Genomic DNA, 56,858 nt, shown 5'->3' with positions numbered 1-56,858 from the left:
TGCTTTGATAAACTTATATACTTGGTTTCATACCTGGGCATGCATTGGTATTGCAAGCTTGGGATTGTACGTCATTCCCATGGCAATCAACACCTCCATTTCTTGGAGGAGGATTTGTGCAAGATCGCAAGCGTCTTTGAACGCCACCACCACAGGTGACACTACAGACGCTCCAGACTTCCCAATTTGACCAGCCGCCATTGACTAAGAAATAAAAGAAACGTCTCACGAAATGATTTTAAGTACACGTTTCAAATTACAGTAACATTTTAAATTTCTTATGTTTACTTGTTTGCTTATAGCTTTTGGTTCACTTTTCAAACGACCCTTACCTGGGCATCCATTGACATTGCAAGCTTGGGAATGTAAATTATTCCCCTGACAATCAACACCACCATTTCTCGGAGGAGGGTTGGTACAAGCTCGTGAGCGTCTTTGAACGCCACCGCCACATGTGACACTGCAGCTATCCCAGACTCCCCAATTTGACCAACCACCATTGACTGTAAAAACATTAGAAGGGGTTTACAATTTCATTGGAAATGCACAAGCCATAACTTACAAGAAACGGGTCAAAATCAACGTGTCTACTTGTTTGTCTACTACTATGGTTCAGTCATGAGTCAAACACAAAGTACCTGGACATCCAATGGTGTTGCAAAATGTGGACAGGGAACTAGGTCCTTGGCAATCCACTCCACCCATTGCTGGGGGAGGATTGGTGCAAGTTCGCGTGCGTGTTTGTATTCCACTGCCACAGGTCAGGCTACAGCCACCCCAGGGATTCCAGTTGGACCATCCCCCATTAACTATGGAAGAAATGAACTTGAAGATAAAAATTAAACTTAACCCACCGTGAGGGCTTTTGGACTTTAAATGTACTCGTCTTTAGTTCATATAATAGAACGTTGGTATATATGTAAAATGCGCCAAATTTGAATAAAAACACGCACTAACAGATTTTGGCCTAGATTAAGCGAGAGAAAAATGACAATTCAACAGTCTAGTAACTACAGTGAATAGCAATAGCAATTACCTGGACACCCTATAGCCCCACAAAGCCGTGAGTGGGAGCTGTTGCCCGAGCAGCTCTGTGGTGTCGAGCTGCAGGAACGCGTTCGCGTTTGTGATCCTCCTCCACAAGTTTGGCTGCACGGACTCCAAGCCCCCCATTGTGACCAGGTTCCACCGCCTGATGTTGGAAATAAAAAATACGTTTAGGTGATATGAAAAAAGAGAAAGTGAAAAAACGGCTTGTTTGATGAGCATAATAATAAAGAAACTGGCAAACTACATATTCATTGGAAATTATATCTGTGATTGGTGAGTAATCAAAAACTGTTTCAGGTAATTCCTCAGAATTGCTTCGCGCATTCATACTTCATCCATCACTTTCATTTATTCGGCAACTGACCTTACCTGGGCATCCATTAGTATTGCAAACTTGGGGTTGTAAGTTATTCCCCTGGCAATCAACACCACCACTACTGGGAGGAGGGTTGCTGCAAGTTCGCAAGCGTCTTTGAACACCACCACCACAGGTGACGCTACAGCTGCTCCAGACTCCCCAATCTGACCAGCCGCCATTGACTAAGAAATAAAAGAAACGTCTCACGTAATGATTTTAAATACACACTTCAAATTACAGTAACATTTTACATTTCTGACGTTTACTTGTTTTTTTATACATATATAGCCTGGGCATCCGTTGATATTGCAAGCTTGGGAATGTAAATTATTTCCCTGACAATCAACGCCACCATTCCTCGGAGGAGGGTTGGTACAAGGTCGTGAGCGTCTTTGCACGCCACCACCACACGTGACACTGGAACTGCTCCAGGCTCCCCAATTTGACCAACCACCATTAACTAAGAAAGAAATGTGACCAGGGGGTTTGCAATGTCGTTTGAAAAGCACAAGCTATAATTTTCAAGAGAGAGTCATAATCCTTGTGTTTCCTTGCTTGCTTACTGTTTTGATCAGCCTGTACCTGGACATTTATTGGTGTTACAAGCTTGGGTCAGGGAACTGTCCCCTTGGCAATCGACTCCAGCATTGGCCGGGGGAGGATTGGTGCAAGTACGCGTACGTGATTGTACTCCACTTCCGCAGCTCAGGCTACAGCCGCCCCAGGGTCCCCAGTTTGACCAACCGCCATTTACTATGGAAGGAAAGGAAAAAGAAAGTAAGCTTAGCTCTCTGGTGAGGGCTTTGGACTTCGAATGTACTCGTCTTTTGTTCATTTAATCTAGCGATTGCATGCATGTAACAGGTGGCAAATGCGAATAACAACATATCGAGGGGAAGATGGGATTTGAGTCTCGTAACCACAGGGAATAGCAATAGCAAGTACCTGGACACTCTGTGGTCCCACAAAGCTGTGACTGGGAGCTGCTTCCTTGGCAACTCTTTGATGCTGAACTACAGGAGCGCGTGCGAGTTTGTGACCCTCCTCCACAAGTATGCCTGCAAGGACTCCAGTCTCCCCATTGTGACCAGGATCCACCGCCTGACGTTGGAATCGAAAAATGAAACGGGATGATGTGAAAAGCGGGAAAACTAATGGCAATAAAATAAGGAAACTGGAAACTACTGATATCAACTGGAAATAATGTATGTGACTGCTTAGTAGTTAAAATGCATTTAAATTATTGAAAAAATTCCTTAGGTAATAAAACAGTTGAACAAGTTAAAACTCAGAAAAAAGTATCTCGCGACTTATTGAAAAATCTTCCAAGATTTCAAGATCAGAACACAAGTTTTCGACACCCCAAATTTTCTTTGTACCATTCGCCACACCTGGTAACGGACGTGTTGTTTTAGAATAAACATTTAGGGGGTTCAAGATTATTTCGGGGGTTCAAGACAGGTGTAGTTGAAAATTTTCCTAAATGATAAACATAGCAAGTAGAATATTTGTAAACGTTTTGTCTTTAACCATCAACAAATAAAGACTAGTATAGGAATATCTGTATCAATGTTTCATTATGCCACCATTGGAATAACGGTTTTTCATTGATTTGCTAGTACAATGTCAGCTGAAAAAATTGATTGGATTTTTTGGGGGAGTTCATCAAAGAATGAGAGAAAAAAAACAACAACAACAAAAACAACAACAACGAATGAAATTTACCTACAGCAGCAGCAACCAGGACGTTGGTTTTTTCCTGATGCATTGTTTAGCATAAGTAAATCACAGCCATCAGCGGGCGACAAAGAATATAAAAATCTTAGAGGCAATTTTTAGGAGGGAAATTGCATACTCGGGGATTATTAGAGCCAGCATTATCCATTACAAATGAGTGAAAAGATGTATAACTGGAATGAAAAAACATCTCTACATGTAATTGGGTTATGACATTGGGTGAATATCGTTCATAAGATGTAATTTCGCAATAGCACATGGATAATGAGCCAAGTTAATATTACCTACCAGTAAGTTTGTTAGATTCCGAGCATAGTTAGCTACTGCTTGCCAACGGTTTGCTTCGGAATTCTGTAACGGTGCATCATGTTATCTGTGTTAGTATATTATGTAAGTATCATCAACGTATAGCATGCAGTCCAAGGGTTGTTTATTGTAGTATTTAAAGTTGTGCAACGCTGTTGATCAGTAAATGTAAATAGCGCTCTAAAAGTTATGAAATTCTTCTTCTTCTTCTTAATTTTTTTCGTCTTCTTTTTCTTCTCCTTCTTCTTCTTCTTCTTGTTCTTCTTGTTCTTCTTGTTCTTCTTCTTTTTCCTCTTCTTCTTTTTATTGTTGAATAAGTCACTCTTGGTCTATTTGCTAGCTACAAAGAGCTTTTAACTCAGTCGAAGTTGATGACAATTTGTTGTTGTAGTGAAATAAAGTCTTGATGCTATTAAGGTGACTGAACTGGAAAGAGTTATTTCTTAGCGGCAGCTGACTGTTCTCTTTTATTACCCCGATTTATTGTGCCTGTTGTCGTAACTTTGTTTCGCCGTAGTTAGCAAGGTACCTTTCAGTTCCTGATTAATTATAATGTTGCATTGAAGGGTGATTGGCTTGTTGTAGAGCAACAAGCAGCATAACGTTACACCATATTTATCAGGTTACATAGACGATTCGATTGAGGCCTTTGAGCTGCTGAATTCCTACTTCAAGGTTTCGCCGATTTACAGCATCATCAGGAAATGTAAAGAAAATATTCCACAGTGCGAGATATATAAAAAAAGCGATTTAAGTGACATGGATAATTAGATTGTATTATAAGAACTATGAATTGTACAAAATGTGGCGATGGTAACACACGATAACATAGAAAATCGTTGATGAGTGGTTGCGCTCAGTAGTGAGAACAAAACATCTAAGCAGTCTAAAAGGTCTTTGATCATGAATTAAATACCTACATTCTTTCTCGATGCTACCCATTAGCGATATTCTATGTTATGGTGTGTTACCATCGCCACATTTGGACAATTCATTGTCGTTATTATACTATTTAATTATTATTGTCACCTAAATCTCTGACTATACCGAATATCAAAAAGAATAAAGTAGCTCAAGGCCTTTATAGAATCGTCTATTTGATTACCCAAAATATTATTGAAGAACAACTTTAAACGTTTACTTATCAAGCTACATTCTTGCCCTATTCAAAATCTTCTTACTGGTCTTTCCATTTTTACTTTTTCTTCCATCAGTGCCATTTCAGGTCTACACTTTTTTTTGATAAATTGTTACTTTGGATGGAGACTGCTGCAACTCAGCAAGTCGAGATTTTTAAGGTCAAGAATGGTTTTGAATTGAGCTTGAGTGCTGTAAAACCACAACCAAAGCAACCGCTCTAACCAATCACAAAGGACGAGAGAAAATGCAGTGAACCAATCAAAACTCGAATTAACTAGACAGCCACAAAATGTCACAATTAACCTAACTAGCTAGAGTTTTGCAAATGTGCAACAAAGGTGACTGGGTGAAGAAGAACAGCAGAAAATACCGACAAAATATGGTGCAGTTTAGTGAAAACAGTTTCAATTTCGGCTGAACATTAAGTTTGAATTATTACCTAACATTTGGGTCTTGCCCTTTTAGACCTAAATTCTGAGTGACACAATTTGTAATCTCGATTATGAAAGCTCCGCAAACAAGTCAACCCTTGCTTCATTTGATTTGTACACACTAGGCGAATAATTTTCAGCAACACCACTACCTACGGATCCTCCTTCCAACTTTTGATCGTTTATCACAATTTTCCAGAATCATGCAGGATGTAGACAACTTTGGAGGTGATTGTCGGCGATTAACATTTCGGAAGAAAACTCTGTTTCGCTTGCTTTCGTGATATGTTTCATTCAACTCAGAAAGTGAACAACGTTCGTCAAATTTTGCCGCCTTTTCATACCATCTCTTTCTTTAGATCTTACTGAAAATGTCCACATCACCCAGTCGGTTGAAGAAGTTAGAAAAAAAAAAATTCATTTGTACGTATTGGATACGAGATGATTAAAACAAACTCGGCGTTGAATTAAATACATTTATTTATTTATTTATTTATTTAACTTTATTTATACACGGGTAAAACATCAAGACTTAAAGTAAATACTAAAATTACATTAATTACATTGTTAAGATACTAATCTACGGCTAATTAAATCTAATAACCACAAAAGTGAAAACAATAACGAAGTGCCCGCTTTTCATGAATGCCGTGTGATTAATTTACTTATTTAAACCCCTGCAACCGGATTTAAAACTAGTAAGATTTTGTGTTTGCCGCAGATTGGTAGGTAAGCTGTTCCACAGCACCGCACCACTATAGCTGAAACTATTTTTTGTTTTAGAAAATTGGTGCGGGGGAGTTGAGCAGCTAGTTTGCCCTCACAATTCCTAAGAGAATTGGTAGATATTGCACTCCGATCAGTAAACATTGATTTGAGATAATCAGGGGCGAGACCATTAAGAGATTTATAGACCATTATGGCTGTTTTTAATTCTCGTTGAAGATTAAGTTTTTGCCAGCCAAGTCTAACAAAGAGATCATCTGCATTGGCATCACATGAAGAAGAGGTCAAAATACGCGCAGCGCGATTCTGTAGTTTATGTAGTTTAATGAAAAGAGATTTATCGCAATTCCGCCATACGACACTACAGTAATCGAAATGAGGTTGAACTAAAACATTATAGATGCATAGGAGTGTTTCAAAAGGAACAAAAGACCTGCTTCTCTTCAAGATCCCAATGCAGGAGGCAGTTTTTTTGGAAATATGTTTGATATGTACGTTCGAAGTTAAGTTTTCATCAAAATATACTACAAGAGATTTCGTAAATTCTACTTGTTTATTATAATAAAGTTTCCATATAACGCGCGTTCTGATTGGCTGAAACAGCGTGCTCTATCAGAGAACAGAGCACGTGTTGATGACGGTAAGTTGGCTTCCAAATTTTTGCTTCGGAATTTTGACAAATTTGACCCAAATTAAACATCCCCTGTGACTCAGACAAACGCAGTGGAAGCGAGCTATTTTTCTGCAGTAAATATGGCTCACAGAGACCATTGTTAGCAACAGTAGTGTTAAAACTGTACTAAAATAACAAGTTTTGCTAGATTCCCGCCGACAAAACATGTACAGTTGTAGCGAAATAAACAAATTCTCAACCTAAACAGTGCTTCGATAAAGACATTTTATTTGTTGCGAAGGCAGAAATTATACTAAGAAGTAAAACAACGACAGAAAACAACAATTGAACTGTCTCTGTTTATGATGAGAAGCTTTATTTTTGTAAATTTACAATTAAAAATGCTCATTTGCGCAAACAACACTTACATGCAGTGTAGTAACGCTCGTTCTCCGGTCATCTCAGCGAAGTAAACCGACGAGTGGTCAGTGCAAAACCTGCTCTAATATTCTCTTCTGTGCTCGGAGTAGAACCAGTGGGAGCCGTTAAGTCCTTCTAACTTTTACGCTAGTTCGGGCAATCTTGCTGCATGCGGCTACAAGCCGTAAATAACTGTAGCTCCTTTCCAATTCAACTCGGCGTTTCGCATTTTCATCCACAAGCTTTGAGCTCCGCTTTTCGTAATTTCCACTAGAAAAGTGCTTGTTTTCATGGGCTACAATACGGCCGGATTCCTCTGGACTATAAACCTTTACCTGCCTTTAGATCCGTATTTAAAAAAATAACTTAAAAGCGAACTTTGAAGGCATCGTTCTTCTCTCGAAAGCCGCTCAAACTACTCGAAACTGAAAGCTTAGCTGAAGTCCAGTTTGTGATTGACAGCTATCGCTTCGTTACCCAATCAAATTATGTGAACAGTTCTAACAAGGATTGTGATTGGCTTATTTTAGCGTGCTTTATCAGAGGACAGTGCACGGCTGGCGCCACTTTTACTCGTTTGGAAAATAAAGTTTGGTTTGAAATTCAGCCGAATGCGTGGGGAAATTATCTGATTCTTTATCATAAAACAAATAAAGAAGCTTCGACTGTGCTCTGTTCTGTTGTAAAGCACTTAGGAAGCGGTAGAGCACTCAAGAAGTAGGAAAAAACACTCGACTACGTCTGGTGTTTTCCTCTACACTTCTTTCGTGCTCTACCGTTTCCTGCGTGCTTTACAACAGAACAGAGCACAGTCGAGGCTTCTTTATTTGTTAAGTATTTTTGCAACAAGCATTTCTTTGGTGAAAGCAAGTTTGATCTGAATGTCTAGAAGGATTAGAGGGATCTTATTTTAAACATTAGTGTGAATCATTTTAGATGTCATAACGTAAACTGCCAAACTGTCACACGTATGCTGAACCTGGAAGGCATCTGAAGTATTGGAAAAAAACCGACCGTGTTGGGAGACACCTTGTCCGATCCGCTTAAGACATAGATGGTAAGTTGTACTGTTAAGTTTTTAAGTGATAACATAATCAAAGTGTAGATTATGCTCATGGCGGCAAAATAGTCAACAGACAATAGGCTGTTGAATAGTGATCCTAAACAATGCGTTTGTTTTTAATCCGGGTCAATACGCTAACCAGAACATTTTTTCGCCTATAATTGCCTTGCTGGCATTTCAAATGTTACTCTTTACTGCCGGCTGGCTACTTGGCTAATTGCCATTTCTCTAGCTCGGTATTCAAAATTTTCATTATGTCTGGCTGGGAGTTTTATGAAATAAAGTCGGTCTTGCTAGCAGTGAAGAGCGGACATTTTTTTCCCAGGAAAGTTAATTATTAATGGTAATTGACGTGGGAGCACAGAATCAGTGCTTGGGAAGTCACATCTTTAATTTCCAGTTTAAGTGTCGTTAGGTGCTCCTGCAGTGGTACGCTTTCAGGTCTTAATAATTATTTATTTTGAAAAGTAGGATATTTTATACTTACGGGACCCCACTTGTGCCTTTTCGCCAAACAAAGTGTAAATCTCCTTCGAGGTCTTCAAGCTGATTACAATTCCTTCTTCAATTTTTTTAAACTTCCCGGCGTGTTCTTGGTATTGACAGGTTCTGGGGGACTGCTACTACCTGCCAAGGTTGTTTCTGTGTTTTGGACACACAGTCATTTCTTTAACCTTGCTCGCACCGAGGTCAAATAGGCCAGCCCGAGCGAGAATTAGGTCGATCTCAGTCACATTCTCGCGTGACAAGTGACATCTGCGAAGGTGATTACTAATTTCCCCAACACATTCGCAGAGAAAAATTATATTTTCTTCGCCTCTTTTTGGCCCGCAATGCTCGTTTAGGGTCACAGAAAAAGAGCAAGTTTTCTTCACTGACATAATCTTGCTAGCATAACTGCTTCGCAAGCACTTTTTTTATCGATTATCCATTTAATTGCTCAGTTACGAAGTTTGTTGATACGGTCAGCGGCAGTTCTTGAAGCGAACAAACATGGCGACTGGTATTTCAAACGTAATTACTCGATTTACTTTTTACTTTTGACGCTACCGGTGCATTCGTTAACCGGAGAAATTGTTGATTCGATTACCTACACTCATTTCACGGAACTAATTAGAAACATATTTTGAGATGACAGTCACACAAGACTGAGGAATCGAACCCTGCTCCCTGTGCTGGTCGTAACAATGGACTGATAGCCGAAAAAGTTGAAATCATGTCATGATGCCATGAACGTAAAGCGGTGGAAATTTAAAGGTGACATTTTAAATTTTCTTCCTTAGCTGTGATACCAGGTCATCTTCGTTTCTGAATAAGACAAAAAAAAATGAAATTTATGTACTTAGCGTAGTGGTCGTGCTACATTGGAACCTCGATTTGACGAACCTCTATTTAACGAAGTCCTCGATATAACGAACGATATTCTACGTCCCGGCCAAAGTTACAGTAAAACGTATGGAATAGAACCTCGAAATAACGATAAGGAGGTAAGGAGACAGCAAACTTTCAGTCAACGGCTTATTATATGCCATAGACATTGGCACTATAGTATTTCGACATCAATTAACCTCTGCTCTATCTTCTTTGAAATCCGGAAATATTTGGTATTGCAACATAACAACACTAAAGCCCGTTTCCTTGTTTACATAGACAATTTTCTGTATAACCTCCATGTTGCAACATTTTTAAATCCCTACTCAGAAAGTGTCGTTCTTTTGTAAGCAAAAGCTGCGTGTCTGCTCAAAAGTGAAAATAATTGATACTGAAAGCCATCATACTTAATAAATTGCATCTCAAAACACGGCACTTATGGGTGACGAAAATTGCATTGGATTGCGTGACAGAAGTCGTTTGTGTTACAAATCAATTATTAACTACCTCGATGTAACGAACATTTTGGTCGTTTCTCCTCAAATTCGTTATATCGAGGCTTTCGATATAACGTACCCTCGATTTAACGAACAAATTTGGCCGGTCCCCAGCGACTTCGTCAAATCGTATTTGCGTAGATGACCAGTTGCTGAATTTAAGACAATTTACTCCGTAGCTATCCTTTCATATACTCCAGTGCCAATAAATTTTATTCCATGGTTTCAAGGGTCTATCTTAATACTTTTCAGAACAATACAATAGGTTCTCCGAATAAGTCAGAATTATGAGAAATATCGCTTTTCACTACGCCACTTGGCCCGCTTCTTTAAAATGGCGTTGACATTGTCCTGTTTAAGTGATTACAATGTTAGTAATTTTCCATACTCAGGTTTGATTTTACCATTTGTTTTAAGTGCAATGATGTATCTAATGGTGGTGTAATTCTTATCTTCGTACGATAAATATACGCTCGGCAGCAAGCATCCCAATGAGGGCTAATTTCGGCTTCGTGAAAGGCCCAATTTGAGGGTTTCGGGTATCGATCACATTCTCCTCAAAATCTCGACTATTATCAAGAATAAAAACCAAAGAAATGTATTTTCTTTTACCTTATAGAAACCTCGTTTCGTGGAGAAATTTTGAAGGAAATCGAAACTTTGATCCGAATCAAGTGGTCGATTCTTAGGCGGATGTAGGGTGCGTGACATGTTATGTTGAGTGTGTGACTATGAGCTCCCGTACCGCAATGTATGCTGGGATTTGGTTTTGGAGAGTGAAAAACATGTGCTCGGAGATTATACCAAAAGTACGGAGTTTGTGCTTTAATAAAACGTTGTTTTCGTCTGAGTTAAGGGTGTAACACGGACAGCCTCTTAATTCAGAACCACTGTCTTGGTAGCAATTGCATCTCACCAAATCATTGGTTGTGAATCACTTATTTTCTTCTGCTTCCGTTTGGCGAAAATTCTGCGAGATCAACGCATTAAAAGGTACTTAATTTTTTTTTTTTTAATTGAAATTTAAATATTTTTCAGTGTTTCCATGAAAACAAAATCCTTAAAGCTCATGTAAGTTTTAACTAGGTGTTTAAAAATTCATCTGGCAGAAATTTCCGTCATTGTCACATATAAAGTACCTTTTACGTATGGCTATTAAGCAGGGAAATACTACTCTTAAGCAGTCATTGCTTGTATCCTGATGATTCTGTAGAAATGAGTGACGTCACTTTGTCACGTGATAAATCCTATTAAGCTACTCATTTAGCATTGCTATCATACATAACATGAAACTAGAGTAATTGCAGTTTTCCAAAATGTATGTATTACTCTCCCTGAGTCGTACCGAAATGTTATTTTCTGGGGTCCTGGCCCGTGGACTATTTTGTCTTAGCATGGATACAAATTTGCCTTTTAGAATCAAAGCTTGACAGCTAAGCGTGGGACAATCTGCTTGCTAATTATGAGACAGCCAAGAAACTTTGCCAAGACATTCGTAAAGGAATGAAAAGAATTGGTCTTCCTAGGCACAGGTAGATCCCTAAATTAAAACTCAATTCAGCAGTTTTCTTTGCTGTACAGTTATTGTGTAACTGAGGATAAGGCCTGTTATCAAATACTAAAAGACTTAGATATTTTCATATAAAATGCAATCTACAATGTGGGCCAAGTACATTGCGGCCTTGACATTTTAATGGGGTTTTAATTCATGGACCTTAAAGCTAGAATTGTATACCTTTTGGGTGTAACAGTAATCTGTTGCTTTTTGAGGACTCCAAGTATTTTCTTATTGTTTCTAGCATTGCTTCTGCCATGTTTTTCTGTCACATCCCTGGCTGTTTTAATATATGGACAGCTCTAACAAGAAAAGTAGCTTGTTAATTTTAAGTTTATACCCATGTTCAATGTAATGACCAACTTCGCGAGTCAGAGTTGTTTCTATTAAAAGCCATAATGGAATAGGGCTTTTTGACAAGAGACTTGATTTGTTATTGACCTTTCAAATTCCAGTTGTAATATTACTAATAAAACCAGAAAATGTTGCATGATCACATTGTTTGGAATCTATTTTACTACAGTCCCTTGACATCTAAACTTCTGTTGCCGGTCCAGGTGTTTCAAGTGATAAACAAATGGCCCAGATACGAACGACAGAATATTTAATTTTATGATCAACTACTTAGATCTTCAAAGCAGATTTCATTATGCCACAAGTTACTCCTTATCTCACATTGTGGAGAAAGTGATGCGGTGTCTCAATGAGTGTTTGGGTGATGGAAGGTCCATGCCTGTACCTCATACGTCAATTGTAGATGATGATGGCAAATTTAGACTGACTGAGTTAAATAATGATAACTTACAGAGATTACAGAACGAAGAGGAGAAGAAGATTGCAAAGGATTGTGCTGAGGAGGTAAAGAAATGGTTCCAGGGAAAACGATGAATAGGAACATCCGTACTTGCTTTCAGTCCTTGGTATGAAGATTATAGAAAGTTCTTCTTTGATGATCAATATATGATTAAGTGTACAAGTGCAAGTTCTGCAGTGTTACTTGAAAAGTGTGTAGGCAAGAATTATTATATGTTTGTGAGAAATTTTTTGATGACCACTACTTTCTTTATGACAATGGATTTGAAGGAATAAGAACTGGGTGTCAGACAAAGAATGGCAGAATCTGTGCATTTCACTCATCAATTGAGAATACAGAAGTGTTTTCTGATGGGTGGAGTGGGATACCATCAGCTCTTGTTCAGCCACCAGTCCCAGACTATTCTTAAGAAGCGGAATTCCACTATGTATTACCTAATATTATTATATCTCTCAGTTAGTACGCACGCTGTGATTGGTCAATTTAGCGGGCCGTACTCTCCTGTACGGCCCGCTTAGATTTAAAGTTGGTTTTGTTGCCAAACTGTTTCGTGATTCATCGATAAGTGTTCTTAACTTTTATAGCAAGTGAAAGTTTAAAACTTTCTTATACTCTAAATTATGTAATAAAGCGTGCGAACGACTTAAAAACTGTTTCCAACTGACTCGTTTTACTTTCAAGGTGCGTCAGAAATTTAAAGCCTTTCCGAGTTCGCGTGAATAGAAATCGTTTCCGAACCCGTCAAACAGACAGTAGCGATATAATAAATATCTTACTGACCTCGTCTTCTCGGTCCGTACTGAAAGTTACGGATCCTGTTTTTTTCCCCTTCGATTTATGACACGCGCGCGTCGCGCTTGGGCCATAAATCGAAGGGGAAAAAACTCGGTCCGTAACTTACAGTACGGACCTCGAACTGGTTAGTAAGAGGTATACGTTTCCTACGGAAAAATAACAGAGAAGTTTGGCCTTAAGAAAGAGCATGTTTTGGGTGCCTGGAACAGAAAGAGATGACTTCTGTCCACGAAAACAGCTAGCAGAGCTTATTTCCTCTTGTGGCCAACCAGACTTACAGCTAAGGGATGAGAACTGTACAGACGAACCAGGGTCTGTCCATTCGGTTGTAGATGCAAGTAACACTCTTGCCAAGATGCTAGCAAATGTAAATGAGTTTGTCCTAAAATATACAGGTGAAGATTTCAGAAAAGCAGTGGCGAATGAGATAAAATTGCGCCATAATGCACAAGTTAAGACATTCATTTCTAGAATAGCCAATGCAAGTGCCCGAGCAACTGAAAAGGGAAAAACATATGATGATTTAGACTGGGAGAAGCTAATCTGCACCAATAAACTGCGGAATCTTTATGTGTCTCAACTTGACCTGTATCTGCTCAGAAATTTTAAACTTTCACGTAAGGACTGTGAAAAGAAGCAATTTACTAAGGTTAATAAGATTCAGGAGATCAAGAAGCAGTTTTATTGCTTTCAAAGTGTTGGCAGGAAGCAAAGACCACAGCAAGCCGCTCATCAGAAAATGCATGTGGCTCTGGATAAGAAGAGTGAAATCGATGGTTCACCTTTTATCTTGAATGTCCTCCCCTGGGGTGGTACAATGACAGTGCCATGTCAAGGCCAGGTGATTCTTGTGAATACAAGCCCCATCGACAACTTCTTGTTGATCTTCTATGTCCTGATGAAGAAGCATGGCAATTTCTTTCAATATATGCAGACATCACCAGAACCGTATTGCACAACCCTCATCAGAATTGGCCACATGTTGACAATGACGGCTTCGCTGAAGGGAAGTGTGAATGGATGAAGCTGTTTCCTGGCCGACGTAATGTAACACAGACAGCCCAAGTTGATCTTTGGGGGAATGAGGAAGACCTTTTTGTGTCTAGACTTATTCTTCTTTGGAGACAGCACACACCAGCAACTGCCAATCACGCCATTGTCCAGCTAGAACCAAGAGAGTTACAACACAGTTGTACATTTATTTAATTATTTTCTAAAGCATGCACGTGATTGTTTAATTTATCTAGGATTTTTTTCTGTAATTCCCACATTCATTAATAATTCACGAAAAGAAAACACCACTTTGGGAAATTACTACTGTACGGGAAATCACCACGGTGTAGGAGGTTTGCAAATGTGATCCTATTTATCAGAAAACCTGGTGGATTTTTGCTTAGAATTCCTCCAAGAATTGTTGAATGATTTGAGAAGCTATCGAGTGTTTCATCAGGTATCCAAACACCTCAAAGTCATTAAAAATAGAAACCCAGCTGCTCCTAATTTAGTATTAGTGTTTTCCCAATGAACACTCCTCGTATTTTATGTATTACATTGAATTTAGAATATTTTATATGGGGGCATTGTTTTAACACTGAGTAATTAAGCAATAAAGCTTCATGTCACAATCCATTTCTTTAATTTAATAGTAATCCTGGAATCCCACCACGATTCCTTCAGGAGTCTTTGACTCAGTGAATGTGCTCTGATCAGTATAGACAACTCAGTGTGGCCACAGGATAAACGTAGTCCCTCCAGGTGCAAATCATTTCCTTGGCACTTGTTTTGTACAGAATTAAACGCATTGTATGGCTCACTTTTTTGAGGTCATTTGACACTTTAGTGTACATTCACGAGTTGACAGTGTTTTCATTGTTTCTACGGGCAGACCGTTCAGGCTTATTGCGGTGGGAAACGAAATAACACCAAGCGAACATTTCTCAGGGGGACTCCACCATTCCTACTATTATCCTCGGACATCTTTGCCTGTCAGGGAATTATAAATGAGGCAAATTAGCCTCCTGACAGAGTTGAATTGTCGAATGAATGGTGGGTGTTGTAAGTTTTCCGTTTGCGTTGTTTTTATGTCAGAGTTGTGTGGTATAAAGAAGCAATGCACGTTAAGCAGCACGTTACAGAACAATATAATGCTTTTTTCAAACAGTTACCGCCTATGTGGCTTGACTTTCTCGAGGAGAGGTCATTATAATGGGGCCACATTGATAAATAGAGTTTGGCACCACAATGATGGCCTCTGGGAGAAAAATTGTAAGGGAAGTGCGTTGGGAAAACTGCCACACCAAGTGGTTTCTTGTTATCACATTCTGAGTACGTTTGTGAAAAGCTGTTGTAAAGGCAAGTCTGTGTCCTTTGTTATGATGTAAATGAACTTCTCATACTATAATGTATTACATATATAGATGTAGCCAAACCTAAAAGCGAGCTCCTGATTACAATAAGTTAACCATAAAGGAAAAAAGTATTTGTTTTTCTTGGGCCAGAAACTTAACAACTGATCCATTGTGAGCGTGTGGTTTCACTATTTTTTCTCCTTAAAACTTAACCAAAAAAGCATACCCAAGGTTGTAGCAATATATCAGGGACTTTCAAAGGGATGATTGTGCAAGGAATACCTTAGAAGAAAAGCGTGCTTAAAATTTGCCATTGTACGTACCAATCCCTTCTATTACCCAAGAGTAATAACCTGACTTGAACCTGTGATCCGTTCGAAAACCAGTGCCTGGGCTGTAGTCAACTTCAGAAAACATGTGCACTCGATAAGCTCTAAAACTGAGCCCGCGAAATTTTAACATGATACTGGTCAGCGGATACTTTGTTTTGACAGCTGTGAATTGACTAAAACATGGATGTCCAATATCAAAGATGTACAGATCACTATAAACCAGGGCTTCATGCCTTGGATGACCTATTTAATAGCTGGAGTATGGCCGCCATGTGGCGCTATGTCGTCGTCGTCATCGTCGTGCGTACGCGCCCACGAGCAATACCGCTCGCCATGATAACCATGAGAAAAGCAATTTATTGGTTCCGATGAGTATGGTGCTCTGCTATTAATTTTATATTTATAAAATTAATGTACATGAAACGCAAACTCCAAGTTTAGTTGAAACTCAAGTCTATATATATATATATATATATATATATATATATATATATATATATATATATATATATATATATATATATATCTAAAAAGCCAAAACTTCTGAACGGCAAGATTGTGCCTAGCATTGGAAACCTAAAGAATATCCTCAGTTTTCCTTAGTTTTTCTTCATACATGTCGAACTCACAATCTGAGTCATTCTCTTTATAAACAGACAACTGTCATGTAAGAAGTGTATCTAATATTCAAGAATAACAGTAAATGATAATTAAATAACCCTAAACAATCTTAAAAACATCTTAATAAATGATAAACCATTGATATTTTGGCAGTAAAGCAAAAAGACTATGTGTAACGTAAGAAGTATTTATATTAAGCCTGTTCCAGACATTCAGAGTGTGGGGAGGCCAAGATGAACATTGCGGCAGAAGAGAATCCCGCCCCAACCCCCCCCCTCCCCCATCCCTCCCTACAAAAAAAAAAAGTTGGTCCGGAGGACTTGACCCCTAAAAAAAATCCTACAGAGGCAGTAGACGTAAAAAAAAAAAAAAAAAAAAAAAAATTCCTGCAAGCTGAAAACGTCCCACCCCCCTCCCCAATCACTTTTCTAGTGGTCCATTCCTAAAGTCACTTTCATCGTATTTACGACAGTGACGCTTAATATTATCTTTACCTTCGGAATTTCCAATTTGTCTTCATCTTTTCAGGACACATATCGGTCTAAAAACATGCTCAAAAAAAGATATTATGATCTAGGTTATACTCTCTTCCTTAAATTAAATGTGTAAAGTCGGGATAGGAGAGGAAAGGAAAGGAAATGCGAAAACCTAGCGGTCGTGGTCATTTCACGCTGTTGTTTTGCAGAGGACGGCTACGAACTATGCAAATTCATAAAAACCCATGTTTTATCAGAGTATAAAACACAGAAAAAGCGTGTTTTATTGTTTTACGCAACGTTACCTCAATATAGCAAATAAAGAAGCCTAAGCCGTGTGTTATACTGTGATGAACCATTCCGGACATTTAAGAGCAATCGTCCCAAAATCTCGCCTGGAGGTATGCAAAATGAAAAAATCGAAAATCCCCAAACTCTTCCAGAATATAGGACTGGATGAACTATTTCTAAAAAAAATACTTTAAGTTCGATTGGATTTTTATTTTACGCGAACGGCGACAAAATCGGTTTGGCGGCTCTCACATCAGTTTCACGAGCTCCAAACAACACATTATTTGAGCTTCGCTTAAAAATAAACAAAACGGTAAATCTGGCCATTGAATGTCTTAATGAAAAGAACACATATTTACGAACAGTCTGAAATGTTATTTGTCCGATTCCATCGCAAACTGAATTTTTGGGCGATTTTTGCTTTTCTTCAATATTTCACTCATTTCGGAAGACAAAATAAAGGCAGAATTGAGAGGGTAAAATAGCACCTTGGTACATGGTATGGAGTTACGTCAAGTTGATCCAGCGAAAGAACAGGGTTTCTTCTTCAAATAGCTGCAATAAAATTTTTGGGCTACTTAAAATGCGAAATTTTAGGGCGCCAGACAAAGGTGGCACTAAGGACAAAACACGCTATTCCGTGTCACGCAACTAGAGGTCAAAAGTCAACAAAGCGCTCGTGGAAAAGACAATAGGCCAGTTTTTTGGCGAAAAATCGTTGCTATTCCGAATAAAAAGCTACTTTCTATCAATATTTGTCCTGTCTGCTGCTCAGGTTGCCTGAAATTTAAACTTTAAGCGATTATTTTTCGAAGCAAAATACAAAATCCTCATGTTTTGAACGGCCGAGGACGGATACAATTTGTAAATTGTAACAAACCGTAAAATCGATACTTTATCGTATTTATACTTCAATTTGAGTATTATAGTTAATCTGTGCACACCATTTATCAGCGCCAAGCATGGACTGCATGTGTATTGGCTTCACAAGTTGTTTCCGTTAACTGCCGACCACTGCAAACAGTGAGAATTGCGTGACAGACTGCCGAAGGCCAACCCACCTTGCACGTGTTCTACAGTCCACCCCCTATTGTCCCTACTAAACAATCACCATTGGGGATATGGATTTTGGGACTACGATTACCGGCCGCCTAAAAGGGGTGGCCGTTTAATAGGTTACCGCTTAATGGGGGTTCGATTTGTAATGTAATTAAAAGAAGTAGTTGAAATAGAAATAGTTCATCCAGACCTATATTCTGGCAAACTTTGGGGATTTTCGATTTTTTCATTTTGCATACCTCCAGGCGAAATTTTGGGACGATTGCTCTTAAACCCTTTTCAAGAGTCATATCTTCTTTGGAGACCGAATAATCCCTTTCGAGAGAGCCAAAACGAATCATGATAAACTCCTTCGCAAAAACAACAGTGCTGTGACTAGGCTCAAATTGCATTGCACATAATTTGCATAAACTGTCAAGTTGTGTATTTTGCGGATAACTTCCAAGAATTTGCGACCCTTAAGGCAGTTTATGAAGAAATATTCAAGCTACACATTTCTATTGAATCAAGGCAAGAGTAGTTTTTAAAAAGGACTCTCATTTATAAGGGAAGATGCGGCATTCTGTTTTGCTATTTATTTTGGTTTTATGCTCGTCTAGTTCAAGTCACGCAACATGATTTTCTTTCTAAAAGAACTGGCGATTGCTAATAAAGACTGCTAAATATATTTGAACTACTAGTGAAATAACTGGCTAAACTATCGTCAATGCAGATTTTCCTTAGGACTTAGCAAGAACATTGGTTCGTCAATAATCCCGCACAATTCCCCGCACAATCGAAGGTTTAATTCTCCCGCACAATGTGCATCCAAATTCACACCTTATTTTTTTTTTTATTTTTTTATTTTTTTTCCTGCACCCTACTTGAAAGCCAACTTACTTGGAGGTAAGATATTTAACTTAAGTTACCGAAAGTCTTATCTTTACAACATTGGAGATCGACATATTTTGCGCGGTGCAAGAAACAAGTCACATGTTTTTAATGAGCTACGAGTCCAAAAACGTTTTCGTATTTAGCTCGTTTTATTGCAATATGATTTGTTTTACTGTAATGTTCTAAGTAATAACGGCAGTAGCCACATACCGTCATTGACTGCCTATTTTTTGCCAGTGTTTTCGCAGATTGAACTCATGCCGCAATCGACTCAGTTAATTGTTATCTCACGAGAACGTTTCCAGCGTGAACTTTGCTTACCTGGCTGACTTTCAAGCAATATAATTCGTGAACCGACCCTTTCTGAAAACGATCCACATCTTTGTATTCTGAGATGAACGTATAAGGCACGATTCTCGCCAAAACTTTCTTCGCCAAACACCGCATTCTGTCACGAAGAGCGAGCAATGTCGCGTTTCTCGTCCCCAGTTTCCATGGTCTACGCATGGACGCCTGGGACCATGACCCCTCTTTTGGCGACCAAAACGCTAGCATTTTAAGGCTCGGGCTTTCCTACGGAAGCCCGAGTAACGAGAGCCGCAGGCGAGTGTTTTCTACATTTCGCGAGTGTTCTTAAATGTCCGGAATGGTTCATCACAGTATAACACACGGCTTAGGCTTCTTTATTTGCTATATTGAGGTAACGTTGCGTAAAACAATAAAACACGCTTTTTCTGTGTTTTATACTCTGATAAAACATGGGTTTTTATGAATTTGCATAGTTCGTAGCCGTCCTCTGCAAAACAACAGCGTGAAATGACCACGACCGCTAGGTTTTCGCATTTCCTTTCCTTTCCTCTCCTATCCCGACTTTACACATTTAATTTAAGGAAGAGAGTATAACCTAGATCATAATATCTTTTTTTGAGCATGTTTTTAGACCGATATGTGTCCTGAAAAGATGAAGACAAATTGGAAATTCCGAAGGTAAAGATAATATTAAGCGTCACTGTCGTAAATACGATGAAAGTGACTTTAGGAATGGACCACTAGAAAAGTGATTGGGGAGGGGGGTGGGACGTTTTCAGCTTGCAGGAATTTTTTTTTTTTTTTTTTTTTTTTTACGTCTACTGCCTCTGTAGGATTTTTTTTAGGGGTCAAGTCCTCCGGACCAACTTTTTTTTTTTGTAGGGAGGGATGGGGGAGGGGGGGGTTGGGGCGGGATTCTCTTCTGCCGCAATGTTCATCTTGGCCTCCCCACACTCTGAATGTCTGGAACAGGCTTAATATAAATACTTCTTACGTTACACATAGTCTTTTTGCTTTACTGCCAAAATATCAATGGTTTATCATTTATTAAGATGTTTTTAAGATTGTTTAGGGTTATTTAATTATCATTTACTGTTATTCTTGAATATTAGATACACTTCTTACATGACAGTTGTCTGTTTATAAAGAGAATGACTCAGATTGTGAGTTCGACATGTATGAAGAAAAACTAAGGAAAACTGAGGATATTCTTTAGGTTTCCAATGCTAGGCACAATCTTGCCGTTCAGAAGTTTTGGCTTTTTATATATATATATATATATATAGACTTGAGTTTCAACTAAACTTGGAGTTTGCGTTTCATGTACATTAATTTTATAAATATAAAATTAATAGCAGAGCACCATACTCATCGGAACCAATAAATTGCTTTTCTCATGGTTATCATGGCGAGCGGTATTGCTCGTGGGCGCGTACGCACGACGATGACGACGACGACATAGCGCCACATGGCGGCCATACTCCAGCTATTAAATAGGTCATCCAAGGCATGAAGCCCTGGTTTATAGTGATCTGTACATCTTTGCTATTGGACATCCATGTTTTAGTCAATTCACAGCTGTCAAAACAAAGTATCCGCTGACCAGTATCATGTTAAAATTTCGCGGGCTCAGTTTTAGAGCTTATCGAGTGCACATGTTTTCTGAGGTTGACTACAGCCCAGGCACTGGTTTTCGAACGGATCACAGGTTCAAGTCAGGTTATTACTCTTGAGGGAAGCTTTATCACTGGTTTCCATAAACAAACATCAGGCGGCCAATTGTCAAGCATTAAAAAGTTTAAATGTTGTAAAATGGAGAAGGGTGAGTCCAGTGATTATTTCAGTCTAAACTTACGTCAAAGTGGTTTAGAGCGTTTTCACATGATGGGAATTAGGCAGTCTGCTCTGAAATGGGTTATAGTCTTCTAGAAGAAGAGTAACTCCCCTATACAATGACGAATCTAGATCCCCGCTCAAATGTTACGATAGCGGCAGTTAATCTTCTGATTAGCGTACTAACTTTAGAGTGTCTTCTAGCAGGCAAGAAAAGCAGGCGAGCAAATCGCATACAGTCGAACCTCCCGTAAGCGACCACCCAAAATGTCAAGGAAGTAGTCGCTTAGGAGACCTTAGACTATATTGGGTCAAACTTTTGCCTCTTTCGCAGATGGTAGCAATAGAGACTTGCCCCATGTTTTAAATGTTTTATTTATATAAGAACTCAATTTCGAGAAAAATATGGTACTTCCCATTGAGAAATTTGCATCTTTTGTACTATTTAGGAATACGATAATGTTACACCACTCTATTGTTCAATTTCCGCTCTATTACCTGTGAAGTGGTCGATTACGGGAGGTTTAAAACAAAAGAAAATTTCCAACTTTTAACTCTAAAAGTGGTCGCAGTCGCTTAAGAGAGGTGGTCGCTTAAGAGAGGTTCCAAATGTACTGATTTGCCTTGGAAACTTTTGGTATCGACTGAGATGAGGAAAGGTTTCAAGTAGTAAATATTTCCTCATCAAAGCTGGAAACATAAATCCAAAGTTCTGCTCCAGTTGCAATTCTTAGTTTAATTTGATATAAGACGAGCTACAGTTTAAGTATAGAGATCAGTTAATATTTTGCGATCACGAAATTCCTGCAGACAATGAGAAAGATTTGGATCTTGTGGAGTAACTGTATATATTTAACGGAAGTTAGTGGGCAAACCGTTAGTTCCGTCTGAAGTCGTCATTACATGAATGAAATGACGCAAGAAGAATGACTGATGCCTTTCTTTTTTCTAGAAATCCCCCAACTCGCAACACTAGACCAACTGAAACAGCGTGTTATGGATACCACCATGAATTACATCGGAACGCTGGCTAGCTATATGGGGTATGCATGGTCAAGTGGATGCTGGGCTAAAAGGGTTGGTGAAGATTTTCGCAAGAAAGGCGACACCTGGGAGTCGACATACAGAGAAGATCGCTGCGAGCTTAAAGGTGGACCCAAGAAGGACGTTCGCTTGAAGATCACCTACGAAAACTTTGCCTTCACAATGAAAGATGTAAAATTTGGAAAGTCAATCAAGCCCCCTATTACCTTGGATCAGGAAAAACAGCTGATAAATTCCCCCGACAGAAGCTACAGCAAGGTCGTCACAAAAAGAAAGAGTAACCCAGGTTATTCATCTGAAGTGCACGTTGATATTCGAGTTGCAAACACCCTAAAAAACGTCCAGCGAAGCAGTTAGGATTCCTATTTCGGAATGGAAGCTGGCATGGAATACGAGCCACCAACTGCGACAGGCGGGGTGGGGTTTTCCGCCAAAACAAGTTTTAGCTACGGATGGGGTGGGGATGAAGAAGAGACCACTGTCACTAACGACTGGCACATTCTAAAGATTGTTGAAAAGAAAGCACTTCCACCGAAAACTTTTGCTAAATGGCATGCATTCAAAAAGCCCCAGACAGTGACCATTCCCTACACAGTTACCATCGTTCCTACATTCTCTGTTAAACTGGAAGGCTACATGAAATGGGGAGGTGGTTACGATGGAGCTACAACCAATTTCCGTCAGGATCATCGTGGCTCTGGTGATCGTAATGAGGTAGAGCACAGCTTTGGAAGTGCCCAGAAACCATTCTACGAAGACCTGAAAGACCAGGTGGAGCAGAACATGCACCCTTGGCAGTGGCATGCTATGAAGCAAAGATACCCATACGCACAATTGTACATCGATCAGCTGGCAAATAAAGATTTATATGCATTCACTATGGAGGGCCAGTTTGAGGACACCACAGAAAATGAAATAAAGTCATATTGGTATCCATCACGACCCATCGAGGAAATGGAAGAGGAAGACGAAATGGCGAATTTGACTGCCCTAGCCGACCAAGCGGAAAAGTTCTCAGGGTTTCCACGCATATTTCCTCCGACACCCAAGGTCAAGATTATCGACAACAGCAAGGAGACGGAAATTCCTCCTGTCAAGAACTTTGACGACCAAGATGGAGCAAAACCTGAGCCTACGGTGTTTCCTCGTATCCATCCCCCGGCACCCAAGGTTAAACCCATCGACAACAGTAAAGAGATGAAGCCACTTCCTATTGAAGAAAAGGAAGAGTAAGACTAGGACTGATGGTGTTGAGTTGAAAGCAAGCTGTTTGAGTGTTAGCTAGAATGAGAAATGTACTCGATCTCAATGTAAGTCGATTAAATGAAGACTTGTGCAGTCACTTACGCCAGCTTCATTGATTAACTTACCACGCGCCCCTTTGCTTTATTCAGTGTGAGTCAGGGATGGTGTAGAGGCGAGAGTACTCACCTCTCACAAGTGTAGGCCGGGCTCGATTCTGGCCCGGTGCCATATGTGAGTTGAGTTTGTTGTTGGATCTTGACTTACTCCAAGGGTTTTCTTGGAGTCTCCAGTTTTCCTCCGTCGTGTGAATTCAAGATGTCCAAATTTCAATTCGAAAAGGATAAAGAAAACCAGCTAGGGTTGACTTATTTACTTACAGTGGAGTCAAGCTAGGAATTATCAGTCGTCTCCTTTTTCTTCTCAACCAAACTCTAATTTAAATGTTCTATAATTTTGAAGATCCTTTGAAAGGTAGCATCATTTGAGTAATTTCAATTTAATTTTTTTTCACTGTCAGAATCGTATTGATAAGTTTATCAACTCCATTAAGAGAAAGTCCTGCTTTGAGATCTTTTCTGCCACTCTAGACTCAGGCACTCTGTTAAGCTTCCCGCAAATAGTAAACTTCGCTGTTTCTAGGTAAAGACTAAATCCACTACGGAGCCCGATGGATGATCGAGCAGGTACCGGTTCCTCGTGGGTCCCGAAACGTTTTCGCACCTGGAAAGCCAAAGCAAAATATCCAAGGTTATGATTACAGAACTGTTTATGAACAGAGGTTCCCATTATACAAGAAGTCTTTGGTGTATACACCTCTCTGTTTTTAGATACTGATAAATCAAAAATGGCTTTAAATTGCAGGCCCGAAAAGTTTTCGAGGCTTTCGAGAAACGGGCCATAGGTCCGGCGTTTAACTTTTGGAATGTTGGTTCTCTCCTTAATTGTGCTCTAATCCAGAAGACCCCTAATATTTGGGAACTTCTTCCATGTTCCTGGTATCTTGTTCAAAGTTCGCTTTATAGTAGTATTTCACGGGAAAACTTCGTTGTTATTTCTTGTTTGCCGTGCTTTTCCCGATCGTGCACACAAACTATTTACCTTTGAAGAGTTATTCATGATCTTCCTAACTAAAATAAACTTTTAATCTGGGGGTCACTATTTCAAATGCTGTAGTAACCAAAACAATTGTTCAGCTTAATAGCGGTCAAAGTAGAGATTATAGGTAATGTTAAGTCTTCATACGAGCCAAGTGGCCCATCAGGACGAATCTTATCCCTGTTTTTGTAGTATAAAGCGACTTGGAGTATTTCTACTCCTCCCTGGATGGGATGCTAGTTCATCGCAGGGTTACCCCCAGCATTAAATTCGCCAGTACCCATTCATACACCTGGGTGGAGAGAGACACTGGGAGAGTAGTGCCTTGCCCAGGAACACAACACATTGTTCCAGGCCAGGGCTCGAACCCGGACCGCTCGATCCGGAATCGAGCGCACTATTATAACCATGAGGCCACCGCGCCACCCACTTTTGTGACTGATTGTTAAATATTACAAACTTAAAGCTCTCACCTTTGTTAGTCTCCTCCGCAGCCGTTATTAGGGTCGTCACGCAACGCTTCTCCCCCACTAACGGCTGCTTAAACCCGAACCCCATTTGTTTCCCTTTGTTTAGAGCTCACGTGAAAATTACAGAATGCACCAATCACGCGTTGCCTATTGTTAGCTCTGAAACCAATCACGTATCAAGTTTGTCAATGACGTCAGTTTCCCCGCGTAAATTCATCGCCTCCTTACCGAGATGTTGCGAGACATCCCAGAGATTTCCTATGGATCTAACTCAGAAGAAAATAGTCGAAAGTAGTTCTAGGTGCTTCATTTGCTCGTCGGCTTCCCTCAAGAATAACAAATCTTCATTTTCGGTAAGAGTTTACTCGGCATTGCTGAAGTCATCCACGTAGGGGCCAAACCACCCCCCAAATGTTTCGTCAGTTCTTGGGTATTTCACATTATTTCACATTACTTAAAAAGTATTGACTTTTTCTACACCAAATTTGGCAGATGAACAGGAGACCTATTGCCCATTATATTTACGTGAAAAATGTCAGTAAATGTCAAAGTTGTGACGTCACAGCGATGACGTCATGTTTTTTTTGCCACTTTTGAAGTTTTTAATATGCATATTTTTTACAATGTATTCGAAAGAGCACATCAAGGGGAGTCGAAACCTGAAAAAATTTTGTCCATATCACAAAAATTAAATGAAATATGGCATTTTTAAATATGAAAAATAACTCTGCAAAATATGGGGTCCCCCCTTGAGAAAAATCCCTAAATTGGAGCCGTAATTTTGTTCCAGCAAATGCAGCTATGTTGCACATGTGATGTGCCAGATGGCTAAAGCAAAAATAAAGAAGAAAATCGGAATAAAAAATTATCCCTCTAGTGTTATTGCGTTAAAATTAGTTTTGTTACGTCATAACCTGTGACGTCACCCGGTTTTTTACTGTTAATACCATCCTAACAAAGCCGAAAATCAAATTTCTAAAACCATACGATTTTTGACAACATCAAGCTTTCTATTCTTCTAGATTATTAACCCTCTTATAATAAAACTGAAAAAAAATAAACCAGAGAGACTGACTTAAGAAAGACACTATGGTTAAGCAAATTCCGGGGGACCAACAAAAATATATTTAACTTACCATATCTCAAAAAATAATCATCATAGCAAAAAACGGTTTCCGGCATTTTATTCCCCAAGTCAAGGCCTTTGCAATGAGATAATCTTTTTATCAGATTTTACAAAAAATTATAGCACGTTTTGGTGACGTCATCAATAGTGACGTCATAATCTGACATTTTGTCACAACTTTCAAATTGAAATAAACTGGAGAACAAAGAAAGCTCATCTGTCAAACTTGTTTCAGACATATATAAACCAAGCAAATATAGCCTTCATGAAACATTAGGAGGGTGGTTTGGCCCCTACGTGATCCGATCCTCGCTATCGGTAGACGTGAGTCGCCACTCAGAAAACAGCGAACTGTTCGTCTGTAGAGACAAATGCTACCAGCGTTTGATAAAAATTAATCGGGCATCGGATAAGTTGAAGGAGCTAAAGAAAGAAATCGAAGAAGTCTTCAAGGCAAGAGGAAATCTCAGGGCAAAACGCCTACTACATCCAGATGAGAATGCCGACAGACGTGCCAAAAATACATCAACTTCATCACCTCGAGGAAAAGCATCCAAATCGCTGCGATTTGCCGATACCACTTGTACTTCTTCTGCCATCCACGAAGATTCGGATGCGTTGGGAACACCAATTTCTGCTGACAGAATGCCGCTGGGTTCCTGCTTATCACCGATTCAAAGTCATCCCTTTGGTCTGGTCTTACGCGCTTTTCCAAATGCACAACTGAACGGAAGTTCTCCCCTTCCAATGTTGACATCGACGCCGATTTCTGGCCATGGCTCTCGTGATACGAGTCAAATCAAAGTGTCCTTTAAGTATCCGAGTAAAAATGTGAACAAAACTTTATCACCGGCTTATCAGTCCGTTGGAAAGACCTTCGCTTATGGCGTTCCATCGCAAATCGCGGGAACAATAATAAATTGTCAACCACTACGACAACACAAGTGGAAGAGCTTGATAAATAAGAGATTTGCTAAAGCCGGTAGCCAGGTTCACAAAAAACATCTCTCCTATTTGAAACTATTTTTTCAATTGCCAACTTCTGATGATAATTTAACGTGGGGATTTTGAACGTGGAAGACAACAAAATAAAGGCTTCTTCGAGCGACGCCATGTTGGTTTCACTATCAGTAGCCGATAGAACACGAGTTGTGATTGGATAATTAGTCTTGGCGCGACCGCCTCAGGAATATGTGAGGGATGTTGTGATTGGCTAATCCGCGGAAACAAATGGGGTTCGGGTTTAAGCAGCTGTTAGTGGGAGAAAAGCGTTGCGTGACGACCCTAATAACGGCTGCGGAGAAGACTAAACCTTTGTGAGTTCGAGTGCGGACTGATTTGTCTTTGGCAGCGATGCAAGCGCGCATCAGCTCATTTTTTTTTTTCAGTCGCGTAACGGTGAATGTCCTTCTTTTAGTCTTCTCGAGAATTGAACCATCCAGTAAAATTTCTAAATCTCATTGGAAACTGTTACGAAACGGAAAAATGTAGCCTTTCGCAGTGACGGAACGGACAAAATCCAACCTATATGAGTCGTACAGAGTTTAAGGCGACCGACCTACATTACCATTAAGCGTACCGTTTCGTTTCCCACGTTATTAAAGCTGATTAGTCAAAGAGGGGACACTGCTTGGCTTGAATCAAACAGAAAGATTTTTTTCACTGGGTAACAAGATCACTTTACCACTGTGTTTAAAACAACACTGCAAGTTGTCATTCAGTACCCTTTCAGGGAACTCCAAACCAAAGATTTTTTGAATTTGAATTTATTGTAAATATTGGATGCGTCCATAAATCTCGTGAACGGAGTAAGCGTTTGCAGTTGGCGACCATTTCTCCACTGTTCATTACCACATAGTCAGTCTTAATTTCAGAATAATTAGACTTCTAAGCTAGTGACGTACTGAAAACACTTCGCTGACGGGCGCAGATAAATTCAAAGTTAAAGTTTCCTCGGCGAATTAGTTTAACATCATTTAGGCCTTCGTAAAATGATCAGGATGAAGCCAAAGTATGATTATTTTCGTTCCATCTAGCAATTTCTTCGGAACATCTGAGATCATATACGCTATTTGAAAGAAACTTTCACAAGCCAAGAGTAAAATTTTTATTAGCTTTCTTGTCCCACCCACGCACGCTAACTTCCAGCCGTCAAAATCGTTTTCAATACCAAAAAAATATCAACATCATCGTCCCAAAGTCGTAACATCGACTTATCCTCGGTTAATCAACACGTTAAATCTATCGTCGAAGAAGAACCCTCGTGTGTACGGTTCGAATGTAACCTGTCGGACCAGTAAGTGTAGTCTTATATGGTATTGTATATTAATACCCAAGGCCGAGAAAGGAGACTCTTAATTGAAAGATAAGATCCTAGTATGCGGCATTTTAAATGAAAGTATTTAACTGGACCTTCTGTTAAAGAAGGAGAATGACCAAAGTGATGAGGAATTGAATGAAACATGACAGGGTACATGAGGCGTGGTGTGGCAGCGGGTGGTGTGGTAGCTTTTACTGCCACACCCGCCCCCAAAACTGAACACGAAGAACAATAGTAAAGAGACGAAGATCAGTGCCCATATAAACTTGGCAAGGAACAGATTAAGTGATTGATAAGACACGTCTTTCATCACAAGTGGATAGAAGATTAACAGTGAGTGCATTGATATAGGTCAATAAGTATTGAGCGAACGACGTTTTATGAATAACCTAGAAGTATCTCACTCCAAGCTCCATAATTCAAATATTAACTAGCTATAGATTAAGCAAGGGACTTGGCTTTTGTTTTCTGTTTTTGTTGTTGTCGTTGTTGTACGTACAATCTACTTAAGTGCCAAATGCGTCAAGTGGTGTCCATTTAACATTACGTGAGACATGACAGTCTCAAGATTCAGTAGCTAATTATCTGAAAACGATGAGATTATCTTCCTTCAGTAAGTCCTTAATTTATTCTGAACAGCCATCAAGTGTCAAGTGAACGAAGGATTACGTTAAAGGCGATCATTGAACTAAGGATATTGTGATGATAAACCTCGCCAAATTCTTAGAACTATAACATCTGATAATTACAACAAAGAATTAATTTTGCGCTTGAAGTCTATAAAAGTGGTCTGGTAGAAGCGTCAGAAAATTTTAACTCTCTAGAACTAAGTGACATATTCCTGTCAAAATGATATGACAAATTAATGTACTGGCAGGTCACGACGTGAAGGGCCTCAAAAAGCCAAACCCTTTATCTCCAAATCAAAGAAGGAAAGGAAATATTAGTTTTATGATTGTCCTTTCGATCATGTCAACACCTGTTGGTTTCGATAGGTCGATGGTATTGCAAAACTTCTTTTACTTACTCGAAGGCCCGTCCCGTCCCGGCATTCTCGGCTAACACCAATACTTGGCCAGCATTCATGCAAAAAACCGGTTAGAGTTAGGATTTGTAAGAGTGAGGCTACTAAAGGATTTAGACAACAACATTAATGTCCGTTACTCATTGTGCTAGGTAATCTTTCCGACCATGAGATTAATCAACCTACTCGCCTTTGCTCTACTTTTATTGCCCTACACGGCATCCCAAGAATGTTTCTTGTCCTCCAATTTTGGAGACAGTATTGGAAAGACAGGATACGCTGAGTGCCCTACAGGAGAACAATTCTTGTACCTTAAAGGCTTCGGATTGACGGGTACCAGCGACAACTTGAAAGACATTTCAAAAGGAAAATGCTGCCAGCCGCCGAACATGCATCAAAACTGGCCTTACACTTGCCACTCAGCAGACTGGCAGCTTAGCTTCAGCAGGTAACGTTATACAGGTCCTTTCGGTACCGTGATGTTAGATGGGTTGCACCTTTGTGCGATTATTCACTCGAGTCGGTTCAGATGCTTGATGACATGCAAGCATTTTTGCCACGACAACAAAACGGCAACAGCAACAACATCCTTTATTTAAAGATGATGCCGGAAAAAGTGAGGACGCGCTGGTGGAGGAGTGTTTCTATAAAAAAACAAACTAATAAAAAAACCCTCTTCTACCGTAATTAACGTAATCACATTATCATCAGTCTTAATTGTGCCATCGGTTGATAATGAAAGCATCATCATCTATTCTATCTGTGCGATAAATCCATAAAACTTAGGTCCTTTACGTTCCTTTTTTTACGGTTGACAAAGAACATGAGATAACTGAACTAAGCATAGGAGCGTTCTGTCTTCCAGTGAAAAGATCTTATCGGTCATAGTCGATTTTTTCATTGTAGTGAAGGCTGGGCCACATGCTCGCCTGGATTCTTTCTTCGAGGGTTCCACCGGGGGTCTAGTGACGAACTAAAGAGTATCCAATGGACAGCCTGCTGCAAGCCTTCTCTTCATCCATACTCGTACCCAGACTGCTATGACCAGGATGCTGGACAGGAAAACCTGCGGCAGTGCAGAAGGGATGGCTTCCTATTGGTTGGATTGTACCGAGGAGCTGGAGAGCAATTGTCGAGCATCAAAAAGCTCAGGTGTTGCAAGATGCTTGAAAGTAAGTTGATACACCTTCACCAACTTTTATGTGCATTAGCCGGGCACGTAAAGAAGTACTGGAATAAGTAGAGTACTTGAAATAAGAAAAATGTCGATCAGCACAGTTCACCGTCCTTGTGTTACATAACGACTCTAACCTTTACCACAATAGCCTGGTACATGTATTTAAGGGAGTACTGGAAGTAGGTTATTTGAATAAAGAAACAAAATCGACCGGAATGTGGAGCATAGCTAAACATTCTTGGACTGCATCAGGGCTCCAACCTTAAATACTCGACATTCTGTCGGATTCGATTGCAATAAAACTTATGAAAAGCTCTGACACTGTCCCCAAACTGCTCGTATTTATTAGCGGTAAGTTTGCATTTCGTCTATTTACAGGTTCAAAGATTACTTGCCGATTGCTATCAACAATTAGCAATAATATGTATCGGCGTAACTTTTAGAAATAGCTTTGAGATAGTTTTCGTAATTTTTATTGTTAGGTGCAAGGGCGCGGACATCACTTGACCAAGCCAAATCGCGCATTATGGACGTAAGTTTAAATAACCTAGGAACACTAGCGCATGCTATGGGCTACGGCTGGACAGGAGGTTGCAGAACCAAATGGCCTGGGATGGACTTTAGAAGAGAAGGAGAATAATTGTGTGTAGTAATATCATAGCTGCAACATTGTGACAGATACACTGTATTAGATTATTAAGAAACGCCTATGATACATGTATTAACTAATTATTTAAAGTGTCTGTTAAGTTAATCAGTTTTTCTTAGAGGTAATTTACTCACCATGTTATGGTTTAGTTAAATAATTGCTTTTTTGGCTTGAAAATGATATTTATTGTTCTTGGTTTATGTTGCTCTTAAATAAATTTTGTGATAACCTGCATTGGGCATGGCATAAATTAATATTTTGCCAACACGAAATGGAGAACTGGGTCTTAAGCAAAGTTGCAGGATTAGTATTTTCGTAGAAAGAAAGAGTTGAGAAATTTGTGACATTCTACCGACAGCCTTGCCATTCGCAACGTCCAATAAGGCTAATTTGTTCCCTAGTGTTGTTCAAATAGTGTTCTCTAATTTATAAATTATTTCAATCTGTTGTTTAAATGATTGCCTTATAACCCCATGTCCAGCTTGGGTGCATGTAGGATATTGACGTATTGTTTATCCATGTTGCTGTAAATTATCTTTAATTGATGTGTCAATCAAAACATATCTTGGATATGCTGGCTTTTTCTGGCAAATGTACCTATGCCTCAAAATCTTTGAGTGCGTTTGGTTGTGCAGTGCAGACAAAATACAAATACATAATATAACATACTCATAGCTTACTTATAATTCTTGGTATAATTTATTAATAGCAAAATTAATAAATTATATGGGATGGACTTTAGAATATGTAGTCCACAATCTCAGTCGAGAAAAAGAACAAATCACCTTGGAATTGAATAATAAAATTATTATCCGAAGCCTATGCAAGTATTCATGATCAGTAACAAAATATCATATTTATCGTTCATGCCAGAGGGATTTTGCTTATACTTATACTTTGAGATATGGTGCAAACTCTTTCAGCAGGAGGAGACTCCATACGAAAATGAAGATGGCTAACGATCTTTGGGGATCAAGTTAGAAAACAAAACTTTTTAACTTTTTACATGTGTATACTATTTTGGTATTTTTTGTGAGATTTCATTTGGTAGAGATTTGGGGACTGCGTATTTTGTAACCACTGGATTTCAGTCATACCCCACAACAACAAAAAATGTGTAAACTTCTTTTGTGCGGGAGTCCCCATGTTAACTAAGAAAGAATATAATGATTAATAACGATGTCTTGTGACCAAAAAGCACAGAAGACAGTTCTGTTATGTGATCAACGTTTTTGGTGGCTCCCCTGATATCCTTGAAATCATGGCGGTATTTTCATCATCACACCATCTTACACCTCAGTCTGCTGATGTAATCCTATCTCGGGCTGAAACTATAAAATCGTTCGCAGTTTACCTCACATACATGTACATGTTGGATTATTTTCATTAGCAACAACATCCCAAAAAATTAATAACTGACGAGCTCCGCTTTTAGGCTTTGCTAAATCTATATATTAACTTTTTCTTCTATACAAATGTTTTTTTGCTCTTTTGTTTTGTGTATATGGTGATTATTAAAACTCAAACCAGAAGGCTAAACAAAATAGAGAAAACCTCACCGCAAAGTTACAAAACTCTAATCAAAATTGTATCTTTTCCTGGGTGAGCTTAATCGGGCTTTGAATAACCCGGCCCAGGAGCTACACTTTTAGGCTGGCGTAAATTTATATATGATGTTTTTAACTAAACCGAATAAAATCTGTCCTCTCTCTAAATGGCAAAACTAGCCAAAAAGCAATCAAAACAAAACTAGCCGTTTCTCGCGTTTTTTTTCGCTGAAATTCAGTAAAATTTGGCAGACTGTTAGCAAATGTTTGACGTTAGTGGAAGCTCGTTTTTCAGGGAAATTTATGAGGAGTTTTTTGCAGCGGTAAAAGACATAAATTTGGAAAAATCGGAAAAAAACGGCCTTTACAAACTATACTTTTTTCGTGTTTAAAATTCGTATCCCGCAGGGTGCGATGCGCTGTGAAAATTTGGAAGATTTCACCGAAGGAAATTTAAGAAAATCACAAATAAGGCCACAAAAAAAGCAAAAAAAAAAAAAAAACACATCTGTTTGGGCATTTATAATTCAAGACTAAGACCCAAAATTTTAACAGATATGATAGTAAAACACTATTTAAACCTTGCTTATTACATGTAATAAGTTCGAGAGGACTGGGTGTAAAAACAAATACAAAAACTGCATCCAACACATAATACTTGCGCGCGCAACTCCATAAATGACTACCCTATGGAGCCACCTTGATTGCTAAGTCCAGTGTAGGGTGGGATTTATTGTACAGTATATTCTTGACTGAAATTCGATGGTACATATATATTTGGGTTATTATTGACCAAGCTTGCTCTGTCAAGATTGCTGGATTTTGACCAAGTTCTTGTTTTCGCTGTCTATGGACGAACAAGACGGAGTCGAGGTCCATAAATACGCAAAAACAGAAGGAGGCTAATATCTAGCCATCTTGACCTAACCAGCTCAGTCAATAAGGGATTTATTACTCGGGCCTCCGTAGGAAAGCCCGAGTCATAAAATGCAAGCGTTTTGGTCGCCAAAATGGGGGTCATGATCGCAAGCGTTCCATGCGCAGACCATGGAAACTGGGGACGGGAAACGCGACATTGCACGCTCTTCGTGACAGAATGCGGAGTTTTGCGAATAAAGTTTTGGCAAGAATCGCGCCTTATTCGTTCATCTCACATACAAAGATGTCGATCGTCTTCGGAAAGGGTCGGTACAAGAATTATATTGCTTGAAAGCCAGCCAGTTACGCAAAGTTCACGCTTGAAACGTTCTCGTGAGATAACAGCTGAGCCGATCGCGGTATGAATTCAAACTACGACAACACTGACGAAAAATAGCAGCCAATGACTGAATGTGGCTACTGCTGTTATTATTTAGAACATTGCAGTAAACCAAGTCGTATTGCAATAAAACATGCGACTTGCTACTTGCACCAGGCAAAATGTCGATCTCCAAATTTGTCAAGATAAGACTTTTGGTAACTTGAATTGAATATCTTACGTCCAAGTTAGTTGGCTTTCTAGTAGGGTGCAGCAAATAAAAAATAACGTGTGATTTTGGAGGCAAATTGTACCGGAAAATTAAACCGATTGTGCAGAAAATTGTACGGGATTGTTGACGAACCAATGTTCTTGCTAAGTCCTAAGGAAAATCTGCATTCTGATTGACGATAGTTTAGCCAGTAATTTCACTAGTAGTTCGAATATATTTAGCAGTCTTAGCAGTCGCTAATTCTTTTAGAAAACTGTGTCTGACTGCTAAAGAAAATCGTGTTGCGTGACAAAAACTAGATGTGTATGAAACCAAAATAAATAGCAAAACAGAATGCCACATCTTCCCTTATAAATGAGATTCCTTTTTAAAAATACTTCTGCCTTGATTCAATAAAAATATGTAGCTTGAACATTTCTTCATAAATTGCGTTAAGGGTCGCAAATTCTTGGAAGTTATCCGCAAAATACACAACTTGAAAGTTTATGCAAATTATGCGCAATGCAATTTGCACCTTGTCATAGGGCTGCTGTTTTCGCGAAGGAGTATATACATTAGCCCTCCAAAGGAGACATGACTCTTGAAAAGGGTTTAAGATCGCAACACGGCAAAGATGCTCAGCTGCACAATTTACTCGGATCGCCACGACCAGTAAACGAACCTCGTACAATTTCTGCTAGCATGTAAAATGTAATCGCCACAAGTTGTTAAAAGACCCGGAAAGTTCTTTGCAAACAAGTTCTCCATAAAAGCGCAGACAGCTGTGCTTCATTCTTGAAGCAAAATGGTTTAAACTCACAACTTGCGACGTACATTGGGACTCAAGACTATGGATCAGAAAGTATTTATAAGGCTCTCTCAAAGGGACTAAAGAGAACCTTAAAGATTGAAAGAAACCAGAGGTACTTGGCTAGAATTTCGGTATTGATGAACAATGAAGTTTCACTCGCATTATCGGCCAAGGGAGAATAAAAAAATGCATATAAATTAGTTTGCACTTAGTTCAATGAATTTTTTTTTTCAGAACAATTCTCCACGGAACCATTCTAGTCGTGATAGCTCTGTAACTTAGCTCGGTGTTGCACAAAAGTTTGGGGTAGGGGGTAAAGGGAATTTCGTGATTCGGGAATAGCTTAATTTTTTCCCCGTGGAATCAGTTGCCGACAAACCGTTATTTTCCAAAACAATTCAGTTGTGAAAAGTCCAACTTATTTTGTGTGAAAGGTGATCTTGCGCCCCTCCCACCCTTGACTTCACCACCCTCTTTTGTGGGTGTTTAAAGTTTCTGTAAACTAAAAGTTAGGGGTTAAAACGAGGAAGCCATCGGCGTCTAAGGAAGAGCTCCCCTGACTAACCCATTTAACTTTTGGGTTTAAGTTCAGTTGTGAAAAACAACGAAATACTACTTTCATTTTTCCCACACGTTTATTTGTCATTTCAACTCTTTAATAATAAGCCCCACAGATTTTCAACTAGAAATCTTTCATACAGCCAATGATGCGACCGTGCTAACCATCACCCCCTAACTAAACTTACTACACAATACAGCCTGTTACTTCTTAACACCGGTTATGCGAGCGAGTGAGGCAAGCATGCTTGTTTTACATGCAAGTTCCGCTTTCTTTCAGGACATGAATCTCCAAGGTAGCTTGACCAGAGCTGGACATAGAGCCGCAAAATTTTAGACCAGAACCGAGGGATCTCTCATGCCAACCATTTGCCTTGAAGGGGTTTGCGTCATAATACAAATCTACGTATTGATCATAGTTGGCGTCTTGGTTTCCAGAGTATAGCTTAGCATTCCACCAGTTCTCGTAGAAGTTATAATCAAACGGGACAGACCACATCACAGCAAGTGTTTTGCCGATGCTTGGAATGTAGTAGGCCAGGACTCCGACAACTCCCGTTGCGACCGGTCCATTGGTCTTGCGAGGCCCGTAAAGTACGGCATACCCTGTGGAAATAGAAAAGAAAAAAAAAAAAAAGAAAAAAAGAAACGGAGAAACGGAGAAACAATTAAAAATGATTGATCTCGGTTCTCGGAAAATATCATGATTTGTTAGTGGCGAGCAGATCAATTATTTGCCGAAGCCGAAGACAGAGGAAAATAATTCTTCTGCGAGACACTGACGAATCACGATATTTAACAATAACCGAGCTCAATAACTGTTCTTGAAAATGTTCTTGGGCGCTTTGTTGACAACGGTGTTGATTTTCTTCTTAATTATTAATCTCGGTCCTATTTCAGAGGCTCCAATATAATTCTGAAAAAGGGGGATATCACTTGAAAAATCATGTAACAAAACAAGCATGGCGCGAAAAGGTGAAGAACAAAAAACAACAACAAAAAAAAAAAAAGGTGAAAAAAAAAAAAAAAAAAAACCTAAACAGAAATAAAAATGTAATGTAAATGTCAAGATTATTTATAGTGGTCATTCACTTAGCTATACAAGCAGTAAGCTTAGCTATTTTACAGGCATGCCACTGAAACAAAGGAAACAAATGTTTCAAATAAACGTAGCATAGTTCAAAATCCCAACTGGCAGAAGGCAGACCAGTTGGCTATTTACAAACCGTTACCAAGAATTTGAACTGAGGGATACCGAGAAACAAATCCCGCTAGTGACAGATGGAGGCCTTGAACCCGGGACCTCCAGATTACAACACCAGCGCCCTAAACCACTCCGCCACGCTGCCTCCTTTGATGCCTAGCAAGGTGAAACGGTCATGTTGGTCATATTGTGTTGGTCAAGTTCAAGCATGATAACTACTATACTAGCGAGCCCCTGTAAATGCTAAATTCACTTTTTACCATCAGAAACAGAATAGGGCAGGTTTTCATCTGCAGTGCCAGAAGAAAAGTAGGTAGAACCTTCTTGCCACCTAAATCCACTTTCGTTGTCAACGCCAACGGCGCATTTGCGGTTTACGTTAGCGAGGACATCTAGGAGGTTTTGCAGCAGGCCGATTGTAAGCTCGGCACCTGCAATAATAGTTCCTGCAGCAACTGAAATTAAATGAGCAAGTACGTGAGATCTTAATAAAACCCCTGCACAGTCTGTATCAACCGAAATCTTGTTAAAACCTTACCAGAAGTGGAAGCGATCTAAGGAGGCACATAGAAGACGTCTGGTAAGGTTTTGTAAAAATCAACGAATCAAATATCTCGACTTGTTACTTGTATGGTCCGCATAACGCTCTCCACCGGACAATTAACAATTATTCCACGAGGGCGCGCTCGATATGAGATGGTAAATAGCCAACGAGGCCCTACGGGCCTCGTTGGCTACGATTACCTCATATCCAACAAGCGAGACTGGATTAATTGTCGTTTTAAAAACGTCCCTAAAATGTAGAAGACTAGGCCCCCAAGAATCACGCGTTTGCACACCATATTTTTAGAGCATGGTATAATGGCTTATGACCCATGATGGCTAAGCCAATGAAAACTCTTAAATTGTATTATCCATTAGACAGTGGGGATTTATCCAGAGGAGGGCGTTATCCACCTTTCGAACAAATCTTGCCTGGCCCTTTCTCTGTCGCGCAACTTTGCGCTTTCGGAAGAGGGAATCTCTTTGGAAAGCGCAGCGTTGCGGGACAGATAGAGAGTCACAACTTGTATAGTTACTCGTTTATTGACAAACTATTACCGCAGGGGGAGGGGGGACTCTCAAGATAAGCTATGTGGGTTTGTACCGCTGTGAAGGGAATAGTTTTCAAGCAATTTAGTCTGGGATAAATAGTTTTGGTCTAGAGTAGGCTATAATTTAACTGACAAGTGGCCAGTATAAATAATTTAGTCTAGAACAGAGTTATTTACCCTGGGTTCGACAATGGAAATTAAAACTCGAAAGTGACTTTGCAAGATATTGGCTTAGTTAACGTATGTTGGGCTGCGATAGTGATAAAGTTTCAGCATGGAAAATAGCTAGTCTAGGATAGAGTACGGGTTTTGGGTACCTTGTCCAGAATAGGGTCGCAAAATCAAGCTGATCATGGTCTAGTATAGGGTAAGGGTTTCAGTGTCCCCACGGCACACCCCTACCCAGGCGGGCAAACCATATCTAGCTAATGTCAGACTACTTGGTAAACTATCAGCTCTTGATTTTAACGAGTTGGTGCAAGCCCTTGCCATCCTTAGAGGGCTAACCTAGCTGGAGGTGCAACTTCCTATGTTTTCATTTGTTTGGTTGTTGTTGTTGCCTTTTTTCTTTTTTCTTTTTTGTTTTTTTCTGCGACCGTCTCTAACTAGGCTTTACAACTATCGAGACAATTCATTTCATGTGTCAGTCCACTAACTACAATTACGAAAGATCATTTACTTCTGGCCGCGCGCTTTTCGCTGTCTAGGTTTTCCAAGTCCATCGGCTCCTGCGGTATAGCTTCAGCGTTATGAGATCGCTTTAAAAGGGCCCTCAGTTCCTATGTAGCAGAAAGTAAAACAGTCAGCTCATTCAGTTGGTTTTCATTCTTCATCTCTTCTTTTGTTATCAGCCGATTTTAGAACTACCTTACATAACTGTAGCATCAATAGCGTGGCCGAATATCTCCCATAGAAAATGCAGCCAATCGGAATACAGGAAACCCGTTGAATATTCGACGGTATTGCATCAACCTTCCCATCATGCAACGCGCATACGTCACATTGATTGCGTTGGCCAGTGCATTTCTATGGTGTGGTATAAAATAGTTATGCAACGCCCTCTCGTGGTATACCATGGAATATTCCACTTATCACTTGTATTATCTTGGAATACACGCTCGCCTGAAAATGTGGGGTGTATACCGAGGAACGGGTAGGATATTCCGTGATATCCACTACCTCTAAACTGGTAACGCTTAAACACAGATAACGAGAAGCTAAATTTCACACGCTTTCAACAATCGATCACTTACTAAAGTCATGTGCCAAATGTATCAAATATTGTGAAAAGTTACTTTTTTAAAACAGTGAAAAAAATGAAGTAATATGGGACATTACCAACAGAAAAGTAAATTTAATGTGTTAAATAATTATTACTCCTTTCATAGTGTCAAAGAAAGCATGTTTTTGACCCAGCAGTAATCAGATCATGTGATCTGCGGTTAGTAGTTTCGCAACGATTGAATTAATGAAGCGAAAAGTAAGAAAATTCTATTTCCAAAATAAAAACTTACATTAATATCTTTTTACCTGGCGATTGGGAACCATTTCAGGAAAGTGGGCCAGACCAACATCTGCTAACAATGCCTCAGCTCCCCGCTTTGTAAGGAAAAAAAAGCTAAAATGTTAGAACAAGAATCAGCAATGTTTCAAAAATGCCCCTTCACACATTTTTATTACCAGTAAAAGTTGTTATCACCTTGGTTTTGGGCATTTCTTCTAGTACCTATGTGGAGAAAAATATATCCAAGGGCTTAGCGGTTATTGTTTAGCATCTGACCCATGCAAAAAGTTTTTTTCCCTTTATAAAATGTTAAAAATATAAATAAAATCCTTCTAAAGGTACATTTGTGTATTTCAATGAAATTGTGGCCGTTGCAATTTGACTTTCTTGCAAAAGTGTGTCACAGCATAAATGCCAGATTCTAAAAAGCACCTCGATTTGTTAAAGCTAATGTTCATGCTCTTTCACGTTTTACATGATTGTGTTAAAATTATAACTTCATTCATGGCGTAAAACGGACCAAATATACCATGGACATTTTAAGAGAGACGCCATTTAGGGTTGCGAACATAAAGTTTGATGAAAGGCAATAACACAGGTCATTCTTTTTTTTTTTGTACCTCTCCATTTGGATCGTTTGCTTTGATCGGCGCAGATCCAAAGGTAGTAGTAGTAACCGAAAAGATTAACAGCAAGGAGAAGATAAAACTGAGGTGGTCCATGTTCAACCTAGAAAACAATAATTATAACCAAAAACATTCATTACCAATGACAAGAAAACTTCTCGCGTCTGAAGTCTGTGGTGGGTTAGTTGGGTTCAGTGATTCTAAAAATCTATCTATAATAATTATAGCATGGAATAAACAAACAGTACGTGGAGGAACATTATCCTGTGTATTCTAAGGTTTTGGTATGAATAATTCAAATTTGTAACTTACATTTGCAGGAGCGTGGGCGCTTTACGTAAACAAATCTGTGCTATACTTGGCAAGGGATGAGAAGATGGTATGATGCATTTTCCGCTTGGTTAATTTTTTTCGTCCGTAATTAGGTAGAGAGTTATTATGTTGCGTCTGAAAGGTCTGTGATGGGTCAGTTGGGTTCAGTGATTCTCAAAGGAAAACACCGTTTCGGATCAAAAATCGCTGAGAGGGTTGTAAATGCGAGAGAAAGCTCACATCTCGATTGTTCTCTAATTTATGTTTTGTAGAGTTTAAAGCGCCAATTCATAATTCACAATTATTCCCTAAAATATCTGCACATGCAGAAAGCATGTTGCTCTCACAAACAGACTTCCCGAAAGTTGCTTTCGGGAAGCAAGCTGATGCTTGTTAAAAAAAATCAATTTAGAGACAAAAACTATACAAGAAAGAAAAAACTGAGCTACTGTTTTCCACGCTGTACATGTATCTGTTTCTTCACGACCTGATAAGCTTCTATGTGAAATCGCTTTGTTACATCTACCATGGAACCCCGCCGCATCCAAGAGAGTTCCATTTTTTCTATTTCGTCGCTAAATTTTGTCTTTGTTTCTATTCGGTCAAAATATTTCTAGCCTCGTTCCGTTCCGTTTCTGCACTTAGTAGCTCATTTTTGCGTACTTTTTTTGCATACTTACGGTGCAAGGTGTTTTCTCAAAATGACATTTTCTGTTTCTACATCGATGAAAGAGAACTAGAAAGGGAGTTGAGGAAAATTATGTGACTGAATTCATGAACAGAGTTGGAAGTTTGCTTGCTAGTTTTCTATATATTAAAGACTCACAAAAATAAACTGTTGTTTAACATAGCTATTTCGTATTCCCCACTTAAAGTTACGTGAGGTTTTGGCGTCTCGCGATGCTGCTTTACCGTAGTTTCCAATCTGTAGTAACCTCATCTTGTCAAAAAATACAGTCTCCACGTTTAAGGACGAGAGCAATTCAGTCGAAATTGCACCTTCACTGTGTGTGACTAATCAAACTTCCCTTTATAGTGGAGGTTTTCAATACAACTTGTAGATAGCGAAGAATTAAGTTCTTTGCTTAACCTTACTGAGTTTTACTTGAGGATAACGAATATGGTTTTGAGAACAAAATATCCTAATGCATATCAAGGTGTATAGTGCCAGCTTACTTTATCAAGAGGAACTTCAAATAGGAGATACAAACCTACTGTTTGTCTTGCTCACTCTGTACTTTGATGAAATTTTTCAGCAGCAGGTAAGATCGTCTTTTCTAGAAACGTTTCCGAAAAGAATGAGAGCCCGTATTTTCTGTGCTTGCTTTTCAACGGTCCTAATTAGACGGGAAACTGACAGGTACCAATAGTCAAATTCCTTAATAACGTGCGGATGATACCTGGCAGACAAATTGTTTCCAAAATGGTTTTCAAACAGCGGGACGCCTAGAGATATTTTTCCAGTGGTGGGAGAGCTTTCGGTGTTCAGTAGCTACTTATATAATCTAAATGCGCTAGAAAACTACTGATTATTTGTTACATGTAATCCAACTTAAACTTGATCAGAAAGGAAACATTTGTATTTGGTTACCAAGGAAATCATGTCTTCTGTTCAAAATCACCGATGATATGAAAGATGAGATAAACAAAGAATACGTGCAGGCAGAATTACCTTTGTGTTTATTCTGAGAGACTTCCTTTAATTTATTTGTTTTTGCGAACAGTTATGCCAAGTCAACTATACTTGCGGTTCTTGTCATCGTTTGGTCGAAATTAAATACTTAAGGTGCAGCTTAGTTTACAGCTTTCTTTGAAAACTGAGCAGAACTACCGCCCGAAGTAGACTTTGCAAACAGCGCATGACTATTTCCATTTCTTAAGGGTAGGAAAAGTTTTTGATGATAACATTTTCTGACTGAAGTTTTTTGATTAAAATAGAAAGCTTAGAATATGCATATATCTCTGATCATTTTTCGTACACCTAAAGTTAAGCATTTATAGTTCAAGAGCCATTCCCACACTAAAGAATTCTGGATTGTGGTCAATGTTCTCAACGAAATCCACCTTAAAAATACACGGTTTGAAACAAAGGAGAACAAAACCTTTTTTAAGTGCGTAGAAACATGCAGAGATGTTTGCTGTTACCAGGACATCAATGCATCTCTTAAGCATACCTTACATGAAACTCGAGTTGAAAATGAGATAGATACGTCGTGCGATATGAAATATTTCGGTAAACAAGAAAAACAATTAATAGCTGCCGACAAACGTATTTGCAAATATCTTTAAGTAGTTATGATATTATCAATTTAGAAAAATACTGCGAAACGTCCGATGAAAAACATTGATTTTAAACAAAAGACGTCACGTATTTTATAGTAGAGAATCCAGTGGGGACTTTTTACTTGAACTTAAATAATTGGTTTGCTGATAATTCTTTGTTCCCTTTGCAATGTAATACGTACAAGGCATAGAAGAATGGTTTTTCAATATAATTTAGCTATAAAACGTTAGCAACATTATCTTCGTATAAATTCTGGGAGACGTTCGTAAATTTATTTGTTTTCCCGGACAGTTATGCCAAGTCCTCTATACTTGCGGTTGCTGTCATCTTTTCTTTGAGGTTCAACACTTTAGGTGCAGTTTCAGTTTACAGCTCTATTTGAAAACTGAAACGAACTTCCGCCCGCAGTAGACTTTACAAGAGGCGTTTGTCTGGCGGTTCTTGTCGTCTTTTGTTCGAAATTAAACACTTTAGGTGCAGTTTTAGTTTACAGCATTATTTGAAAACTCAACGAAACTTCCGCCCTTTGTAGACTTTGCAAATAGCGCATGACTAGGAACATTTTTCTAGGGTAGGAAAGGGCTTTTGGTGCTAATATTTATTCACTGAACTTTTTTTTGACCAAAATAAAAAAGCTAAGAAAAGGTAGATTAAAAAATTGCTCTCAGATCATTTTTCATGCTCCTAAAGTTAGGCAGATACAGTTCGAACATCAAAATTTCTGGTTTGTGACCAATGTTGTAAATAAAAACCGCCTCCAAAATATATGATTTAAAACAGTGGGGAACAAAACCTTTTTGTTAAGTAGGAAGGACCGTGCAGGTTTGTCGGCTGTCACCAAGAACATAAAATCTATCTGTTAACGACGCCTTCGATTAATCTCAAGTTAGAAATAAGATAAATATGTCGTACGATATGACATATTTTGGTAAACAAGAAAAACAATTAATAGCTGCCGACAAAGCTATTTGCAAATATCTCTAAATAATTATGATATTAGCAATTTAGGAAAATACAGCGAAAAGCCCGATCAAAAAGCTTTATTTTAAACAAAACACGACACGTATTTTATAGTGGGGAATCCAGTGAGGAGTTTTTACTTGAACTTGAATAATTCGTTTGCTGATATTTGTTTGTTCTCCTTGTAATGTGATAATTACAAGGTATAGAAGAATGGTTTTTTAATATACAGTCCGGGATCGTTATCAGATTTGATAACCTCGACCAAAACAAACCATAAACCAATCGCTGCACAAGTTTTCGTTCACGTGACATTATTTGGTAGCAACAGTGTATAATTCAATATGACGGTCGACGGGGCGCTGCGATGAAAGGAGTTACTTTTTTCACAACATCACAATGCAATTTCATTTAATTGTAATTGTATGTTTGCTTCACAATAGGTTACTGGATTATGGAATAGAAACAGAGATGTATGGAAGAAAACTGTCTTTGTCCAAAAGCTACAGCGAAAAGTTTCATTTTCAGATAGACACCTTATAATATTTGTTCCGAGTAAAAACACACGAAGGTAGACAACAGTTATTCTGTTCACAAAAGCGTTGTTTATTGATACTAATATGATTAGCTTCTATTTTCACTCAGGCTTCATTTTCTTGGTAGTTGGCGAAGCTGGCTGTTCAACAGTCTGTATAAAATATAAACGAAACACTAACAGTAAATACATCTTGAGTTCACAAATTGACACTGAACAAGTTGCTTCTATATTCCAAGCGGAGAGCTGTAACTGAATTTCGTTCAATTTGCATGAGCGAAGCGTGGTTAGGACCGAAACATCTCCGACTATGATTCATTACTATGAAATGGAAATAACAGTATCGAAACAGTTCGCGACCCTCCCTCTGTCGACTCTCTGTCCAGATATTCTGAAGATAGAATAGCTTACCTCGATGGCCATATCCCATCCCACGCCTAATTCCATTTCTGCGATTGCTAATTCAATCCCCTCCGCCGTATTGTACATTTCGTTTCCATCTTTGATGCACTGGAGTTCTCTTTGTCGTTGTGGGCTCGCCTGATATGGTTCTGGCACAACAACAAAAATATAGCAGGTATATTTACTTTAATTCGTGATACACCTCCGTTCAGTGGAATGGGTACATGCAACACTTTATGTCGCGAGATGTGACAGTAAACTTGGAAGTCTTGGCATTTCCGGAAAAAAATTGTTTTAGTTGTAGATCAGTAGTCTATTGTTGTGCATTCGGTGATATGGAAAAACTCTTTTAATGACCGATTCATATAAAAGAAACTATAATTCAAGTAATATGTTTTCGTACCATAGTTCACTCGCTAAATCCAACAATAAGCTTCATTATATAACGACTGGTGTACCAGAAAACTGACCTAGTTTGGCCGACATTTCCGGAAAATATTTCAGGACCGCGAGTTGTTGAAATTGACTCTAAAATATAGGCAACTTACCCTTTAACGTGGTTGCCGATTTTCCCGCAGTCCGAAAGGTGTTTTAGTTCCCTCTTTATGAAGTATTGCACCCGGCCTATCTGTCTTCCAGCAACTTCTCTCAAAGTGCAATTTTTCTTAGCGCTCTTGGATACCAGACTGTGGCACGTCTAGAAGTGTCTCGGGTATTTCTCTCATTTCTGGCAAAACACAACGAAGTGCGAACGAGTCTCTGTTTGCAATTTTCAGGAAGGACATAAAAAGGAGTTCCTTCTGGCCCCTTGATTTTGACCTCATGGTAACCCTTCAAAAGAAAATAAACAACTAATGTTAGATTCGCAAGTGGTTTCCCGACCACCTGGACTGCCGTACCATGAATCGAGCGACTCACTAAGAGCTATAATTTTTTCTGAAGGGGCTTAGATGATTTATGTAAATTACTTTTACGTTCCCCTTGATTTTGCCACCAGTAATTCTTAAAGTTGAATGGTGCGTGTCTGTCAGGCCTAAAAGGAACGAAAATTTTATGCTGCAAAACTCGACAACAATAAACCTACCCTATGTAATGACCAAGCTATGTCCACAAAATCGACATAAATTTGCTATTTTGATTCTATGGGTACCAGCATCCGCCATCTCAATACCTAGGAACATATCAATTACAGCTGTAAATATGGCCGCCGTTACGAACAACACATCGCAAATCAAAATACTCCCGTGCACTTTTCTCACAGATCGTGCACAACACTAAAAACAGGTTAAATCCCAAGAATATGGCGTGAAGATTAACGACATATTTTTTGTGATTTTCGCAAAAATCTCCAGGTAACTTAAATCTAATGACAAAATGAAAAACATACCTGGTTTGGATGCAAAATTGCAAGCGCTGTTTCACTTTACGAGTAGCATTTTACATCGTTTACGCTGGTCTTCAACCGCCATCTTCAAAACACGTGAGGCTCCTTCTTTTCTGGTAATTATCGAATAGAGTTATGGGTAAATTACCCGAGTATAATCGAACAAATAACGAGCAAAGCGAAGTGAATACGAAAATTCTCGGTTTTTGAAATGGCCGCCATGTTGTGACGTCACATGGTTATCAAATCTGATAACGATCCCGGACTGATATAATTTAGCTATAACACGTTAGCAACATTACCCTTGGGTACATTCTAAGAGACGTCCTTAAATTTATTTGTTTTTCCGGATTGGTATACCAAGTCCACTATACTTCAGTGCGGTTCTAGTCATCTTTTGTTCGAAATTAAACACGTTAGGGGCAGTTTTAGTTTACAGCTTTCTTTGAAAACTGAACAGAACTTCCGCTCCCAGTAGACCTTACAAACAGGGCATGACTAGACAATAGCTACCTAGAAACAAACTGTGCTAAAAAACTTCTGATTATCTGTTACATGTAATCAAACTTAAACTTGATCAGAAAGGAAACATTTGTCTTTGGTTACCAAGGAAATCATATCTTCTATTCAAAATTACCGATGAAATGAAAGATGAGATAAACAAAGAATACGTGCAGGTAGCATTTTCTTTGCGTTCGTTCTGGGAGACTTCCTTTAATTTATTTGTTTGCGGGCAGTTATGCCAAGTCAGCTATACTTGCGGATCTTGTCATCTTTAGTTCGAAATTTAAAACTTAAGTTGCAGTTTTAGTTCACAGCTTTCTTTAAACCTGAACAGATTTTCCGCCCGTAGTAGACTTTGCAAACAGCGCATGACTGTTTACATTTCTCGAGGGTAGGGAAAAGTTTCTGATGATAATATCTACTCTTGAAATTTTTTGACGAAAATGAAAAACTTAAAATATGTATATATATCTGACCATTTTTCATACATCTAAAGTTTAAGCAGTTATGGTTCAAGAGCCATTGCCACACTACAAAACGCTGGTTTGTGTCAATGTTGTCAACGGAAACCGCCTTCAAAATATACGATTTGAAACAAAGAAGAACAAAACCATTTTTAAGTGGGTAGAAACATGCAGACATTTTTGGTGCTACCAAGGACATCAATGTATCTGTTAACGATGCCTTAGATGAAACTCAAGTTAGAAATAAGATAAATATGTCGTACGGTATGAAATATTTTGGTAAACAAGAAAAACAATTAATAGCTGCCGACAAACCTATTTGCAAATATATCTAAGTAATTATATTACCCATTTAGAAAAGTACTGCGAAACGTCCGATTAAAAGCCTTTATTTTAAACAAAAGACGGCACGTCTTTTATAGTATGGAATCCAGTGGGGAGTTTTTACTTGAACTTAAACAATTCGTTTGCTGATATTTGTATGTTCCCCTTGTAATGTAATAATTACAAGGAATAGAAAAATGTTTTTTCGATATAATTTAGCTATAAAACGTTAGCAAGATTATCCTCGTGTACATTTTGGGACACTTCCTTAAAGTTATTTGTTTTTTTTTTTTTTCCGGACAGTTATGATATGTCAACTATACTTTCGGTTCTTGTCATCTTTAGTTCGAAATTGAACACTTTCGTTGCAGTTTTAGTTTACAGCTTCCTTTGAAAACTGAACGGATTCTCCGCCCGTAGTAGACTTTGCAAACAGCGCATGACTGTTTACATTTCTCCAGGGTAGAAAAAGTTTTTGATGAAAATATCTACTCATTGAAATTTTTTGATCAAAATGAAAAACTTAAAATATGTATATATATCTCACCATTTTTCATACACCTAAGGTTTAAGCAGTTATAGTTCACGAGTTATCGCTACACTACAAAACGCTGGTTTGTGTCAATGTTGTCAACGGACACCGCCTTCAAAATATACGATTTGAAACAATGGAAAACAAAACCTTTTTTAAGTGGGTAGGACCATGCAGACATGGTTGCTGTTAAGCCTGGTTCTCATATGCCGCCGACATACCTGGGACATAATCGCCGGCAAGGCCTGGGACACCGTTACGCCATGTAAGAACATTTATCGCCGAATCATAATCTATCCCAGGCATTGACCGCCGGCTTGCCTGCGAAGTTGAGCTGAGTTCAACTTCGCAGGCAAGCCTGCGGTTGTCGGCGGTTGTCCGCGATGAAAATATTTTATGTGAACATCACCTGCGGACGCAACGTACTCCAGTAAGACGATTCGATCCATATTTACAGGTAAAATGGTTGAAAATTGCGCAATTCGATTTGCATTTCGCGCAGTTGAGTACGTCGGCGATCCATCGCAGATGCGCCGGGAACCCACTGGAACAGATCGCAGAACGTTGTCAGTTATAACCGGCGACTGCGTCGCAGGTAGGTCGGCGGGGTATGAGAACCAGGCTTTACCGAGGACATCAATGTATCTGTTAACGATGCCTTAGATGAAACTCAAGTCAGAAATAAGATAAATATGTCGTATGTTATGAAATATTTTGGTAAACAAGAAAAACAATTAATAGCTGCCGACAAACCTATTTGCAAATATATCTAAGTAATTATGATATTACCCATTTAGGAAAGTACTGCGAAACGTCCGATTAAAAACATTGATTTTAAACAAGAGACGTCACGTATTTTATAATAGGGAATCAGGTGGGGAGTTTTTACTCGAGCTTAAATAATTCGCTTCCTGATATTTGTTTGTTCCCTTTGCAATGTAATAATTACAAGGCATAGAAAAATGGTTTTTCAATATAATTTAGCTATAAAACGTTAACAACATTATCCTTGTGTACATTCTGGGAGACGTCCTTAAATTTATTTGTTTTTCCGGACAGTTATGCCAAGTCCTCTATCCTTGCAGTTGTCGTCATCTTTAGGTGCAGTTTCAGTTTACAGCTCTAGTTGAAAACTGAACAGAACTTCCGCCCGCAGTAGACTTTACAAGCAGCGTTTGCCTAGAGATATAATTCCAGTGGGTGGAGAGCTTTTGGTGTTCAACAGCTACAAACAAACTGTGCTGAAAAACGTCTGATTATCTGTTACATGTAATCAAACTTAACCTTGATCAGAGAGGAAAAATTTGTCTTTGGTTACGAAGGTAATCACATTTTCTATTCAAAATTACCGATGACATGTATTTAACAAATAACGAAGCCTAAGCCGTGTTTTACATTTCCCTTTGACAAGTCGATTTAACCGGGAGAAAACCTGTCTTAATACAAACACTGAACCTTGAGTTTCAATTTACTTCCCTAAATATTGCTATAACACCATGATAACAGCGAAATGTTAGTCACGGCTTTTCTATCTGGAAAGAGTTCTTAAATTCAGAACGCATAATTTCTCTTCGAAAATTGTTACCACCGGCTTCCCGAATTAAATTCGACGCAAGTACGCCGTCTGAACCAGCCGATTAAGTCCAACTTAATCAAGTTTGGTTCGGCACATGAGTGGAGCGGCGCTTGGACCTGATTCTTTAGTTTGCTTTTATTGTGTCCAAAGTACGATTTGATACTGAGGTACGAAGCCCGAGGAAACGCTCTTAGAGCGTCTAGTTTTCTTTATTTTCCTCGTGTTCTCAAATGCCCATCGTGTTTTATCGAAGTGTACAACACGGCTTAGGCTTCGTTATTTGTTAAATACATGTCATCGGTAATTTTGAATAGAAAATGTGATTACCTTCGTAACCAAAGACAAATTTTTCCTCTCTGATCAAGGTTAAGTTTGATTACATGTAACAGATAATCAGACGTTTTTCAGCACAGTTTGTTTGTAGCTGTTGAACACCAAAAGCTCTCCACCCACTGGAATTATATCTCTAGGCAAACGCTGCTTGTAAAGTCTACTGCGGGCGGAAGTTCTGTTCAGTTTTCAACTAGAGCTGTAAACTGAAACTGCACCTAAAGATGACGACAACTGCAAGGATAGAGGACTTGGCATAACTGTCCGGAAAAACAAATAAATTTATGGACGTCTCCCAGAATGTACACAAGGATAATGTTGTTAACGTTTTATAGCTAAATTATATTGAAAAACCATTTTTCTATGCCTTGTAATTATTACATTGCAAAGGGAACAAACAAATATCAGGAAGCGAATTATTTAAGCTCAAGTAAAAACTCCCCACCTGATTCCCTATTATAAAATACGTGACGTCTCTTGTTTAAAATCAATGTTTTTAATCGGACGTTTCGCAGTACTTTCCTAAATGGGTAATATCATAATTACTTAGATATATTTGCAAATAGGTTTGTCGGCAGCTATTAATTGTTTTTCTTGTTTACCAAAATATTTCATAACATACGACATATTTATCTTATTTCTGACTTGAGTTTCATCTAAGGCATCGTTAACAGATACATTGATGTCCTCGGTAAAGCCTGGTTCTCATATCCCGCCGACCTACCTGCGACGCAGTCGCCGGTTATAACTGACAACGTTCTGCGATCTGTTCCAGTGGGTTCCCGGCGCATCTGCGATGGATCGCCGACGTACTCAACTGCGCGAAATGCAAATCGAATTGCGCAATTTTCAACCATTTTACCTGTAAATATGGATCGAATCGTCTTACTGGAGTACGTTGCGTCCGCAGGTGATGTTCACATAAAATATTTTCATCGCGGACAACCGCCGACAACCGCAGGCTTGCCTGCGAAGTTGAACTCAGCTCAACTTCGCAGGCAAGCCGGCGGTCAATGCCTGGGATAGATTATGATTCGGCGATAAATGTTCTTACATGGCGTAACGGTGTCCCAGGCCTTGCCGGCGATTATGTCCCAGGTATGTCGGCGGCATATGAGAACCAGGCTTAACAGCAACCATGTCTGCATGGTCCTACCCACTTAAAAAAGGTTTTGTTTTCCATTGTTTCAAATCGTATATTTTGAAGGCGGTGTCCGTTGACAACATTGACACAAACCAGCGTTTTGTAGTGTAGCGATAACTCGTGAACTATAACTGCTTAAACCTTAGGTGTATGAAAAATGGTGAGATATATATACATATTTTAAGTTTTTCATTTTGATCAAAAAATTTCAATGAGTAGATATTTTCATCAAAAACTTTTTCTACCCTGGAGAAATGTAAACAGTCATGCGCTGTTTGCAAAGTCTACTACGGGCGGAGAATCCGTTCAGTTTTCAAAGGAAGCTGTAAACTAAAACTGCAACGAAAGTGTTCAATTTCGAACTAAAGATGACAAGAACCGAAAGTATAGTTGACATATCATAACTGTCCGGAAAAAAAAAAAAAACAAATAACTTTAAGGAAGTGTCCCAAAATGTACACGAGGATAATCTTGCTAACGTTTTATAGCTAAATTATATCGAAAAAACATTTTTCTATTCCTTGTAATTATTACATTACAAGGGGAACATACAAATATCAGCAAACGAATTGTTTAAGTTCAAGTAAAAACTCCCCACTGGATTCCATACTATAAAAGACGTGCCGTCTTTTGTTTAAAATAAAGGCTTTTAATCGGACGTTTCGCAGTACTTTTCTAAATGGGTAATATAATTACTTAGATATATTTGCAAATAGGTTTGTCGGCAGCTATTAATTGTTTTTCTTGTTTACCAAAATATTTCATACCGTACGACATATTTATCTTATTTCTAACTTGAGTTTCATCTAAGGCATCGTTAACAGATACATTGATGTCCTTGGTAGCACCAAAAATGTCTGCATGTTTCTACCCACTTAAAAATGGTTTTGTTCTTCTTTGTTTCAAATCGTATATTTTGAAGGCGGTTTCCGTTGACAACATTGACACAAACCAGCGTTTTGTAGTGTGGCAATGGCTCTTGAACCATAACTGCTTAAACTTTAGATGTATGAAAAATGGTCAGATATATATACATATTTTAAGTTTTTCATTTTCGTCAAAAAATTTCAAGAGTAGATATTATCATCAGAAACTTTTCCCTACCCTCGAGAAATGTAAACAGTCATGCGCTGTTTGCAAAGTCTACTACGGGCGGAAAATCTGTTCAGGTTTAAAGAAAGCTGTGAACTAAAACTGCAACTTAAGTTTTAAATTTCGAACTAAAGATGACAAGATCCGCAAGTATAGCTGACTTGGCATAACTGCCCGCAAACAAATAAATTAAAGGAAGTCTCCCAGAACGAACGCAAAGAAAATGCTACCTGCACGTATTCTTTGTTTATCTCATCTTTCATTTCATCGGTAATTTTGAATAGAAGATATGATTTCCTTGGTAACCAAAGACAAATGTTTCCTTTCTGATCAAGTTTAAGTTTGATTACATGTAACAGATAATCAGAAGTTTTTTAGCACAGTTTGTTTCTAGGTAGCTATTGTCTAGTCATGCCCTGTTTGTAAGGTCTACTGGGAGCGGAAGTTCTGTTCAGTTTTCAAAGAAAGCTGTAAACTAAAACTGCCCCTAACGTGTTTAATTTCGAACAAAAGATGACTAGAACCGCACTGAAGTATAGTGGACTTGGTATACCAATCCGGAAAAACAAATAAATTTAAGGACGTCTCTTAGAATGTACCCAAGGGTAATGTTGCTAACGTGTTATAGCTAAATTATATCAGTCCGGGATCGTTATCAGATTTGATAACCATGTGACGTCACAACATGGCGGCCATTTCAAAAACCGAGAATTTTCGTATTCACTTCGCTTTGCTCGTTATTTGTTCGATTATACTCGGGTAATTTACCCATAACTCTATTCGATAATTACCAGAAAAGAAGGAGCCTCACGTGTTTTGAAGATGGCGGTTGAAGACCAGCGTAAACGATGTAAAATGCTACTCGTAAAGTGAAACAGCGCTTGCAATTTTGCATCCAAACCAGGTATGTTTTTCATTTTGTCATTAGATTTAAGTTACCTGGAGATTTTTGCGAAAATCACAAAAAATATGTCGTTAATCTTCACGCCATATTCTTGGGATTTAACCTGTTTTTAGTGTTGTGCACGATCTGTGAGAAAAGTGCACGGGAGTATTTTGATTTGCGATGTGTTGTTCGTAACGGCGGCCATATTTACAGCTGTAATTGATATGTTCCTAGGTATTGAGATGGCGGATGCTGGTACCCATAGAATCAAAATAGCAAATTTATGTCGATTTTGTGGACATAGCTTGGTCATTACATAGGGTAGGTTTATTGTTGTCGAGTTTTGCAGCATAAAATTTTCGTTCCTTTTAGGCCTGACAGACACGCACCATTCAACTTTAAGAATTACTGGTGGCAAAATCAAGGGGAACGTAAAAGTAATTTACATAAATCATCTAAGCCCCTTCAGAAAAAATTATAGCTCTTAGTGAGTCGCTCGATTCATGGTACGGCAGTCCAGGTGGTCGGGAAACCACTTGCGAATCTAACATTAGTTGTTTATTTTCTTTTGAAGGGTTACCATGAGGTCAAAATCAAGGGGCCAGAAGGAACTCCTTTTTATGTCCTTCCTGAAAATTGCAAACAGAGACTCGTTCGCACTTCGTTGTGTTTTGCCAGAAATGAGAGAAATACCCGAGACACTTCTAGACGTGCCACAGTCTGGTATCCAAGAGCGCTAAGAAAAATTGCACTTTGAGAGAAGTTGCTGGAAGACAGATAGGCCGGGTGCAATACTTCATAAAGAGGGAACTAAAACACCTTTCGGACTGCGGGAAAATCGGCAACCACGTTAAAGGGTAAGTTGCCTATATTTTAGAGTCAATTTCAACAACTCGCGGTCCTGAAATATTTTCCGGAAATGTCGGCCAAACTAGGTCAGTTTTCTGGTACACCAGTCGTTATATAATGAAGCTTATTGTTGGATTTAGCGAGTGAACTATGGTACGAAAACATATTACTTGAATTATAGTTTCTTTTATATGAATCGGTCATTAAAAGAGTTTTTCCATATCACCGAATGCACAACAATAGACTACTGATCTACAACTAAAACAATTTTTTTCCGGAAATGCCAAGACTTCCAAGTTTACTGTCACATCTCGCGACATAAAGTGTTGCATGTACCCATTCCACTGAACGGAGGTGTATCACGAATTAAAGTAAATATACCTGCTATATTTTTGTTGTTGTGCCAGAACCATATCAGGCGAGCCCACAACGACAAAGAGAACTCCAGTGCATCAAAGATGGAAACGAAATGTACAATACGGCGGAGGGGATTGAATTAGCAATCGCAGAAATGGAATTAGGCGTGGGATGGGATATGGCCATCGAGGTAAGCTATTCTATCTTCAGAATATCTGGACAGAGAGTCGACAGAGGGAGGGTCGCGAACTGTTTCGATACTGTTATTTCCATTTCATAGTAATGAATCATAGTCGGAGATGTTTCGGTCCTAACCACGCTTCGCTCATGCAAATTGAACGAAATTCAGTTACAGCTCTCCGCTTGGAATATAGAAGCAACTTGTTCAGTGTCAATTTGTGAACTCAAGATGTATTTACTGTTAGTGTTTCGTTTATATTTTATACAGACTGTTGAACAGCCAGCTTCGCCAACTACCAAGAAAATGAAGCCTGAGTGAAAATAGAAGCTAATCATATTAGTATCAATAAACAACGCTTTTGTGAACAGAATAACTGTTGTCTACCTTCGTGTGTTTTTACTCGGAACAAATATTATAAGGTGTCTATCTGAAAATGAAACTTTTCGCTGTAGCTTTTGGACAAAGACAGTTTTCTTCCATACATCTCTGTTTCTATTCCATAATCCAGTAACCTATTGTGAAGCAAACATACAATTACAATTAAATGAAATTGCATTGTGATGTTGTGAAAAAAGTAACTCCTTTCATCGCAGCGCCCCGTCGACCGTCATATTGAATTATACACTGTTGCTACCAAATAATGTCACGTGAACGAAAACTTGTGCAGCGATTGGTTTATGGTTTGTTTTGGTCGAGGTTATCAAATCTGATAACGATCCCGGACTGTATATTAAAAAACCATTCTTCTATACCTTGTAATTATCACATTACAAGGAGAACAAACAAATATCAGCAAACGAATTATTCAAGTTCAAGTAAAAACTCCTCACTGGATTCCCCACTAAAAAATACGTGTCGTGTTTTGTTTAAAATAAAGCTTTTTGATCGGGCTTTTCGCTGTATTTTCCTAAATTGCTAATATCATAATTATTTAGAGATATTTGCAAATAGCTTTGTCGGCAGCTATTAATTGTTTTTCTTGTTTACCAAAATATGTCATATCGTACGACATATTTATCTTATTTCTAACTTGACATTAATCGAAGGCGTCGTTAACAGATAGATTTTATGTTCTTGGTGACAGCCGACAAACCTGCACGGTCCTTCCTACTTAACAAAAAGGTTTTGTTCCCCACTGTTTTAAATCATATATTTTGGAGGCGGTTTTTATTTACAACATTGGTCACAAACCAGAAATTTTGATGTTCGAACTGTATCTGCCTAACTTTAGGAGCATGAAAAATGATCTGAGAGCAATTTTTTAATCTACCTTTTCTTAGCTTTCTTATTTTGGTCAAAAAAAGTTCAGCGAATAAATATTAGCACCAAAAGCCCTTTCCTACCCTAGAAAAATGTTCCTAGTCATGCGCTATTTGCAAAGTCTACAAAGGGCGGAAGTTTCGTTGAGTTTTCAAATAATGCTGTAAACTAAAACTGCACCTAAAGTGTTTAATTTCGAACAAAAGACGACAAGAACCGCCAGACAAACGCCTCTTGTAAAGTCTACTGCGGGCGGAAGTTCGTTTCAGTTTTCAAATAGAGCTGTAAACTGAAACTGCACCTAAAGTGTTGAACCTCAAAGAAAAGATGACAGCAACCGCAAGTATAGAGGACTTGGCATAACTGTCCGGGAAAACAAATAAATTTACGAACGTCTCCCAGAATTTATACGAAGATAATGTTGCTAACGTTTTATAGCTAAATTATATTGAAAAACCATTCTTCTATGCCTTGTACGTATTACATTGCAAAGGGAACAAAGAATTATCAGCAAACCAATTATTTAAGTTCAAGTAAAAAGTCTCCACTGGATTCTCTACTATAAAATACGTGACGTCTTTTGTTTAAAATCAATGTTTTTCATCGGACGTTTCGCAGTATTTTTCTAAATTGATAATATCATAACTACTTAAAGATATTTGCAAATACGTTTGTCGGCAGCTATTAATTGTTTTTCTTGTTTACCGAAATATTTCATATCGCACGACGTATCTATCTCATTTTCAACTCGAGTTTCATGTAAGGTATGCTTAAGAGATGCATTGATGTCCTGGTAACAGCAAACATCTCTGCATGTTTCTACGCACTTAAAAAAGGTTTTGTTCTCCTTTGTTTCAAACCGTGTATTTTTAAGGTGGATTTCGTTGAGAACATTGACCACAATCCAGAATTCTTTAGTGTGGGAATGGCTCTTGAACTATAAATGCTTAACTTTAGGTGTACGAAAAATGATCAGAGATATATGCATATTCTAAGCTTTCTATTTTAATCAAAAAACTTCAGTCAGAAAATGTTATCATCAAAAACTTTTCCTACCCTTAAGAAATGGAAATAGTCATGCGCTGTTTGCAAAGTCTACTTCGGGCGGTAGTTCTGCTCAGTTTTCAAAGAAAGCTGTAAACTAAGCTGCACCTTAAGTATTTAATTTCGACCAAACGATGACAAGAACCGCAAGTATAGTTGACTTGGCATAACTGTTCGCAAAAACAAATAAATTAAAGGAAGTCTCTCAGAATAAACACAAAGGTAATTCTGCCTGCACGTATTCTTTGTTTATCTCATCTTTCATATCATCGGTGATTTTGAACAGAAGACATGATTTCCTTGGTAACCAAATACAAATGTTTCCTTTCTGATCAAGTTTAAGTTGGATTACCAGTAACAAATAATCAGTAGTTTTCTAGCGCATTTAGATTATATAAGTAGCTACTGAACACCGAAAGCTCTCCCACCACTGGAAAAATATCTCTAGGCGTCCCGCTGTTTGAAAACCATTTTGGAA

General features: G+C 38.7%; 2 protein-coding genes, 3 long non-coding RNA genes and 1 pseudogene across 18 annotated transcripts in view; 4 read left to right on the top strand and 2 right to left on the bottom strand.

Annotated features, from left to right (window-relative positions):
* The first annotated feature begins 3,729 nt into the window (after window positions 1-3,729).
* On the top strand, window positions 3,730-36,601 carry LOC149096263 (uncharacterized). The gene is made up of 2 exons (XR_016204640.1): window positions 3,730-3,868; window positions 36,544-36,601. It is a non-coding gene; the product is annotated as an uncharacterized LOC149096263 (long non-coding RNA).
* LOC149096264 (uncharacterized) lies at window positions 21,700-23,404 on the top strand (annotated as a pseudogene).
* Window positions 35,591-41,654, bottom strand: LOC110051498 (DELTA-actitoxin-Afr1e-like). 2 transcript variants are annotated; one of them, XM_089281365.1, is made up of 7 exons: window positions 41,484-41,654; window positions 39,955-40,063; window positions 39,530-39,556; window positions 39,361-39,429; window positions 38,510-38,609; window positions 36,997-37,191; window positions 35,591-36,138 (listed from the first exon to the last, which is right to left on the bottom strand). In XM_089281365.1, exons 2-7 carry the CDS (start codon window positions 40,054-40,056, stop codon window positions 35,786-35,788), a joined length of 846 nt encoding a protein of 281 aa, XP_089137491.1. In that variant the 5' UTR covers window positions 40,057-40,063; window positions 41,484-41,654; the 3' UTR covers window positions 35,591-35,785. The 2 variants fall into 2 exon arrangements, with proteins under 2 accessions (XP_089137491.1, XP_089137492.1); XM_089281366.1 differs by lacking the exon at window positions 39,530-39,556 and having other exon boundaries at window positions 41,484-41,651.
* Window positions 41,655-44,098: 2,444 nt separating this feature from the next.
* LOC149096262 (uncharacterized) lies at window positions 44,099-46,599 on the bottom strand. 7 transcript variants are annotated; one of them, XR_016204631.1, is made up of 5 exons: window positions 45,841-46,593; window positions 45,353-45,624; window positions 45,002-45,180; window positions 44,463-44,602; window positions 44,099-44,204 (listed from the first exon to the last, which is right to left on the bottom strand). It is a non-coding gene; the product is annotated as an uncharacterized LOC149096262 (long non-coding RNA). The 7 variants fall into 7 exon arrangements; XR_016204633.1 differs by having other exon boundaries at window positions 45,002-45,284; window positions 45,538-45,624; window positions 45,841-46,588; XR_016204634.1 differs by having other exon boundaries at window positions 45,538-45,624; window positions 45,841-46,579.
* Window positions 46,600-51,952: 5,353 nt separating this feature from the next.
* Window positions 51,953-54,449, top strand: LOC149096261 (uncharacterized). 7 transcript variants are annotated; one of them, XR_016204624.1, is made up of 5 exons: window positions 51,959-52,707; window positions 52,924-53,195; window positions 53,368-53,546; window positions 53,946-54,085; window positions 54,344-54,449. It is a non-coding gene; the product is annotated as an uncharacterized LOC149096261 (long non-coding RNA). The 7 variants fall into 7 exon arrangements; XR_016204626.1 differs by having other exon boundaries at window positions 51,963-52,707; window positions 52,924-53,010; window positions 53,264-53,546; XR_016204627.1 differs by having other exon boundaries at window positions 51,974-52,707; window positions 52,924-53,010.
* A 2,362-nt stretch (window positions 54,450-56,811) lies between these two features.
* The window catches only part of LOC149096260 (DELTA-actitoxin-Afr1c-like), a 6,126-nt gene continuing 6,079 nt past the window's right edge, over window positions 56,812-56,858 (top strand). Inside the window, exon 1 of the mRNA XM_089281363.1 lies at window positions 56,812-56,858. This exon is cut by the window's right edge and continues 205 nt beyond it. The gene's annotated coding sequence lies outside the window, so the exon portion shown is untranslated.

This window comes from Orbicella faveolata, unplaced genomic scaffold (genome assembly GCF_042242905.1).
Source record: "Orbicella faveolata isolate gen_17 unplaced genomic scaffold, um_ofav_v1 contig_48, whole genome shotgun sequence".
In the NCBI taxonomy this organism is placed as follows: domain Eukaryota; kingdom Metazoa; phylum Cnidaria; class Anthozoa; order Scleractinia; family Merulinidae; genus Orbicella; species Orbicella faveolata.
The sequence above is the reverse complement of the archived record's forward strand: the minus strand, read 5'-3'. Positions and strand labels throughout refer to the sequence as shown.

Bases quoted from the DNA above. Each gene is read 5' to 3' on its own strand.
- LOC110051498 (XM_089281365.1), bottom strand. From the start codon at position 40,056: ATGGACCACCTCAGTTTTATCTTCTCCTTGCTGTTAATCTTTTCGGTT. The intron at 39,557-39,954 runs GTACAAAAAAAA...TTCTCCACATAG, and splicing joins CAAACGATCCAAATGGAGAG to GTACTAGAAGAAATGCCCAA. The intron at 39,430-39,529 runs GTGATAACAACT...TTCCTTACAAAG, and splicing joins AAGAAATGCCCAAAACCAAG to CGGGGAGCTGAGGCATTGTT.